This window comes from Tamandua tetradactyla, chromosome 16, assembly GCF_023851605.1.
Source record: "Tamandua tetradactyla isolate mTamTet1 chromosome 16, mTamTet1.pri, whole genome shotgun sequence".
Lineage (NCBI taxonomy): Eukaryota > Metazoa > Chordata > Mammalia > Pilosa > Myrmecophagidae > Tamandua > Tamandua tetradactyla.
Window position 1 is genome coordinate 74163240 of NC_135342.1, and position 72089 is coordinate 74235328.

The 72089-nt window shown below is 43.6% G+C and overlaps 2 long non-coding RNA genes across 3 annotated transcripts; one reads left to right on the forward strand and one right to left on the reverse strand.

Annotated features, from left to right (window-relative positions):
* Positions 1-3295: 3295 nt before the first annotated feature.
* LOC143659788 (uncharacterized) lies at positions 3296-5413 on the forward strand. The gene is made up of 3 exons (XR_013163741.1): positions 3296-3350; positions 3700-3782; positions 5009-5413. It is a non-coding gene; the product is annotated as an uncharacterized LOC143659788 (long non-coding RNA).
* Positions 5414-10860: 5447 nt separating this feature from the next.
* Positions 10861-26817, reverse strand: LOC143659787 (uncharacterized). 2 transcript variants are annotated; one of them, XR_013163740.1, is made up of 7 exons: positions 21386-26817; positions 20393-20482; positions 18831-18946; positions 18109-18383; positions 16991-17086; positions 15443-15572; positions 10861-12041 (listed from the first exon to the last, which is right to left on the reverse strand). It is a non-coding gene; the product is annotated as an uncharacterized LOC143659787 (long non-coding RNA). The 2 variants fall into 2 exon arrangements; XR_013163739.1 differs by lacking the exon at positions 10861-12041 and adding an exon at positions 12051-14826.
* Between the last annotated feature and the right edge of the window lie 45272 nt (positions 26818-72089).

Here is a 72089-nt window from a genome sequence, read left to right on the forward strand (position 1 = left end):
ACACCTTTGCAATAATATCTATCCTGTCATTTTTTTCAGGGCATATATTTTTTGGAATTGTGAGAAACGTGGCAGGCACTGCTAGTTGGTCATCAAATCTGTTGCCTCTTCTCGTGCAGAAGCCAGCCTAGGTTTATCAGCCACTTTTAGTGTTGGGCATGACCATGTGACTGAGTCCGGCCTAATGGAAATGGGCCGAGTTGAAGGTACTCCAATGCTGGTCCATAAAAACCTCCTTGCTAGTTCCCTTCCACTGAGCTGAAATGGAAATAACATCCTTTGGTGCACTTTGGTTCTCCTTGGTGAACTTCTGGATTAAGAAGGCAGGACCATAACGTAGAAGACTTCCAGTCCCCCTCCCCAACATTTTTAGGAGAACCAACAGAGAGAGCTGCCTGTTGTGTGAGCATGAAATAAATTTTGCATTAAGCCTTTGAAATGTGAGGGTTTATGTGTTACCTTTCCTAATGAGAGTTCACTGTTGACAGATGGCTTTGGAATGGAGACATGATAGAGGCAACCCTTCCTAGATAATGTCATTCAAAAACTTCCCTTTGAAATCAAAGTGCTAGAAACTTTTTTTCAGACACCTGACTGACTAGTACTTATTCAGTACAAATAAGTGGTAACTACAATTTCTATCCAAGCTTTTGCCTCCATTCTTGAACAATCACTGTTCCGTTTGTGACCATCCAAATCTCTCTCCTGCCAGCATCATATTCACCATGATTCCTGGGCAATCCTTTCTTTTTCTGCCATGTGGCATTAGGTTCCATGTAACTTAAGATGGCATCTGGTAACAATTTTTAAATTATCAACGAGGATACTTTCTCACCTACTGACTTCTATACATCTTGATAGAAGATAAAGGACCATTCTGCCATCAGCAAGGAAGCAATGTAGATAAATTCCATGCCATTTATAATTCATTCCACCTTCATTAAGTATTCATACACTACTTATTGGCACATCACCTAAGCATTCTATGTAATAAAAAACAGAATAGCTAGAAAAGAAACTGGGAGAGGCTGGTTTTATAAGGAGACTAAGGAAGAGGAAAATAATTGATTTGCTGTATCTCTTAACCCAACCCTCTGCTTGTAGGAAGTTTTATCATACTTTCTGGTCAGTTCTCCTATAAGTGAATTAGGTAGCTGTGTTAAGGGTGAATAGAGTAACACCTATAGGAAGGTCACTGTTAGTCTCATTCATTCATTCACACATTCATATATTTATTGAAGGACTGCTTTGTCAGGCCCTGAGAATAAAGCAGATATTTCGTTCCTAAAAGCTAGACTTCTTAAACACATATATACTGATTTAGAAACATTGAATAGGCTGGAAACATTAAACATGAATTATGATCACATATGTGTATTGAGATTGAACAATCTGCAAACTACTAGACCAGACAAATTTTCATAAGAACACTGAGATGTAGTTTCTATTATTTGTCCCCATTTTACAGATGAGGACATTGAGATTCTGAAGATTAAGTAGTTGCTCAAGGTAAAAGAGTTTTTGGCCACAGAGGGGATCATGCTCATGTATGTTTGGGTTAAGAGTCCATGTTCTTAAGTCCTCATCTTAAGGACTTGTTTCCTAAGGGACAACAACCTTAAGTGTTGTTGTCCCTTAGGAAAGGACCATGTCCCAACAATGGAACTACAGCGATGGTGGGTCATCAAGATGAAAGGATGGGCAAGAAGGAGGCCAGAGGGAGGGCACAGTAAAAGATGGCTACCAGACATTGACATATAGCTGGGCCTATTCATTGGTCTGCCAATTTTGGCCTTGATTAGTTGTCACAGAGGGGACCTCAACCTACACATTTGGTAACATGGAGAACATATGAAATTAGAAAAAGAAAAGGAAGAACCCCCAGTCCCTTCACTAAGCTTTCAATGATGTCAAAGAGTTATTCATTTATGTTCAGCTTATTATTCACTCATGTTTACAAATGAATCATTCAGAATCTCTCTCCTAATGGAAAATGCCATTGGATTCAAAAGTCTTAGGGATACATTTAGGATTGGGCAGGTCCTGATCCACTTGCTCTTTCCTTTCTGTGAGTTTGCTCTCTGCGCTTGTCAGTCCAACATGATGAGCCACCTTTAGGTAAATCCTGTCCGTGAAAGACAGCTCTGGACAAACGGTTCCACCTTCTGCCATGGCACCGACTTCGTAGAATTTCGACCGTTTTTTAAAATCAGTTTCCTATGTCTTGTATTTCAGTTTTTGCTTGCAAGCCAACTCACCAGTATTCCCTAGATGATCACACTTGTCAGAGCCACCAACCAAGTGGACCCACGGTGTGCTCCAAGCTACATTCAGAGTGTACATTAAGGACTCAAAGGGGCTTCTCTTTGGGATTGAAAAATGGGACTAACTTTAAAAAATCATGCTCTTTGCTTTATTAGGCTCTATAAACTATTAGGTGTTCCAGATAGAAAAATGAATTAAAACGTGGGTCCTGCCTAGGAGGGAACTATAACTCTAGTAGACTAGTAAACACATTCAGTAATTTCTACATTATTCTAGATTAGGAGATTGAAAAATGCACAAATGGAAGGGAAGAGACACCCACTGACAACTCTTACAATACTCCAGCCAACATACCTCAAGAAAACATCTTTCAAATTTACCAGAAAATACCCTTTTTACCCCATCTTAACAAGGCAGTTCTTGTTCTCAGCTGTCATATGCAAGATCTATCAGATAGATTTACATTAAAAACTGATTTCAAATCACATGGGTGAAGATGGCTTCTGTTAACTACATTAAATGCCGTATTTTTAGCATAAAACCAAAAATGTGGATACCCCTTTGGTGAAGGAACAAGTTCCACAGGGAAAACAGAGAGTTAAATTTCCTCCATGTCTCAACCATCTGCAATTTACTTACCTCTCACCACTACACAGCCTGCAGCTGTGTCCACCACACATCAAGGCTGTGTGCTAACATCCAGCCCTGGAAATAGACCTGTGTGGAAGACGTCACAGCAGGATTTATGGAGAACGATCTAATTATTCAACTCAGTTCCATTCACTCCCATTACAGCCCCTATTTAAAATCTCTATGGAAAAGGCCATTTATCTCCTGGGACAAATTGTCAGGACCCTTTTTTATTGATAGGAATACATCCTTTCTGTTTTGACAGCAACTCAGCCAGAGATAAACATGTCCACCTCTCAATGGGTCCAAGGAATTAGGGCCTCAGGGGTCTACACATTCTAGAGGAATGCCCTTACATTCAAGATTCCATTGGATTGATGGATAAACATTGGCTGTTCTAGAATTCTCCATTTTCAACTCTGCTCAGTGCATTGGAGGAGGTGATTAGCTTCTTAGTAAGTTGATTCAACTAGAGAAAGCTCTCTTTTACAACTTTAAACTAAGTAACAGATGACAGAAGTCACCTTTGCCAAGCAAGTGTCTTCTGCAACATGACCTTAAAATACCTACCCAGTTCTCTACACCCTGGAAGCCAGCTCCCCAGAAATAGTCCTTCTCACAAGGAAATCACTCAACTTGTAACCTCTCAAAGAGGTTGCCTATTCCTGGAGTCTCCTCTTCTTTCTGGGACATTTTGCTAAAAAACAAGCTGTGAATATATAATAACTCTATTGAAAAAAATACCAAAAGAATATTGGTCTTTTGCAGCATAGAAGAATAAATATCTTTTATTTCTTTCTACAGAACCTTGTTTGGGGAATGCATTTGGAGCCTTATGTTTCTGCTTTTGTGATTCTGTGAGGGCTCAGAGGAAATTTGGGTCAAAGGTAACCTAGCAGAGACTTTTCAATGACTGATAGGTGTAGCTGTGATTGCTGTTGGGGAGAAACCTGCTTTGAATCATGAATCCGCTCTGTTGATTAGGATGAGGTTGAAAGGGACCATTCTCTCACAGGAAAGATCTCTCCCTGAGATTATTTCCGAATTAGTTCTTCAGGAATTTTCTGTGCAACAGTTATCACCTGCAGTTTGTGCCACAGTTTGACATGGCTTCCCTCGAAGCTTCATGGGAAGTATAAAAGGAGAGCCAGTCACCTCTCTACAATTGAGTAGCACTTGGATTTTTTTTTTTTTTTTAGCACAATCCCATTCAGACAACTGATACTACATGGAATGAAACTACTACTAATAATACTAAAAAATGTCAAGTACAGTACTGAAAAACGTCAGTATTTTTTCATTCAACCATGTCAGCAGCAAATCCAATCTGAAATATGCTGACAATGGTGGAGCTATGAAAACCAATATACTTGATGAGCCAGCCATTCAATAAATTATATATGTGTACATAGACGTTTGTCTGTAGTTTCCCCAGAAGTAGGAGACGCCTGCAGGTGATGGGACCCCAAGATGGCACGGAATGTTATGGAATTGGTTAGTTTATACACAACATTCTATTCTGTCCCCCTCAATTGAGGGTCAAGCTTAATATAGAGTGATGAAGCAGGCACCCCAGAGTGATTAAGGCATCCCAAGGTTAGAGGTATCTTTTGTCAGTGCTTGAAATGCTACCACAATTGGAAATCAAGACTAGCATTATCCATATCTGGCTCCCTCTGTATGGAAAAGAAGTAGCTACACTCTGCTGTACCACAGAAAACATCAGATTTCATTATTCCAAATTGTTGAATGCAATGTATTTGTATAGTTTTAAGGAAACACACAATCCTTATTTTCACTCTGATTACTCGCTCATTAGAGAAAATTTTTTAAATTGGATGATCAAATTTTTGATCACCTTTTTGGATGATCAAATAGAATATATTAAAATTGATCATTATCTCACCATCTAGGGATGAAATATATAAAGTATGTGGGGGTGTGTGTGTGTATGAGTGTGTGAATGCATGCTTTTAGTGGGTGACTGCTCAGCTAAATAGCAGCATGAACGAGTTCACGACTCAAATCTCATTTCTCTCTCTAAAACTGCACAAGTAGCTGTAAGATTAGGCTGAACAGGACACATGAGCGCCTTCTCTCCTGTCTCTTCCAGTCCCGAGAATGCACATGTTATTCAAGAAGGAATGTGTCTCTCTGGGCATCTTTGGGAAGAACAAGTACAAGTGGATCTTTCTGTCACTCTCTATTACCAACAGATGACTGCTTCTCCAGCGACAGAAGCCACTTTGTACTCAGAGGCATTTGACTGAGTGTCTTTGTTTTACAAGGGAAGTATGCATTTATATGTTTTGGGTCATTTGATAATGTAGGAAAATACTGACAACTTATAACAAAGTGCAAAACAATTTCCCAAAACAATGCCAATTTGATTTTACTTCGTTAACTAAATATTAATCGAGCCCAGCTCAAGGATGGAAGAGTAGGATTCTATTCTGTGTGCATTTCTGTGTTTTCAAACTTTCAGCAATAAGCATGCATTTCCTCTCTAATAAAAAAGTGGTGGCAGTAATGATAAATACAAAATATAGAATTATTATGATATTTGTAGTGTGTTAGTAAAAAATACAATGAAAGATAGTGTGTGACCCTCTCTAAAGGTGGGAGGGGAGAGTTTAGCCTTCTCTTCTCTGGGTATGGTCTTGGAGAGGGCTCATTGCCTGGGGAGTTTTGCAGAGATGCTAAACAGGTGGCAGGAAAATGCAGGAAATGGTTTACTTCTTGGTTTCTAAGTCAACATAAATATATTCATTTTCTCTATTTTTTTCTTTCCCAGATTTATGGGGAAAGAAAATATTGTGGAGTACTATAAACAGCAGTTAACATTTATTGAGCCGACTGCTTTCTGTGCATAATCTTAATTCTCTTCACCAACCGGTAGGGTAGATACTATTCTTCTTTCAAATATTTAGGATAGGAGACTAAGATGGGCTGTTAGAGCCAGAGATCAATGTGGGTTTGTCTGACATGAAATTTCATCCTCTTAACCACGATGGCTCACGTCTATGAATAGAAGAAAACAAAAAAGCACAAGGCACTCTAATGCCGTTTTGGCATATGTACCCCCAGCCTTTCTTCCATGCATGTATTTCCTCATTCAACAAATATTTGTTAAGTACCTACTATCTGCCAGACATTGTTCTAGGAGCTGAGGATACAGCAATGCACAGAACATTTAAAAAAACCACTGGCTTAGGGGAGCTTACATTCTATGGGAGTGCTTTATTATACATCAAATTCTATTTCTGGGTTGTGTCTTCTGTTCAGTTGTCCAGTCCTTCTTTAGCTCCATATTGTTTACATACCTTAAGCTTCATCATATAATTTTCTCCTGATTTGAAATGCTGCCTTCATAATCTACTAACTACTCACATATAATGCACTTGATTCAGAAGTCTATACTCTATTCCATTATTCTCTTTATCCATTCCTAAAACATTATCACATTTCCATGGAATGTATTCTAATATCTGATAGAGCAGACCAGTAAAACCTTCCCTAACTCCATTTAAGTTTTTTGCTGTTGTTGTTGTTAAATTTATTGGCTTTTCTGTATATTTATTCCTTCAGATGAACTTTGCTTTCAACTTTTCAATTAAAAAAAACATTGAGGATTTTGACTGAAATTTCCCTGAATATACATTTTAATTTGGGGTGACGTTGATGTTTTTTGACTCCCCCAGTCGAGATCATTGAAATTTAAAACGTTTAAAATTACAGATTTTCTTGTATATTTCTTAACTTCATTCCAAGATATTTCAAAGTTTACATTTTTATCGTGAATAGCTCTTTACCCTCAAAATTGTTCCAACCCTTTATTGTTTATATTTAGATGATTGTTTTAAAAAATGTAAGAATATGTCCTCCCTTTTTCTTTCTTTCTCTACTCTTCAGCTTCCAAAATTTGCTGTAGTCTGCGTCTCCTGTCATGCCCATTCTCATTGCCCGTAGAGGCACGTAATGGAAACAGTGTGGAATTTGGTGCCCCAAGCGCTGTCCCTGACATATATTCTGGCCTTTTGTCTATAAAGTAAGGATAAAACCAATTAATTCAGTGACCCTAATAAAATTAGAGTTCATGGATATTTTATCTGTTTTAAATGTCATTTGTCATTCTTTAAAGGTAGATGGTTGTAAGACACATGATATAATACTCAAGTGATGCTCCCATAGTGGTGGTATATTTAGTTAGGGTTGATTGGTTGCTGTAACAAACAGCCCCAACATTTCAAAGATTTAACACAACAAAATTTTTCACGCTCATACAATAGTCCAGACTCTCTTGGGAAGCTCTCTGCAAGTGAAGACTCAGGGGCCTCCTTCCTTCCTTCCTCCCTGTGGTTCTACATTCCTCCAGGTCCTTGGAGTCATCTCAGGTCAGCCAGTAGACAGAAAAGAGAGATCACAGAGGAATGCATGGGAGATTCTCATGTATTTCAGGCCAGAAAGGTCTTTAATACTTCCTCCTGGTCATGTGGCACATCTAGCTGCAAGGGATGCAGAAAAATAAAGTCCAGTCCAGGAGGAAGAGGTCTAGGATTTGTTGAGCATATAGAAATCTCTGCCACAAGTACTATTGGGGAAAAGGAGAGAGGGCACTTATGTCCATGTGGTTAGTCTGAAAAAGTCCAGGAAAATGGAAACTTTAGGTAATAAAGTTTTGTCCCCCTTTGCCCAGCTCTCTACCTATGGTTGCTTTTTATCAAACCTAGCCCTAACATGCTTGAGTCATACCAGTTTATAAGAAGTCACCCATCACTGCTTACATCAGACCTCAGGCCTACCTAATCTGCAGGTGAAATGGAGGCCTGCTGCTTCCTATATACCAGATGGTACCTGGTCCTTTCCACTTTCCACTTCCTCCTCCACCAATCCAGCCCTATCAGCCCATTCTCTCCACATATATTCTGTGGCTCAGTTCGATTTTAGAAACATGGTAATGACAGTAATAGGAGTGGTGATAACGTTTATTGCCAGGCAATGTGAAAAAAATATTCTGCACATATTTCACTTCATCCCAACAATTCTATGAGGGAGGGATTTTTATTGCTTCCATCTTTTCAGGTGTGGAAACAGAGGTACAAACTAACAAGTTGAGTCATTAAGTCACAAGGTGGCCAGGTAGAAGATTTGAACACCAGCATTACCTGACTGCAGAGTCCACGATATTAACCGTGATATTAGGAGTCTAGAAATCCTCCTCATTGCTCTGAGTTCAAAGTCTGAACTCCTTGCCCCAGCTAACAATTTGCTCCCTCCCTATCTCGCCTCTGATTTCCTCTCCAGACCCAGCTCTTGTCAGGAATATGTGTACACTTACACACACGTGTAAAGCAGACTCCATTCACTCCAGCTCCACCAACATTTAATTTCTTCCATGCCCATACTCATTTGCCTTTGGACTTACATACAACAAATATTTATTGACCATCTACCAAATCCCAGGCACTGTTCTATGTGCTAGGGATATAAAAGTGAACAAGACAGACCAATAACTTGCCTCTAACTTGTTTGTATGCTTGTGGGGGGAAAGCAATAATAAATAAGTAAAATATAATCTACTTTGGGGTTATTGCTTAGCCTTACAAAGAAGCATAAACCAGTGTAAGGAATCAGAGTGGTGGAGGGTGGGGCTGTGTGAATGGAGGTGCTCAGAGAAGGGATACCTAGGGAATGAGTATTTCAGTTTATTTGGGCTTCCAGTGGGATAAGGACAGCAGCTCCATAAAGTTAGGAAAGAAAACCATCCCAGGAGGCAGAAAAATAGCAAATGCGAAGGCCTGGGTTGGGAAGGAACTTGACTAGTTTAAGGAACAGAAGGCAAGTTCACATAGCTAGAAAGCAAAGAGCAAGGCAGAAGCGGTAGAAGATGGGGTCTAAGAGAAAGCTGGAGGATGGATCTTGTAGGGCCAAGAGGCCATGGTGAGGTGATGGGCTTTAATCTACAGGCAGCAGGAAAGCACTGGAAGGTTTTAAGCTAGATAATAGGATCTGATTTACATTTTAATAAGATCACTCTTGCTGTTCTTGTTAACTGCCAGCTTATCTTGATGCCCTGAAAGGCTTCCTTCCAGTCCTGTTTTAAGACAGCAGGAGGAGATATCATTAACATCCGATGACAATTTGATTTGAAAACTCCACGTCTTATATGAATTAAGGCAAATCTGCATTGCCATTAATAGCGACTGTATCCAGCTACCACACCAAATATACTCACTGGGTCTCATGCATTATGGAAACTGGAATTTAGCATTTTGCAAGGTTCTGATTGGGACCAAGTTTGGCATCTGGTCTCCAGGTTGAGTCAAACTCTGTCTGGACTTTCTGCAAAATCAGAAAATGTGGCCTTCTCCAGGTTAAGTTAGACAAGTAAACATGTAAGTTTCCCAAAACCATTAAGCTTTTTTTTTTAATCTCTTAAAAACTTGTTTTTTTTCTTTAAACTGCATCAATACTTTATTTTTCTTGAGGTAGTAGAACCCCCTGTGGACTTTGAAATGTGGCAATGCTTCTAATTTAGTTGTTTTTGCAGGTGCATTGTTCTATTACGCACCATCCCACCCTAAAACAAATGCAAACTGACACTGCTTCTGTAGGAAGAGTGTTAGGAGACTAAACCCTAGAAAGAGCTGAGGCTTGCAGAAAATTGCTCAGGACGATGAAAAGAGCTATGTTTGGAGCAAGAAGGAAAAGGAAGGGATTGGGAGTAGATGATGCAACAAGAGGCCAGATGACAGCAAGAAAGCAGAAGTGCTCCACTGATATTTTGCTTCCACCTTCTCCACTGAGGAACAAGATCTTAAAGCTGGAAAGAATCAAACACACATTGTTAGAAATGAACAAGGCATTAATTATGGAATACAGGGTTATAGCATATGCCAGGGGCAGTGACACAGATGCCCTATAGGGGCCAGCAGGTAAACTGCAGGGGTGAAATGTGCATATATGTGGCTGATTGGGGCTTAGTAAGAGGACACAGGGAGTGGTGAGCTGGAGAGCACGGCTGCTGCTCCTTCCAGCCCATCGTGGACATGAAGTCATGAAGACTGGTACTGCCTGATCGTCACATTTTCCAAGACAAATCAGAATTCTGAATGATTCTATATATGAACTGCCTCCAAATTTAAATACAGAGAATTCAGAATTTATTAAAACACAGTGCAGACCTAAGCAAAACCTATCTGCAGAATATGGTCAGCCCAAGGCTGCCATTTTGGAAATGGTGCTCCAGATGAATTCAGCTCTGCAGGGCCTCATCAATAACATCCTTGAAGATTGCAAACAGCAGTAGGAAATGAGCTAGGAAGACATTCAAAGAGAAATGTCCCAGGGGTTCTAAAGGAGCCAAAGTAGATTCTCAAAAGTAGACTAGTCTCTGACCCTGATTTCTAGCAAATTCTAAGATGGGTTACTGCAGATGGTAAGTATGAGAAAGAAAGGAAAGAGACCTAGTTCCCACCACAACAAGTAAGATCAAGAAATAAGAGACCTTTTCTGTTTTAAAAGAATTAATAGATTGGGGTTCAAGGGAATTATGGACAAATAAATATCCTAGGAACTATTTGTTAAAACCTCAGCAAGGAGAAATGCAGCCCAATCTAGTACAATTTTAGGTGAATTGGCAGTGGATAATATTCAGTCCCCAAATATGCTGACTGTGGATCAATAGCAGTGGAGGAAGGTCCATAGAAGTCATTCTATAGGGTACTAACGTTTCATGTCTTTTCATTAACTATCTGGATGAAGATCCGGGGCAAAAGAGGACACAAAAACATTACTGAAAAAAATGCATTATTACTTTTTTTAAATCAGATCTGTGTTTAAGTTTCAGTTCCACCATTACTAGTGGTGGGGCCTTGGGCTGATTTTTTAATCTCTCCGGCCTTCAATTTCTTCTCCAATGAAGGGAGAGCTGAGATAGGTTCTATCTCCAGTAGATGTGGGGAGGATTAAATGGAGTGTTACAGGAAAAGGGCTTGGCATAATACCTCCCATGGGGAAAATACTCAATATATGTTGGTGACCCGAACAGTCATTATTGTCATTATGACCAATAGATATTGCAAATATTAATCTCTTTGCAGCCTCTTGGACTTGACAAACTTGTACCCCTCTGCTGTACCTCCTTTGTTAAATAAAGCAATGAATGAGTGAATGGATGAATGAATGAGTTAACCAAAATGAGTATCCAAGGCTGAGAAATACATATTCAACGTTTTGGAAGTTTTTTTGGCTCTCCAGGGAAATCCAGCCCTTCTCCTTCAGACTTCCACCATCTCTGGTGAGACACAGGATTATGATTGCTGGCATCAGTGGCTTGAGCATTCCTTTGGTCCCCACTTTCTTTGGACTCTCCATCTCCTGCCCCCTTTTAACCCAGGCACCTGAGGGATGGCCTGCAGGTCAGACGGTGGTATACACTGAAATTCCTGTAAGTGTAAAATGACCCATGGGTTTAAACTATGCCTGCTGATGTTGTTGAATGCAAAGCCATCTCACGCCTAGTGATTGATTTATTTCTTCAGGTTTCACCGTTTATGTCTGGTTTGAGGTCTGTTTTGAAAGAAATAATGAAAACTATTCAGGCATGTTGGGTAGGGGTCCTGGGAAAAAACAAAGAAACAAAATCCTGAATTAGATACAGCCTCCCCACCAAGCAGGACACCCTGGAGGGCAAAGTTGGATCTTTCTCAGGATGGAACCTCCAAATGCCCAATTCAGGTCATACAGCTGATCGTCAGTAACAGGTTTTCCAATATATGTGCTAATTTGTAATTGTTCTACAGATAAGTGATGTGTGTGTGATAATAGCAAAATTCTTAAGAGAAGACTGGGTGTGTTCTAGCTCTTCTGAGTCCCAGAAGATACCTGCTTTAGTTTTCAGCTACTAAAATAACTACCAATGGGTTGGCTTAAAAATAGGAATTTATTGTCTCATCATTTCAGAGGCTACAGAAGCTTGAAGGCTTGCTTCGTCCTGCAGGCTGTATCTTCTGGCTGGTTGGCAACCTTCTGGGTTCTTGGACTTTTCCATTACATGATGATGAACACAGCAGTGACTTCTCCTTTCTCTTCCAGGTTCCTTCCAGCTTCTTGCTGATCCCATGGCCTCTTCTGTTTCCAATTTGCTATAAGGACATCAGCCACATTGGATTAAAGCTCACCCCCCTTCAGTTTGGGCCCATCTTAACTAGTAACATCTTCAAAGGTCCAATTTGCAAATGGGTTCACAAGGAGTTGGAACCCAGATATGCCTTTTGGGGGTGGGGGAGTTTGGGGAGCATGATTCAAACCCCAACAATGCCTATTGTGGCACCTTTCACACCCTACTCTCATTATATAGGGACAGGGTGTCTGGAATCCCTCATCACTTACGGGTTCCTTCACCTCGGTCTTCTACTACCCAACTGATAGCTATAGTGGTCCAGGTGGACACAGACCCTGCGGCATCTGCCAGTTGGGGAGTCAGATTTCCAAAGGGAAGGGGAACCTCAGAACTGTAGGGCTGGCTAATCCACTGCATGCCGCAGGCACATCCATCTCTCCACCCTCCAACCCATTCCCCTAAATTGCTGCTGAAAAGATCTTTTCAAAATCTAACTACGTCTGTCACCTTCTGTGTTTATAGTGCTCCTGTGCTCCCTGTTGTGCTCAGGATACTGGCCAAACTGTTGCCACAGTCCACAAGGTACAGACTCCAGAAGGGTCTTTCCTTTGCTCCCTCCTGCCCCACCTTCCAGTTTTGACTTAATCTCATCAGGACATCTCCATCTGATTTCCCTGATCGGCCCAGGGCCCCTGGAATCATATCATCCCTACATTTATACCACCCAGCTGCCCTCTGCAGTGGAAGCTCCAGGCAGGCAGGGTGTATTTGTCTTGCTGTCCATTATAAAAATAGTTGGCAAGCATCAAGGGCTCACTGCAGACACCATGAGGGTATTTTATGGACTTCATTGAGCCTCACTTATTACTTGCAGTGATCCTATGCATTAACTCCATGATTATTCCCCTTTTATGGGTGCAGAAACTGAAGCAATGAGAAAGTAAGTTACTTGCCCAAAGTCTTACACTTTGTAAATAGAATACAAACACAGATGATTCCAGAATTCACACCCTTATTCTCTAAGCTGGCAGGTCTCAGAGCGGAAACCCCAAACAAGCAGGAGCCAGATCACTGGGGTTTATGAGAAATATCAATTCTCAGGCCACACCCCAGAAGCAGAGACTCGGGGGCAGGGTTCAGCAATCTGTGCTGTAACAAACCCTTCAGGAGATTCTGGTGCACACTCGGGTTTGTGAGCCACTCCTCTAAGTGGCTCACAAATAACATATTTCCATCTTGTTATACTGCCATATTGTAGGCACCTAATAAATGTTTAAATATGGGAGGGAAGGAAGAAGGGAGGGGAGGATAAAACAGAGGCAGGCAAACTTCCTCAGAAAGAATATTCTAAAGGAAATGGAGGGTGCCGGCGTGGATGGTGGGGGTGCCGTGGCTTGACCATATGTTAAATCTCCAAATTGCAAAAACATTAACATTATTGATTGATCAGACATCAATCCAACAGAAATTTAATTAAATTAGAATGTGTCACTGAGCAGCCCTGGCTGCATCACACATCAATCTCAGGTAATAAGTTGACAAAGTGACAGTGGTGTCGATGCCCAACCCGGGCTGAGTTTCTCCTCCATCGTGGTCTCTTGTGGGACTGCCCAGGACACTGTGCATACTCGTGGGGAGGACGGGTAAAGTGGGGTAAACTCGGGGTGTATGGTATCCGTGGAGTCCCCAGCAGCCGCAACTTCCAAGCACAGTCCTGGGCCAGCCAGCCAGCCAGCCCTGGAGGGATGCCCCTGCCTGGGGCCAGCCCTCGGCTAAAATGCTGACCCACGCTCAGGTCTCCTGGGTGAGAGGATTAACACTCGGGCTGTCCTCGCGGCAAATGTGTCCTCTGGAGGAAGCCGAGTCCTCGGAGGGCGGGAGCCCAGCACTTGTTTGCCTGGCCCGCCGCCCGCCGTCCGCCTTGAAGAGGTATTTTGGTGTCAGGGAACAACTGCACCTGCTGTCCCCGAAACTGGTCTGGAGCAGCCCCAGGGAGCAACCCCACAGGCTCCCGCCTCAAGGTAAGGGTATCCTTAATTTGCCCTGCCCCTCGCAGGGCACCCGGGGCAGGCAGAGCATGCTGGGAGGGTGCACACGGGGGTAGCGCGGCCCTCATGCCTTGGGAGATCTGAATTCTTTGAGGGCAAGGGAAGGGGGTGACTGAGGACAAGATAAACCAGGGGGCAGAGAAGAAACCAGAGAAGCAAGTTTGCTGGGCAGAGCCTTATAAATCACCAGGGCTATTCTTGTCCCCAGTCAGGAAGGCCACATGCAGGAGACCCTTGTAATGGCGCGCTCATACAGAACCCTCCGCTTGCTTGGATTGCTTCTGTGCATGGCCGGATCGCACTTCCTTTATATCAGCCGTCTTCCACGTGAACAGTGACTGCGGTAGGGACGTGCAGATGTCCTTATGGAGGGGCTGCCTCCCTCACCATGTGGCCTATGGGCCCAGGCCTTGCTCTAAAGCAGAGGCCGACAGACTACAGTTGCAGGGGCCCAATCTGACCCACTGCGTGTTTTTGCAATAAAGTTTTATTGGAACACAGCCATCTTGTTCTTTCACGTGTTGTCTATGTGTGCTTTTGTGCTACAAAAGCAAAGTTGAGGGGTTGCAACAGAGTCTTTCTAGACCACGAAGTTGAAAATTTTCATTATTTGTCCCTTTAGGGAAAAAGTTTGCCAAGAATTGGTGTGTGGACACGGACTTGGATACAGACATCTGGGCTTCGAGGCTGGTTCTCCACCTAGTAGCTGTGTGACTTTAGGCAAACAAAGTTATCTCTCTGGGTCTCAATTTTACTCCCCTGAAAATGGGAATAATGAAATTGTCTCAATCACTTCACAATAGGACGATGAAATAAGTTTCAGCATGAACAAATGGTTGCTGCAGAGCCCAGCAATTTGACAAACAGAGCCACATTTAATCCTACAATACCCCTACCCCCATGACAAGGATTCATCTTAATTCCCTTTTGCAGATATGGGTGATCTTAAATTTTAAAAAGTATATAACAATGATATGAATATACAATCTCAACCCTGCTCAGAAATGTGGAGTCTGCCTCCTTCCTCTTCCTCTCCCCCAGCTTCTCTGGTAACAGTAAATTTGTAAAGAAAGATGTTTCATCACATGAGCGAGCAACACTGGCATTTTCCAGGACGTGCTTACATGTGGAACGTGAAGGATGTCCCAATAGATCATGTGAGTGAGATAGGGACATTGGTTCTGAGGAAGTAGGAACTTCCTTGAAATGTCCCTTTCCTTTGTCCTCTGAACCCCAACACTTGTCCTGATTGGAGCCTTGCCAAGAGGGACACCCATCCGCCCGTCCCTGGCACAGCTGCTGGGAGGGTGTGGGGCATGCCATTGTGCTGGCCTCTAGGAAATCAGAGGGCCCAGTGGTGAGTAGGGAAGCTCACCTCTCAGGCACAGCTGTGAAGGCCTCTCAGTCCATTGGGGTTGGATGAAGAGTGAGGGAAGCAGAGAACTGCAGGGTGTGACACTGAACCCCTGGGACTTCTTTGTCTTCCGATGCAAATACAAACACCACTGTTGATAACAACATCCAACATTTATTGATTCACTATTGCCTGGTACTGTGTGAAGCATTTTTTTTTTTTTTATTCTCACAACAACTCAACAGGATAGGTATAATTAGTCCTCCCACTTTTTTTTTCAGCTAAGAAAATAGGCTTAAAGAGGTTAGATAATTTTCTTAATGTTTGGTAGGAAAGGGAGCCAGGATTCCAATGTCCAGTACAGTACTTGACCCACAAAAGGCACTTAATATGTATTTGTTGAACGAAAGTTTGGATAGGTGGATGGATGGATGGATGATGATCCAGGTTCTGTCTGACCTCAAACCCTATGCTCATTACTATTGTGCATCACTGTGTCTTATTCATCTTTCTATCCTGAGAACCCAACACAGTGAGTGGCACTCAAAGCATTTAGTGCTGGAAGAGGACAGTAGAATGGAATCACATAGACCAGGGTTTCTCCTTGCTCTGCCACCAGCTAGGAAGATATTTAATTTCCTGGACCTCCATTTCCTCATTTGTAATATACAGATAGTGATATCTACCTCATAGACTTGCCATGAGGAATAGATATGATGGATAGATATATAGAGAATGTTACTTAATGCCTGGAATATCATAGGGGTCAATTAATGGAAGCTACCACCGCTATTGTGTTCATTAATATCTATCACATCACCTTTTATTCCTGCACAAATAGCTAGATAAATGTCATTTTGCCAGTCCATGTTTTTAGGACTTTCCTACCTAATTTGCTCCCTGCTGACTGCTCTCATGCATGCTAATGGAGAAGAGGTGACAAGGACAGGAGGGTGACATAGAAAGACATCTTTCTGTGTTTTACAACAAAGATCCATTGCCCAACAAATTGCAAACCTCGCCCCCCCCCCCCCCCCATCTCACAGATCCTAAGATATCTGCATACATCACAGAGAATTTGGCAGAATCCATGACTCAGAATTCTCAGCATACCCTGGGCTAAGAGCAGACAGTTGAGAACACAGAGACCTAATAAACAAAGACTCTGTTGGATACTTGTACCAAGTTGTTGTGTTTAACCCTCACTCCAGCTTTCTGAGGCCAACAGGGTGTTTGTTGTTTCAGCCAATTTACAGACGTGGAAATACTGACGTTCAGAAATATCATGTCATTGGCCTAGGACAGCTGGTGAGTGGCCACATCAGGAGTGTAGATTACAGGGGCCCATGTTCTTCTTTATTGTTCTGTATTATCTTTTTTATTGTCTGCAATTTATGTTTATTATTAGGGGAAATTCTTTTAAATGGTGATCTGAGCAAAGTCATTAGACAGCTGAAGGAAATGCCCTTCTTAAGTTATGGACATGCTTTTCCTGCTCTTACACAAGATAAGGTGTTGCTTCCCAATTAGGACAGAACCCATAGCAAATTCCCCTTGTTTCTCCCTTACCTCAGTGGTCTTTGGCTTCAAGAGAAAGCTTGGCCTCTCTCTCTCCTTTTCCTCTCTCTCTTCCTTTTGCACAAGTATTATTTATAAGGAACTGACCTATGAAAGCATCTGGGTTAAGTCTTACAGAAATACCAGATGACTAAGACTTCAAGACTTCTAGCCAGCCCTTAAGCAGCTCAAAGGCTGACCATGGAAAGAAGAATAAATAAATACACCGTTAAAGTGACAAACTGCCAGAGATCCAGTAACTCTACTCCTGGGAATTTACCCAAGAGAAATGAATACATACATCCACACAAAAACATTTATGCCAATATTCACAGCATCATTATTCAAAATAGCTAAAAAACAAATGGGAACAACTCAAATGCCCATCAACTGATGGATGGATAATCAAAATGTTGCCTATCCAGTCTATATATACTATGGAGCACCATTCAGCCATAAAAAAGGAACAACATACTGATAAGTGCTATTGCTTAAGTCAACTCTGAGACATGTTTAGTGAAAGAAGCCACTCAAAAAGAACATATATAGTATGAATCCATTTATAGGAAAGGTCTAGTAAGACCACATACATAGGGACAGAAAGTAGATTAGTGGTTGCCTAGAGCTTGGGCTGCGGGAAAGTGGGAGTGATTACCAGTGGGGTTTGGTTTTCATTCTTGGGGTCAGGAAAATGTTATAAAGTTAGATTTGGGCTATGGTTACACAACTTTGTAAATATAAAGCCTGCTGAATTGTACATTATATGTTATGTGAAATATATCTCAATAAAGCTGTTTTAAAAAAACTGCCATGGAGAGGAAACAAGTGCTAAAGGAGCACAAGTAAGAAAGAAATTAACTCCAGTTGCAGAGAGCTTCAGCCCATCAGTCATTGAGCAGCTGTGCATGAGGACCAGGACTGTGTTGCTACCTAGCTGGCCATGTACAAAGCACAATTTCTCTCCTTACAGAACTTGTAGACTGGTGGGAAGGGACAAACAGTAAGCAAATAAACATGCATGTAGTGGGTGATCATATAGGTTATGAAGAAACAATGTGGTATAAGGAGATAAAGAGTTGGGGATGCTATTCTTGATAGAGTGTAAAAGAAGATTTTTCTGATTAAGTCACCTTTGAGCAGAGACCTCAACAGAGTGAGATAGGTAACATTCTGAGGAAGATGCATTCCAGGCAGCGGGAACAGAAAGTGCAAAGGCCCTGATTCTCAAACATGCCTTACTGAGGAGCAACTTTATGTTACAGAAGAGGTGACATTGGAGCTGGACCTTGAAGGGTGGATTGGAGTTCCCCCGGCTGAGAGATGAGATCTTCAGGCAGTTCCCAGACAACATGCATGCTGAAGCTAGGACCATCATCCAGCTTCTATTATCTTGCACAACAAGACCCTGTGAGCAAACAGTGGGTTCCCAATAAACACTAGAAGGGTAGGTAAATGGATGAATGAGGACCTAGTTTTATCAAGGCCTGGGAGGGGTACAAGGGGATTTTGCTGCTTCAGCACCAAACCTAGACCCTATTTTCTTGGGGCACAGCTCCTGCCCTACCTCACACCAGAGTTTGATGATAAAGTCTGCCATTGACTTCTGGACAAAGCTCAATGATTAAAATTCCAAATAGCTGTTCAAACATGTTCTCCTCTGGACCCTTTGTCTCAATAGGAATTCTTTTGTTTCTTTTCCTTTATTCAAATTCAAATTAGAACTCACATTCATTGATAAAGGCAGGTGCCCACACATTTACTTCCCTCTCCTTCATCCCTGAGCCCTCACTTAAAGAAGTCCACCCCAAGTCTGCCCCATGGTGGGAGGGATAAACCTGTGGATGCTCATTACCTTTCTGGAGCTCTCCTCCAGGACATGGAAGGAGCCCTCTCCCTCTTTTCTCTTGGCAAGCCCTGGATCTCTGCATGCCAATCACGATGAATGGATGAAGGAGGAGTTTCAGGATACTAAAGTCCAAGGGAGGTAAAAATGGACATGAAGCATGGCAATTATTTTTCCATGAATTGATTCTTCCTGACAGTCCAGGATAAGTGCGGGGGTAGGGGGTGGGGATGGAGAATGAGGAGGCCTCTGAAAAAAGGACGCAAGCACAGGGTCTTGGCACACTTGCACCTGTGGATGGCCGGTGGAGGTTGTGAAAACAAAAAAAAAAGCACTAGTAGCCTTTGCCAAATGCTGTCAGGCAAAATCACCGAGAGAGAGAAGCCCCTCCATCAGCCTCCTATGCCCTAGAAAATTGTCCCAATGGTTTTGGGGACATAGAAACCATCAGCCCCGCCTCTAAGCTCAGGCACCACAGAGCAGGCTTGCGGAAAGGGCATGGGGTGAGCGTGCCTTTATGACACTATTGATTCATTTTCCACCTGCAGTTAAAAACCATACCCAGACAGACAATAAAAATAAGTACTTAACAGTATCGCAAGCTCTGCTGACTAAAATGGATTTTACAATTAAAGATACAGCTGATCTGGGTGAGGATTTTAATGGCATTTGGGGGTTTAAAATTTTTTAAAAATCAAATCTTTGAAAAAATTAGATGAGAAATCACCAGTGTTGCTCTTTATGGGATGCTTCTCATAATGTCTACCAATCAAGGGATATGGGGGGGAGGGTGCAGTTTATAGAGGAGCTGGGTGGGAATGAATCAAGGCAGGTAGTTTATTTAGGAGAGATGAATATTCCCATGCCTGCAAGGAGAGGGAGAATAGGAGAAAAAAGAATAAGAGGGAGAAAGATGGACAGAGTATTTCCTTGAATGAGAGAGGAGAAGAGGAAATGAGGAAGAAATGGGAGAGGAAAGGAGAAGAATGAAAAGGGGTAGGGATGGGGCTAGAATTATTTGTAATTTTTAAGTTAGAGATCAGACGCTCAGAAGAAAACGGGCCCCTGGAAGCCTTAATGCATTTTGTTTTTACCTATTTGGGGGAAATTACCCTTGCTGGTTTATACTGTTGCTATTTATAAAAATGCCTATCTCTGTTGCTAAAGATAAAACTATGTCTGATTAATACATACTTTTCCAGCATTCATGTATATTCGGTGGTGAAAGAAGGTTGAGAAAGTGGCTGCCTGGACAAACAAATGAATGAATGGAAATGCCAAAAAGTAAAAGCCAAAGAGAACTAAAATGAATCAGGTGGCTTCTGCCATGCCCTGTTGTATTTGTCTTTGAGCCTCATAAAAGTTGTGCGAGGTTGAGCTGGCAGAGAGGAGAAAGGGGCTCTAAAGTTAAAATAAACTGGGCAAATCACAAAGTTGGAGTCTGTTTCTCTGAATCTACATCCCCTTTGTTCTTCAGATGCTGCACTGCCTCTTGTTGTTGTGTTGTGTTGTATTGTTGTTGTTGCTGGTGAGGGAAGAAAGCGCTGAGCATAGGCATCACCCAGACCCACCTTTTGTAGGCAAGAGGGGTCCACCCAGTTTCAGGAAAACAAAGGTAAGAGCCTTCTTAGTCCCAGCCTGAGACACGCACAGGGAGAGATCTAAAAGCAAAGGAGGGCTGACTTTAATCGTGCCCTCACGATGAGACCTGTGCAGACCAATCCAACAGGAATCACCCCCCTCCCATGCTTTCTAGACATTGCCGGCAGCAGGTCACGGCCACCTAACCCATGAATAAGGCATGCACACAAGCGGCGTCAAAACCCACCCTGGCCAAAGCGTTTCAGGAACTCTCCTCTCCCTGGCCATGGGCAGTTCCGCTCTGCCCTTCCCTTCACCTTCGTGGTATCCCATATAGACCTTGGACTTGAAGTTAGAAGAATTGGAAGGAAGCTAACATTGATCGATTGCCTGCATTCTGCCACATAGGAGACTAGGTACTTCTTAGGAATATTAGCCTTTCAAATTAAAAGAGATATACAGGTAGAGCTAACTAGGAAGGAACACAAGGGAACATGCTGGGGAGATGGAAACATTTGAAATTATTATTATAAAATTCAAAGCTATGAACCCATGTGTTAAAATTGTCCAGCTAAGATTTGTGCATTTCAGTAGATACTAATTTTACCTAAAAAAGTATAAAAAATGACAATGATCAAGTTAGAGTGGGGAATGAAACAAGAATGACAGACTGCTAATATTATCAAAGCTGAGTGGTGATTAAATGGGGGTTTATTATATTTTCCATAAGCCGATTTCTAAGATGATCCCCAGTGACCCTTCCCCTGAGTGTGGGTGGGACCTGTGAATATGATGGGATATAATTCCTGTGATTATGCTAAACCCCACTTTATGGAAAAAATGAGGGGATTCTGCAGATGTAATTAAAATCCCTAATCAGTTTGAGTGAGTGTATCAAAGGGTGGGCCTGACTTAATCAGGAGAGGACGCTGCCCTTCCCTGAGCCCAGAGCCTGGAAGCAGCAGGGATTCTCTCTTGCTCACCTTGGAGAAATAAGCTGCCATGAGTTCTGCATCTGTAAAGACATGAATTCTGCCAGCAACCCTGGGAATTTGGAAGGACCTTGAACCTTGGTTGTAGCCTTGTGGAAAATTGGGCAGAGGAATAGAAAAGCCATGCCCAGGCTCCTGCCCCATGGACACTATGACATCATAAACGAGTGCTGCTTTATGCTGCTAAGTTTGTGGTGATTCATTACACAGCAATAGACAGCTAATACAAGACTATTCTGCTTACTTCATATCTGTATGATACTTTCCATAATCAAAAGTTAAAACAAAACAATTCAATGAAGCACATGCAGGACAGTAAAGGACACCAGTTAAAACCATGGACATAGACCTAGTTTTGCTTCCCAACTTTTCTCCTTTCTTTCATCAGAGACTTGGGAAATCTACTTGTTCTCTCTTTGCCTGGGTTTCATCATCTTCAAATGGGAGGGACAAGAGGATTCGCTCCTGGGGTAGTTGTAAAGGAGAAACAGGAAGATCCGCATACCCAAAAGGCATACATGTCAGGAGAGAGGACAGGCCTCCTGCGGTGAGAAGGATGAGAAAATGACAGCCGAGTGGCAGATGCTCCTGTCACAGACTTCGATTTTCTGTGTAATGCAGGCCACAATGCCCATCACCTCTGTCCCGGGTGTCATCATCGCCAAATACAGTTTTTAAAGTGCCATTTCTATTGCCCATTCACGGTCCTGTGTGCAGGCCTGGAGAGGGCCACGCGGAAACCCACGGGATGGTCACCAACTAGCTGGAAGGGCTTTTCTGGGCTTCCCGACCCAAAAGGTCAAGGGCCATCACACCTCTCTGAGGTCATGACCCCCACCTCGAGCATTCCTGACAAGGCCAAGAGAAAGGGCCAGAACATTCCAGAACAAGACGGAAACAATAATATCAGCGACACTTGAAAGGACCCAGAGAGGGGACTGCTATAATTACTTTAATTTTATTTTGAGTTTGGCAGTGGCCAGAGCTGTCACCGACACACCTTTGTTTGGGGAAAAGGTGCCCCTTGGCCATTGTGATGACCACGAGGGCCTCTGGTGTATGTTGTATGTCAAAAGCCATGGACCCATGGGGCGTGGGCTATGATGAAAGCCTGTCCCTCCCTGTGGACATGATTTGCTGGACATAGGACGTGAAGCAAGTGGGACATAGGACGTGAAGCAAGTGTTCTGACACCGAGCAGACCGAGGCCCCTGATCAGGTATGCACAGCATGAAGGAGCTTTCATGGTTCTGGGCCTCTTGGGTAGCAATATCATTTGTCTCATATTCTCTTGTAAGAAAACCACCTCCCAAATCTTGCGTCCATACTAGGAGGGGAAACTAAAGGTTAATTGAGTTCCTACTGTGTGCCAAGAATGCTGACAGTTGTTATACACTTGGAACTTCAGTGTTCCTACAGCTGGGCCATCTATTTATTTGCTGTTTGTTGTGTGAGTTATTGCAAGCTCCCTGACATGCATTGTGGATGGAGTGGCTTATTAAAAAAATAAACAAATACTCAGTGATAGGTATTATTAAACTTCTTTTATAGATGAGAAGACCAAAGTTTAGAGGCCTCCTGGCTACTGAGCAGTGAAGTTCAAGTTTAAAACTTGGTCAAATTCCCAACCCTCTTCCCCATGGGGCCACACTACCAATCTATAATACCCACTAATAATCAGAGCTAGTGTCATGTGAGGACTTGTTATGGGCTTTTCACGTATTACCTTGAACTTTACAATGAGTCTATGAAGAAAGGCTTCCTATAGGGAAAATAGTTCCCCTATTTTATAACTGAGAGAATGGAAAGACCTAGGGAGGCTTAGGAACCTCCAAGTCCACATGGTCGTAAGTGGTGGAGTTAGAACTTGAGCCCAGGTCGTTTGTTCTCAAAGCCTATGTTCATACAAAGCTCCTGGGGTCATAGGACAAGAATGAAAAGTCCACCATCAGCCCCATGTCAAACTGTTGGGTGAGTTTTGGACATTGCAATGGTGTGGCCTTTGCCAGAGCCCACACAACTTCTTTGTTTACAGAACTTTCAGGTATACAATCCCAATGTACCACCTCAGTGTACCATCCCAGCAGGCCTGTGTACCATCGTGACATACCTGTGCACTATTCTAGTAAGCCAGCCCCACATACCATCCCTGGGTACTTGGGTACCACCCCAGTATACTTATGTACCATCCCCATGAACCATCACAAGGTACGTATACCCCATCCTAGTGTACCATCACAATGATTCATCATCCCTGTGCATCATCCCAGTGCACCTATGTACCATTCCTATGCACCATGTCAATGTCCCTCGGCACAATCCCAGTGCACTTTGCACCATCCCCATGCACCATATCAACATCCCTGTGTCCCATCTTAATGTACCTGTGTACCATCCCAAAGGATCTATCCACCATCCAGTAAACCCTCCACTTGTACCATCTCAGTGAACCTGCATACTATTTCAGTGTAATATCCCTGTGTTCCATTCCAAGGTACCTGTGTACCATCCCAAGATACAATTCCAGTGTAGGCTCCATAAATTAAGAACTGTGATTGTTTTGCAGTTTTACAGCAAACTTTTTTGCTGTAAAAGCTAGTGAATGGTTTATTTCAGTGCTTGCATGAGCATCAACTTTAAGACCTGCCTTGGCCCTCCAGTTCTCTTCTGTGATTTCATATTTGAATGGAATTGTCCATTGATGGAGGAGCCATCATTGCAGGCTTCAGTAGATGCACTTGTAAGAAATCAACTCCCTTCTAATAGCAAAGATTTCTCGGTCTCTCTTGATAGAGCTGAGCCAGCTTGTCTGAATCTGAGAGGTAAGCAAACTACCATACTGAGGATTTAAAAACTCATCCTACCCTGTACCAAAGGCAGGGTTTGGTGTTTCCTCTATAGGCAAGAAAGGAAGGAAAGAGACTACTGTGTACTAAGGTCTGTGCTGGTATTTTATATCAGTGATTCAATTCTGTCTTCTGTTGTATTGTTGATGAGGAAACTGATGGTCAGAGAAATTGCCACTTGGCCCAAATCACAGTGGTAATTGGTAATGGGGTTGGAATTTGATCCAGGTATTTCTGGCACAAAGGTCCACAACCGTGCATTGCATCACAGTTCTCAATGGTCAACTGATTAGGAGACTGGCTGTTGGTGAGAAAGTACTAACATCCCTACAGCTAGAGGACTTCATGGGAACCCAACCCAACTCTCCCTCTTAGGTCAAGATCAAGGGTATATGATTAATAGAATCTCTGGCCTGTTCCCAAATATCCTTTGACTGCACGCCTTGGTCTGTCTGAGACATCACCTCTCAGAATCTGTATTTCAGATATGGTAAACTTGTATCCACATGCAGGAGTTAGGATGTTGAAAACTCATGCCGCAGAGAAGGGACTGCTGAAATTCCCCAATTAGTAACACGTTGTCGGTTTCAATTCTTTTCCAGGTGAAATTGGGCAGGCAGAATTCTTAGTTGAAGTGAAAGACAATTTTTTTTCTCACTTTTACAAACTACATTTTTAATTGGTTTGGATTAAAAAAAAAAAAAAGCCAACTCCAAGCACAAACTGATATGACCCAGATTGGGACAAGCAGAGGAGGAAGGAGAAGGAAAGCGAAGAAGATTCTTCCTTTAGTGCATGGTCCAAAGTGCAGACATCATTATACAAGTGTCCAAAGGCATTTTGAGTTGGGCTTCTAAGTATCCAGGTGAAATACTCTATTTTTTACCTGGTGTCCAATATTCTGTTAGTGTCCACAACAGAATATCTACAGATTGTCAGTGGCTCAATCCTCGGACAGTCCAAGGATTGGGGTGGGAGGTGGAGTGGGTAGCTCTACTTGGGATAGAATCTCAGGAACCAGGGTCAGACCTATAACTGGACAGGGCTGGACTGGAAGCATAGGGTCAGGGCACCATGAATCAAAGTCAAGTTCTCAGCCAAGGGTGAACATGGAAGGCTGATATAGCAAATGCCTCTATGTGTCCACCAAGCTCTATTTCCTTTTTCTTCTAGAAAACAGCTAGATGATATGTTCTGGTTTGCTAAAGTTGCCGGAATGCAATATACCATTGCATTGAAATGGACTGGCTTTTACAGTAGGGATTTATTAACTTACAATTAACAGTTCTTAGGCCATGAAAATGTCCAAATTAAGGTATCAACAGGATGATACCTGCACTCTGAAGAAAGGCTGCTGGCACCTGGGACACCTCTGTCACATGGGAAGGCACATGGCCAGCATTTGCTGGTCCTTCGCTCCAGGGTTTCATTATTTTCAGTTCCTGGTTCCAACGACCCCCCTTAGCATATCTGGGGCTTTTTTCTCAAACTTCTTTGCGTGCTTTTCTCTTAGCTCCTCCAGGGCTTTTCTTTCTAAACTCTCTTGCCTTTTTCTATCCTTTATTATCTCATAAAGGACTACAGTAAAAGGATTAAGACCAACCTTGAATGGACTAGGGTGCATGTCAACCGAAATAACCTAATTAAAAATTCCCACCCACAATAGGTCTACATCCACAGGAATGGATTAAAAGAACATGGCTTTTTCTGGGTACATAACAGCGTCAAACTAGCTGCTACGTTTCCCGGTGTTCCCGACAATTACGAGAACGTTATGTAACTTGGTTCTAGCCACAAGAACGTGAGTGAAGTAAATGATGCCACTGCCAGGCTGGCCCATAGAACTTCCCACTTGATCCTTTCTCCTCTCTTCCTCTATTTTCTAGCTGAGAGAGGAGGATGGTGACCTAGAAAAATGGCAGAGTCACACTTTGGTGTCCCCGAGTCACCACTTGGAGATCTACCCAGCCAGAAATACCTTCATTGAATGATGTCTACATAAAATATATGTTTATTGCATTAATTTGGTTTTTGTTTGTTTATTTACAACTGTTAACCCTCCCTGAACAATACACAAGATCAGAAATGTTAAGTCCAAGGTAGCAAACTGACAGCAAGAACTGACCTGGGGAGATTTAGGGTCTTAACAAGGTAAGGCAACATACAGCAGTAAAGTTGTGGGAGCAAACTAGTAAGAGCCCCAATGGCAAACATTTATCAGGGTGTTGGGCATGACTAAGGGCAGGGGCAGATCTATAAGGATGCTAAACCAGTGCAGATGCACACTCTTATGAGCATAGCTGCTACCTCCTCCTCCTCTTCCTCTTCTTCCTCCCCCCACCCCATCATCATCAAGAACATCACTCCCAGGTCCTGAGCTCTTCCTCCATGCCAAGCCCAGTGCCATCTCACATTCATCACAACCACCCTTTGAAGGAGGTACTGCTACAAATCCATTTTACACATGAGAAAAGCTGGCTTTTGAGTATACAAGTCATTTGCCCAGAGTCACCAGGCCACTGACCCTGCCAGTCTCAATTGTGAGTCCGGCTTTTGACCACCATGAATGCTGCCCCATTTCAGTCCCTTTTACCTGCCCCTGCCCTGAAAATTCCATCTATGCATCCACTCATCCACTCATCATACTTTCATCCATCCATTCATCCATCATTATACCTTCATGCACCCATCATCCATCCATTCATCTATTCATAAATATATTCTGAGCACCTTCTGAATCCCAGGTTTTGTACTGGGCCCTGGCAGTAGGATGGTGAACTAGGCCACCCTGGTAGCATCCTGCTGGGTAGGAGCGGCAGACACAGGAAGATGCCATCTCAATAGCCACTGAGAGGGGCAACCATTGAAGCAGGGTGTGACCTGCTTGGACTTCAAGAAAATGATTCAGACGGGAGTCAGCCTGGAACTGAGGGGGGCTAAAGACAAAGTGGGAAAAGGAAATCAGAAACTTCTGGGTCATGGGACTGGGTCTGTGGAGGGCCACAGAAAGAAAAAGAGATGTGAAAAGTATTTGTAACTGCAAAGGGCTGGACAAATGGACGAGATTCCTACTAGAGGCTCAATCAACTTCAGTTCTGAAGAGCACCCATCTTGGCAGCTAACAAACCCTCTGCCCCCCAATAAGGGGAGAACACAGTCATATGACAGTTTCATTTCCCTCAAAACATTCTTGGCTCTTTCCTTCTTCTCTTTTTCCTCTTTATCTAGGGGTTTGTTTCCTTCTGTAGAGGAAGTGTGGCTTGCAAAGCTTTGGCTCCTCTCCAGAGTTTCAAGAGGTGCCTTGCCACTGCCTTCTGCCTTGAACCCTAAATCTCTGTGCAGATGGGGAGATTGGAAAATCAGTGCCCTGACCTTTTCCACAACCTGAGCTGACTGCTGGATGCCAAGTGATGCTATCAATTGATTAAAACACAGTCTGCCAGCTTCCTGCTTGATAAGAGGGAACACGAGCTGACCAGTCCATTATGGAGTTAGAAACCCATCAGCTCCATCAGCCCTGCTCCTCCCCATGCATCCTAACACTCTCTGTGCTCCTTTCCACATGGCAGGGAAGCATGTGCACACTCACAGTGTGACACCTTCCCAGTACACTGGACAGGTAGGGTGGCGGAAGAGGAGACTACCCGAAGGCTGCCAGGACCCACTGGGCATACCTGCCTCTCACTAAGGACTGAATGAGGGGCAGAAAGGGCTGTGTATCAGCTTCTCACGTGGGTGTCAGGCCAAGTGGGCCATGCCTTCCTTTTTCATTCGATCCACAGCTCACATCCTTGGAAGGCTTGGGATATGATGATGGGAGAAGGGAGGGCATAGAGAGGAGGGTGGGGAGGGAAAAGAAAATCCCCCTGCCCCTGCTTTCATGGGACATGTACATGGGTATGGGCAGCAGCATGACATGAACGTGATGTTGCATGAGGAAGAGGTGGCCAGAGTCAGGAGAGCAGGTGATGGTTTGGAGCCACCAGGCCTTGAGGCTCAGGGCAGGCTTCCTGAGGAAGAGACACCTGAGAGTACAAACAGGTGCTCTCCCTGTTCCAGCTGAGGTAGAAGCCAATGCAAGGAACCTGCTAGAAGGTAGAGGCTATGGGGTTCACTAAATTCAAAGAAGGTCATTGTGGTTGGGGTAGAGAGGGAAAGATTCCGGCATGATTTGATGTGAGATGAGTCAGCAGGTCTTGGAGATCTCAGGGAAGAATTGGGTCTCTATTCCATGTGCAATATTTTTGTTCTGTTTTGTTTCTTAATTTATTATTGTTGTTCTTGTTGTCAGATAAGCAAACAGATACGCTCATCTTCACTTTTTGTGACCTCTGGCTCTCGACTGGCTCGCGGGTGGCAAGGCAGGAAATGTGAATCGCCCCTCATGGAACAGTGGCTGCCTTGACAAATATCAGTGGCTCTTGGGATGGAAGTGGCGAGCTGGTGGGGGATGGCTGAGATGAGAAGGCTCAGGCCCAAAATAACACCCGGCAGGCGCCAGGCATTCCCCTTGGCAGTTTTCACTCACGACCTCATTTAATCGTCTGACAACCCATTTCTACGCTCAGAGAGATTTAAGGGACTCGCCCTCGGTCACTTAACAAGTGAGCAGCAGAGACAGGACAAGATCCCAGGTCCCCTGAGACCCAAGCAAATTCTGATCTCACTGGGCAACTGGTGAAGGAGGTGGGGTGGGGGAACTGCTTATAATTCCAGAGATCAGCCTCTGAATGTGTGACTCCATTAGCCACTTTCTCTTTTCCTCACGTGAGCTTTCACTAAGTCACTCAATGCCCCAGGCCCTGGTGGCTTGGAAGGAGGGGAGCCAGGCACCTGCCAAGGACCTCCGAGGTGACTCTGGCTCCTCTGGCCATGATAAGTACATCGGGTCCTTTACGGGTCAAGTCCTCCCCTTGGGTAGGCCAGAGTAGCTTTTTATAGCTCTTGGTCCCCACTGTTGTGGGAAATGTAGGAATGAGCCCTTAGATTATCAGTGGAGTGTGGGAGACATCTGCCCCTGGAAATGCCCCAGGGGCATATTCCAAGAAGCAGCCTGGGCCAGGAGTCCACCATGAATGCAGGGTCCTGACCTTGGTGCCCCGGCCATGGGCTCAGCTCTCCATGGAGGGGCTGGGCTAGGGGTCACCCACACGAGCCCCTTTGTGAAATCATTTGGAATTTGGAGTGAAGAAGCAGCTGGTTGCAGGGGAGAGGTGTGGGTGTATGTATGTACGTGCACATGGGCATGTGGCTCTGCGTGTGCATGTGCGCATGTGCATGTGGGTGTGTGCATGTGTGTGTGTCTGCATGTATGTATGTGCATTTGCGTGTCTGGGTGTCTGCACGCACAAATATATTTTTGTAAAAAGCTGCTCACCAGAGAAAGCGCTCATAGCTTTGACCTAGCAGAGGCAGCATGCGTGGTACAATTGCACAGGATTTAGAATCAGCCAGACCTGGATTTGAACCTTGGATCTGCCACGTATAAGCTCCATGACCCTCAGCAAGCAATTTCACTTCCCTGAGCCTCGATTTATTATCTATAAAAATGGAGCTAAGACTTCTTCACTTTATGAGGCTTTTATGAAAATTAAACCTAAGAACACATGAAAGAATTTAGCCTGAGACTTGGAGACACTCAATAAAAGCCAGTTTCCTCTAGGAACGAGGCCTGTGTTCAAATCCCACCCTTGCCATCGGCTATCTATGGAACATGGGGCAAGTCGTCTAAATCTCTGTGCCTCAGTTTCCTCATATTTCAACAAAGATAACAATAATTCCTACCTTATATGGTGGTGGGGAGTAAATGAGTCAATACATTCATAGTGCTGGGGACAGTGATTGGCAGGCAATAAGTCTCAACCTCAATTAAAACGTCCTCAGCTGAATGAAAGGAGGAATTTTCTCTGGTTGGGCGCAATTCTGAAATTATTTTTGATAGTAGAAACCCTTGTGGATACCTTCTCCATCAGCAGTCCATCTGTGTGTTATTGGTTTGTCACTACATATTTTTTTTTTACATAGATGTTCTGATTCTCCAACTCGAGCTTTATGAGGACCCGGACTGCAATTCATCTTTCTGAGAATTCCTCTTCAAACCCAGCACATTATAAAAGAGCTATAAATGTGTGCTGATTATATATGTTGAATGATTAATTTAGTTCATGATCACAGATACGCTGACAATCAGAGACAAAACTGTGTAAGAGCAGGGCTTTTTTTTTTAATCTCTCTTGAAATTGTTTGGATCTGGTAATTCAAAAGCACCATTAAACTTGCAATGTGTTTTCTTTGCACAGTTAGAGCTGTCAGTTTCCACCAGAACCTTCCCTCTCTGCAAAGGACTTAATACAACTAAAAACACAGAAATCCCCATGTCTGGCCAAATAAAATTAAGCTGAAAACGGTCTGTGGGTGACCAGTGGCTGGCAGAGAGGATCTGAACAAATTAGCAAATTATCAGAAATGATTTCTTCTGAAAAACTAATAAAATGTCTAACCAATAATGGGACAGATTCTTAACTGATGAAACACTATGGGATATTTGCAAATAGGAAATTGCGGCCACTGTGGATAATGGGGAGGAATTTTGGAGGCATTTATTGATCAAGCCAACATACATTGGTAAGGAAAGAAAAGGTCAAAAGAGATAATAAACTCTGATTATACAGTATCACAGATGACTCTCTGATAACTACCACTTTCCTGCTCACCCATGACCTTCCTCTGCCAGATCTGGGGCCTCTGGTTCCATTTTGGGCTCATCTCTCTTGATTTTAGAATTAGAGGCAGGTGGGCAGTTACAGGAAAGAAAAGTGTTTCTGGTTCCCTGGTAACTCAAAATAATTAGCTGCAGAATAAGAAAAATGAAGTTTCCATGAAATAAACCTTTTTAAAATGGATTTTTCCACCCATATTTTGAAAAAGGTATGAATTTGAACTTATATTAGCTTTGATAACTTAAATGGTTTTTTAAAAACAGGATAATCTGAGAAGATACACATGGGTGGCTTGTGTTTATTGCAGTTACAAGGTAAGCATGACAAATTTTCACCCAAAGGCCGATTTTCCGTTTGCTGGCTTCTGATATCTCGGTTATAGGAAACGTGAGCACTGTGAGATAGAAGAAGATTCTCCAGGATAAGAGCATTCTGTGGATGAAGACGTTTGGTTAATACTGGATCAACCAAGTTAAATAGCTATTTTTGCAGTGGGACTTATCAGTGCTTTTAATGAACTAATTGCTAATGAGTGTTATAAATTTCTATGATAAAGATAGGGCACAAGGAGCTTCTAAAGTTCATTTGACTACCAGTGATCCTCTACCACATCGTTGAGAAAGATTGTTAACTTTCCTAAGATAAAAAATCTTATTGCTACTCAAAATGGGTGGACTAGAGAAGCTTTATTACAAATCAGTGCTTGTAACTACCCCAGGGTCTTCAGACTAACTCTGAGGGGTCCCTTAGACTCCCACGGGATCTGAGTAGATTAGGTAGCATATTTTAAGCAGTCTATCCCAAATATACTACCCAGATTTAGTGCAGATTAATCCAGCATTTTCCATTTGGTGAGGAAAAAAAAGGCTAAAAGCACTTTTCTGTTTTGCAGAGAACATCTTTTATAATATCTCCAAAACATTGTTTCATAAGCTCACAATAAGACCTTTAAAACATGGACCATTTGGTTATAGAATCTCCAGCTTTCGATAGAAGGACATGTCTGTAATGATGAGCTAGCTTAAAAGACATGTTCCGTGTGATTCTGTTTATAAGACATTCAGAAGTAAGCACAACAAATCTACGGTGATAGAAGTTGGGCAAACGTCACTCCGGGTGGCACTTGTTGAGAGGGAAGGGGCAGAGGGTGCCCTCTGTGGTAACGGGAAGGTCCTGTGTTTGGATCTGGGTGGTGGATTCATGGGTGGGTGTAAAACTCCATTGAACTTTTATGCACTCAATTATTGTACGATCAGTTAAGCAGCACTTGACTGAATAAAATGATGCATTTTCTCTGTTTGGGGGCAACTCTAAAATTATTTTTGAAAGAAGAAGGAATCCTTTTCTATCTATTTGCATCTACTGTAAAGATATGAATAATTCTCAGTGCATCCTTTGGGGGAAAGTCCTATTTTATTCCTAAAGATTAACAAAAGGTTAATGTGAAGGGAAGGCAGAGAAAAATATGGTTCACTGTCTACTCAGACTCGATAATATTTAGATTCAGAAGACTTCATCCTTGGAGAAGACTCTGGGAGGCTTCAGGGCACCTCTAGGTCATTTGGAATCTCGATGGCCCTCAGGCCCCTCCTGCTTTGTTCCTGATGGTAAATAACTCTGCTCTCATCTTTGAATATGGATGACACTTTCCAGCTGGCATGTTAAATGAGAATCTTTCAGTGCATGGGGATAGAGTCTCAGACTGAGAAGATACAAGAAAATTAGACATCCTGTTAATCCATTTATCCAGAAGGATGTGGTTACAAACCAGTGGGTGAAGCACGTGCATTAGGAGTTGAGCAGTCAAAGTCTTAGGACTTAAGGGTCTGTCCCCAGAGGCCTGGGGTGGCATGTTGGTATGCCTGGCCCTGCCACCCTTAGATTCTTCATCCTGCCCATTCCAGAGAGAGAGCTGGGCTCCATCTCTAGCTCTGCCGCCAACCCTTTGTGGAACCTCGGGTTAGTTCCCCCGGCCCTTCTGAACCTGCTTCTTCTTCAAGTCCTGCTGTGAGGACCTAGGGAGACCAGCATCCAGGAAAATACCTCACTTTGGTTGCCAAGATATACTAGGCCCCCTCTCCACAGGGTGTAGAGGGAGGGCAGGCTCTGGGAGTGGAGCTTGGCTCTGCCACTTAGAAGCTGGGAGACCCTCAAGTTACTGAGCCCTCAGAGTCCTCCTCTTTAAATGGGAGCTATGGTGGTCACTGTACTTGCTCACAGGGTTATTCTAAGGGTTACATTAGCAATGCTGTGGACAGGTTCGACATGGTGTGTGGGACATAGATTGTGTTCCTCAACACTATGGCCCTCTATTAGTGTTTTATTATTAATATCATCGCAACTTTTAAATAGAGACCAAATGAACCAATCGACCTCAGGTTAGGGAGCCTTCAAGGGGAAAACCCATCTTGACCTTTTGTTAGTTACCATGTCCTATGCTTTCAGTCTGGCTGCAGCACCATTAAACTTTTGCACTGCTCCCAGCTGCCTCCCACCCCCACCTTTCATTCATTAGCCTTTCCTAAAGCTCCTGGTATAGTGACCTTGGTAAAGCTAAAGCAGAATCGCCTCTCCTTCCTGTTGTTCCTCCCCTGTTGGGCAGAAAACAATGTGCCAGGAAGCTAAAGGGAGCAATGAGCCACTTGAAACTGTACAGATTCATTCCAAAGATTCTAGAAACCAGAATAATACCTGTAGAATTCAGAATCTCCCACTCATCCTTCCATCTGCCCATCCATCCATCATCCATTCATCATCTAACCTACCTTCCTTCCTTCCTTCCTTCCCTATCCTTCCACCCATCCATCCTTCCATCTATCCATCCATCCCTCATTCATTCACCCAATGTGCACTGAATATCCATTATGTATGTGATAAGAGATAAGACTTGATTTTTGTCTTTGGAGAATTCACAGCTCAACACAGGAAAGAGTCCACATTGACGACTATGCTATACAAGTTAAGGTCAACAAAAGAGGGAAGTGCTGAGAATGGAACAGAAGTACCTAACCTAGACCAGGTGATCAAAGGAGACTCCTTAGAGCAGACAACATCTCCTCAGATTTAAAGAGGAGAGGAGGACTATCCAGGCAAAATAGCCAGCAGGGCCAGAGAGATGGCAGGGAGTAGTCAGATGTTAGACTCTTGCTAAGCAGAAGATGGGGGAAGAAAATAAGGCAGTGTCAGTGCATGGAAGGCTGCCTGCCCTGGCAAAGCACCCTAAGCATTCCTCTGTAGGAGGTGGAGAAACAGGTGGACGGGTCTGGGTGAGATGTGGTCAGATGTGTTTTTTCTGAGGTGGCTCTTGCAGGTTGGAGAGATGAGAGTGAAGGCAGATTCTGGTCCATGCCCTTGCAGGTGGCAGGAATTAGAGCAGTGATGACAAGCTTGCAGGGTGAGGCAGGCATCCCAGAAATGTTTGGGAGGTAGGGCATGAGGTAGATGGAAAAAGAGCCAACAAGGATGAATGCCAGCTTCTCATGAGAGGAGCAGCTAGGCAGAATTCCACCCCTGGCAGGCTGGAGGAGGAAGAGGAGGAGGCTAGAAGGAAAGACGGTGAGTTGACTTTGAACATGGTGAGCCCAAGGTGCTCACCTGTGCATGGCAAGGGTGCAGGTGCCAAGGAGGTGATTCTATTTCAAATCCCAAACAGATAGAAAAGTAAAGGAAGAAGATGAGGTGACGCAGAAGGAAAAGATAAAGGGCCAAGGATGAAATGCTAATGTCTACCAGGCAGTGATTCTGCAGGTTATCTACCTGAAATACAGCATGTCTTTAAAATAGCTTGGACACAGACACAGCTGGAAATCTGTCTTAGTCTTAATTGAATAGCCAGCCATTTGAAAGAAGCAGAAATAAACACACCACCCCAGAGACCAGGATCCATCAAAACTTTCTGTACCCAAGGAAACCCAAGACCTGTGTGGGCTAGGCAGGCATCCCGCAGAGACACTGTGGAGGGAATTCCTCTGCCTGAAAGCAATAGCTGAGCTCTGAGAGTCTCTGATTTTAATTGGATAAATAAATTATGATATACTCATTCAATGCAATTCGCTGCTGCCATTAAAAAGAATGAGGCAGATCTATATGTACTGACATGAAAAGATATCTCAGATATATGGTTAAGTGAATATATAAACACACACATCTACACTTATATAAATAAATTACAAGGTAAGAATTTGAAGAATATATACCCAACTGTAAGGAGGCTGGGAAGATCTCAAGGTGCTTTCAGTTTTTAGTTTACATGCACTCCAAAAAGGAGACAGATATTTGTTTTGTGACAAGAACAAAATATTCCATGCGGGAGAGCCAGGTTCAATTCCCAGACCACCCACCCAAAAGAAAGAAAAGAATAAAATAGTGATCATGAAGACGTGAAAGTGACATGATTTTGCTATTTCCAACCGCCCAGGCCCCCCATCCCGGGCTGTCATGGCCCCAGCAGTGGCAGGTACTCTGCGCAGAGGTGGGGGACAGAGACCCGGCAGGCCTGGTGGCTCACAGAGGATGCTCGATGGTCTCATCGTCAGATGAAGAGTCCGGAACTGCACAGGGCAAGTTGGAGAGATCATGTAAAGACTCAGAGAAATGGTGATGAGAAGCTGTACATGTGAACATATAACATGGCATCCAAAAGCAGAGGGGGCAGGAGCAGACAGTGGAGGAGAGACAGTGTGGGTGAGTGGGTAGAGTTAAGGCCAGGCTACCCCTGAGCTCACCAGCCAGATTCACATGGGGTTGGCTGTGAACTTCCAGAGTGTGGGCCCCTCAGCTGAAAACTGCCACAAGGGTCTGCCTCAAAGGTGGAGTCAGGAGCACCAAGGAGCCAGACCCCCAATTTAGAGCAAATAGTTAGGGGGAGTGGAGTGATTGGGATGTGGTTGCCTTGTGAAATTGAGCAGAACATATATATAAACCTCTTATCAGTCAAACCAACAAGCCAGCAAGAGACTTTCTCTGTGTGGTCTGGTTGCATCGTTAGCACAAATCGTTTTCCTTTGGGAGACACAGAAGACAGATCAAGAACCAGCTTTATGGTTCTAGAGCCTCATTTAGTTCTGAGTTGTCATAGCACAGCTCCATTTCCTCCTAGTGAAATCAATCACCATTATCCCATAGAGAAGCCTCAGCTTCCAACCCCAGCTCTCCCCTGGCTCCCAGCAGTAAATGCCCCTGGATTCACATGTGCTGCTGCTATGCCCAGAACACACGAAGACTAGCAAGTAACAAAATAAAAAGTGCTCTGCTCCCAATGTGTAAATAAGGCCGACTGGTGAATAATTTTTCTGAAGAGGATTTGCTCAGCCAAACCCAATAATCCAAGCTCTGAAAAGCCTCATCCTATCATGCCTGTAGCTGCTCATGTAAACCTTGGGATAGAGCTGGCCGAAGAGATAGGAAAGAGGCAACTGGCAGTAGTGGAGGGAAGGGGAAATTCAGTGACGGCATTTGGACCAAATCTGGCTGTGAGTATAGTCCTTTTGCACAGCCAGACCTTTGCAAACAGCCCACCCTCCCTGCTCCTCTTTTTTCACATAGGCTACTTCTGAGAATGCTGGTCTGGGAGGGGAGCCTGGTCACACCAACCCTAGTGTTAATTAATTAATTAAAAATCCAACTTGGAATGTTTTCCCTCAGGCCAGCAAATCTCAGATCACATTGCAAAGTTCTGTCTGAATTTAAAAAAAAGTACTTGAAAATAAGACAAAATGCCCCCGTGAGATAATGCAGGTATAAGTATGAGCTTTGCAGACCTAAATCTTTAATGGTTCACTCAAGCTTGTAAACGCCCCCACCTCCCACAACTCCATAACAGCCCCTTTGCAACTTGACATGGAGAATGCAGACCAGAGACATTTATGATGTTTCTTGGACCTGTTCAAGTATTGGACTAGGGTGAGGTGAGTGAGGCATTCACGCTGGATGCAAAATTTATAGAGGCAGCAAAATTCAAAATTATAATTGTTCTAGTTTACAAGCTGCCAGAATGCAATTTACCAGAAATAGAACAGCTTTTAATAAGAGGAATCTAATAAGTTGCAAATTTACAGTTCTAAGGCTGTGAAAATGTCCAAATTAAATCAAGGCTATAGAAATGTCCAATCTAAGGCGTCCAGGGAAGGATACCTTGGTTGAAGAAGGCTGATGACGTTCAGGGTTTATCTCTCAACTGGAAGGGCACATGGCAAACATGGTGACATCTCCTGGCTTTCTTTCCAGGCTTCTTGTTTCATGAAACTTCCCTGGGAACTGATTCCTTTTTCATCTCCAAAGGTCTCTGTCTGTGTGGGCTCTAAAACTTTTTCCAAAATGGTTCCCTCTTAAAGGGCTCCAGTAAGTGACCCTACCTTGAATGGGTGGAGACACATTTCCATGGAATCCATCTAATCAAAAGTTACCACCCACAATTGGTGGGTCATATCTCCATTGGAATAATCAAAAGTCTCCCACCCAGCAAATACTGAATGGGATTAAAAGACAAGGCTTTTCTGGGGTCCTCAACAGATTCAAACCAACACAATAATGATTCCCAAAATTGAAATTGATGCAAAGCAATACATGAGAACAAAAGATAAAAATTCTCCATAAAGATGGGCTCTGACCTTCCACTGGCATGACTCACTTTGCTCAGCCCTGGACCTGATATATCTAGCAGAACAATAGAAGGTGTTCTTGACCTGGGAATCCTCTCCTCCACCCGTGGCCCAGGCATACACCCAACCAAAAAGTGGGATATAATGTGCTCATCAAGAGACAAGGTACAGGGATATTCCTATCTGTGCCATTCACAATGGCCTCAAAACAGAAGCAACCAAAAAGTCTACCAATAGTCAAATGGTTAAGTCAATTGTATATTCATATGATTACCATTAAGGAAAAAGCACAAAACAATTATTGCTACACTGACATGCAATGAATCTCACAAACTTACTGATGAATGAAGGCAGCCAGACACAAGAGTACATTCTGTGTGATTCTCTCTATAAAATACAATAATTGGCAAAGCTAATCCTTGGTGTTGGAAGTCAGAATAAAGCTGACACTTGAGGGGAGATGGAATGGCTGCGATGGGGCACTGGGTTGTGGGCAGCTGGTTTTGACCCCACTCTAGGAGCTGGCTGCATGGGTGTGTTCACTCTGTGATCATCCACTGATGTGTACTCTTTCCTGCATGTCAGATGCACTTCAATAAGAAGTTTGCATGAAGCAATTTAAACAAGGAGGAGCTAATGACCCCCAACACCTCTTGCATAACATGCATTTCTCATGGCAGTCTTCTCTTCATGTTGATCTGGAATAGAGTATCATTCTTCCAGAAACAAGTTCCAAGGAAAGATCTTTTCTTCCCACAGTTTTATCAGGAGCAAAGATCCAATCCTGAGTCCCTAATACTCCATGGATGGGTCTTAATAAATATGCCATGACTTCTTCTCACGTCCATAACCACTGAAAATTAGGCTCTTTCAAAAGGCTGAAGATGTATGATCTTTGGGTCATTTCAGTGATGATAGCAAGGGTTACAACTCTCCACTATTTCCTTCTCTCATGCTTAGCCAAACCAGGAATCTAGAGCTGTTGAATCCTGCTGTCTTAATTTCCTAGTGCTCCTTTAACTCATGACCACAAACTTAGAGGCCTAAAGCCAGACAAATTTATTATCTTAAAATTCTGGAACTTTAAAGTCCAGTGTGGGTCTCAAGGATCTATAACCAAGGTGCGAGTGGGTTGCGCGCCCTCTGTGGGTCTTAGGGGAGACTCTGTTTCCTTGTTTATTCAGGTGTTGGCAGAAGCCAGTTCCATGAGGTTGAAGGACTAAAGCCCCTGCTCTCTTACTGGTTGTTAGCTGGGGACTGTTCTCATTTCTGCAGCTGGGGGCCTCTCTGCAGTCCTTGCACAGGGTCCCCAATAGCCCAGAACCAGCAATGGGGACTCCTTCTGACACTTCCATCTCTTGGACTTTCTTCTGCCATCATGTCTCTCTCTGACCACACCCGGAAAGGGTTCTCTGCTTTAGAGACTCACAATTAGATGGGACCCACAAATAATCCAGACTAATCTCCCATCTCAGAATCCTTAACTTAATCACATCTGCAAAATCCCTTTTGTGATACAAATTAACGTCTTTATAGTTTCTGGGGATTAAGGTATAGGCAGCTTTGGAGCCACCATTCTACCCACTGCTAAAACACCATTCTCCTAGATAAACCTATCTGGAAAAATGTATGTAAAACTACATCAGCCTTTGGCCACTCAGACTCCTCCAGGTTCTTTTACACTCAAGAAAGAAAAGAACTAAGACACACATGGGATTTCTCTGGGAAATAGAAGTGCTCTCTATGTTTGTGCATTCTTTCAACAAATATTAGAGGCTTTGTCCTGGGCACCATGGATAAAGAGAAACAAACCAGCTGACATCTTTGCCCATATTGAGGGATGTGATAATATGCCACAAAGTTATTAAAATCTGTGGTGTGGTAGGCAGCATCTAAAATGGCTCCCAATAATCCCTGCTGGATCTTTCCCAAATAGAGCCCAGAGATGGTCTCATCCCTGGTCGACACCTTAATTGCAGCCTTATGAGGTCTTGAGTGAAAGGGTCCAAATTAATTGCATTTGAAATCCTAACAATTATGACATAGTCAATGTCATTGTTTTAAATCACTAAGCACTGGGGACACTTGTTACATAGCAATAGCTAACTAATACATGCAGCATGACAGATGGTAATAAGTCAGTAGGAAAAAAAGTAGAACAAGGAACTGAAGCAGTGTTGGACTACTTTTTGGAAAATGGTGGTCTGAGAAAATTCCATATGATAGCATAACACACAGGAGACTCAAGAAAGTCTTCCAGGAAGCTATGATTTCTGGACAGGGTGGGGTTGTCTGGCACTCACTAGCGCAATCAGCAGGCTTAGAACTGTTATTTACTGTGAGTTTCAAAGACGCAACCTGAATTCTTTTACTATACCTTACTACCTTCCTGCATGACACTCTCTGGGTTCTGTTATCACAGCTGCTACTAGAAAGTCCCTGAATTTTATTAACAGAGCAGTTTCTTGCTGTGGTATTATATAACTTACCTTATACATCTACCTTCATCTATATAGATAGCGAATTCCATACGGATTTATTTTTCAAAGGAGGAAATTAATGGAGAGATGTCTTCTCTTCAAAATGCAGATGATAGGGTTTAGAGAAGGCTAAATGCAAGCATATTTAATAACATGATAGGGCTATGAAAATAAACATACCCGTAGAAAGAGAAGCAGCTCTTGGCCACGACATTCAGTGTTGTTTTAGTATTCAGGTCTCCCACACATACAAATTCCAGAATCTCGTAGTCCATTGCTGGTAAATCCTTCCAATCGTGTTTTTGTTTTGTTTTGTTTTGTTTGCCTGTTACAACTTAAGGTTCTACACAGTAGCAGTGGGCCTGAGAATATTGGTAAATGTAATTCTTGGTCTTGGTTGAGGCAGAAACTTAAGTGAGTGTAACGATTTATATGACCAAATACAAGCTTCTGAATAATAATAATAATAAAAACATCTTTCTGCCATTTCCCAACTTTCTTAAGTCATTTAGTGCCTCTGCCAAAATGTTATGCCAGTGCCTATATTGAAAGGGCCTAAATGGCAGCATGTAAATTCTCTCTCTCTCTCTCCTTTAGAAAGGAAGTTTCAGAAACAGGCAAAGGATTAATTGACCTCTCTCCATGCCTCAGAGTCCCCATATTTAAGACAAATTCTAATCAAGATAAAGGCTTATTATAAGACTGTTTCACTGCTGTATGTACTGACCTCTCATTAGAAGACAACCTCTCTGAAATGTGTCTCTTGGTTTAGCCACAGATGGGTCAGATGCTGCCCTATGTGCTGCTTAGTCTCCTGTGTCTCCACTGTCCCTGTTAACTCTTCGTGCCTCCCAGGAGACCTACAAGGCCGCCATGTACAGTTGTGCTGGTTGCACACTGTATAAGGGCTAAAATTCAGCTCTTCATAGATTTACAAAGCCATGCGCTCTGCCCAGAAGAAGGGGTACCCTTATCAAATTTGCCAACGAGGCCCCACGTCATACAGCAGTCATGACACTAGGAGTTTGCTGAGGTCCAGACCAACAGGTCTGTCCTGTTCACTGTTTAGACCCCAGTGCCTGACACAATCCGTGGCATATAATAAGTTCTCTATAAATACATGCACATAAATTATGGAATGGATTAATTAATTAATTGGAAGAGATAATGAAGCAGAAAAGAGGAAGCTTCTGAATTTTTCATGGTAAATCAGAGAAAGCTCAGACTGCAGTGAAGATGTCATCTTCAAATTGTGCTCTTTGATCCTCTATTTACTTTTGTTTCCTCTTTACTTGTTTATTTATCTAGGGGTGGGGGAACCACCTTGAGAGTAATGGATGCACACGGATGACAAAAATGATGTGAAGGGGTATAAACAAAGTATGAATTTCCCACCTCCTGTTGTCCCTGCTCCTAGATGAACTCAACATCCCTGCTGATCCCTGGTGTTTTCAGCAGAAATCAGAAATCAGACTTGGGAGGCACTGCTGACCTCTTGGCTCCAGTACTTGGGCAAGTGTACTTGTGCTCATTTGCTAAATGAGGCTATAGGGTGTAAGAACTTAGATCAAGGGTTGGCAAACTTTATCTGTAATAGGCCAGATAATAAATATTTTAGGCTTAGCAGGCCATATGTGATCTCTGTCGCAACTACTTGACTCTGCCATTGTAGCATATAAGCAGTCATAGACGACATGTCAATGAATGGGTATCGCTGTGTTCCAGTTAAACTACTTATGGACACTTGAATTTGAATTATATATCATTTTTGTGTGTCGTGAAATACTATCCTTTAAAATTTATTTTTAGTAATTTAAATATGCAAGTCATCCTGAGTTCATGGGCCATACAAAAGTAGGTTATAGGCCAAATAAAAACAAGCTGCAAGCTGGATTTGACCCTTGGGCTTTACTTTGCTGACCCCTGGCTTAGATAGTGCTGACAAGGTGACAGCCACTATTTCAAGTGCTTTATTTGTTTACAACTACTCACCAGCCCTAAGAGAGGGAGGCTATTAGTATTTTCATTTTGCATGTGGGGTACTGAAACAGAGAGGTTAAGAAACTAGGCCACGCTCACACACCAAGTAAGAGAGAGCTGAGCTTCTGGCTCCAGAGCCTTTGAGTATGACCACTGTGTTACCCTGGCCCACTGTAAAAGTGTTTTCTTCTCTTACTACTCTTAAAAGTTGTGGATGCTCTATTCATTTGCTCATTTATTCTTTTATGCATTCATTCATGGAAGCTTTTCCCAGGCATGGGATACACAAAAACACATTAGCATTGTACCTGACTCTGAGGATAGTCTATGGGCAAGACAGATGCATGGAAGCAAGGCATGGGGACATACTTCTAAGACCTTCTATCTGGATTTTTCCAGTCTTTTTAGAGGAGGAAGAGTAGGAAGCACTCCCCAAATAGATAAGATGTCAGGGATATTTCAGGAGGATCATCATACTTAAAGTTTTATGGAAGCTACATGCATCCAATTTGCAATCTCCATTGTATTACACAGCTTTTGCTGCAGTAACAAACAGCTCCAAATATGTGGGCTTCATAACAACAAGTATTTATTACAAGTGCCCTAGTATGTGAGTTGGTTGCAACAGCTCTGCTCCAAGTTGTAGGTCAGATCACGTCTAATCCTTTTCAATCTCATTCGGGCCCCAGACTGAAGGAACAGCCAGTACCTGGAATGTACTTGTCACATGGCAGAGTAGCAGGTATGCAAGAGGAGTGAGCAGAAACACATGATGCCTCTTAAAGACTGTCCCACCTACTGAAGTGAGGGGCACTGGAAAGCCACCTGGCATGAGCTGACTTGTGGCCCCCAAGAAGATAAGTTCATGTCCTAATCCTGAAAGCTGTGAATAGTACCTTATTTGGCCAAAGAGTGCATATGACCTTGTATGGCAACGGAAGTGATTTGAGAAGAGGAGCTTATCCTGGATTATCCAGTATTGACCTAAATGCCATCATGTGTCTTCATAACAGAGAGTCAGAGGAAGATATAGTCACAAGCCAAGGAATACAGGCAGCCACCAGAAGCTAGAAGAGGAAAGCTTTCTGAAGGAGCATGGCCTTGTTGACACCTTGATTTTGGACTTCTGGCCTCCAGAACTGTGAGAGAATAAATTTCTGTTGTTTATGCCACCAACTTTGTGGTAATTTGTTATAGCAACCACAGGAAATTAATATACTCAACCCTACCAGAGAGAAGGAGGGATCAGAGAGCTGTGAACAAATAACCCAGCTGCCACAACCATTAACAGTTCATGAAACCGTGTCATCTCCTACCTGGTATATGTCCTTTGAAACTAGACCAACCTCTGTCTGTATAATAGATTTCCAGGTTATGGTAACTGTCTTCATTTCCCAGGGCTGTGATAACAAATTACTACATATTGGGTGGCTTAAAAAACAGAAATTTATTCTCTCATGGTTCTGGAGGACAGAGTTCAAAATCCAGGTGTTGGCTGGGCTGGTTCCTTCTGGAGGTTCTGAGCAGAAATCACCCTGTGCCTCGCTCTTACCTTCTGGTGGTTCCTATAATCTTTGGCATTCTTTGGTTTGTAAATGCATCACTCCATTCTCTGCCTCCATCTTCGTATGGACTTCTTCTCTGTATGTCTGTGTGCCCTCTCCTCTTCTTATAAGTCTTTGGATTTAAGGTTCACTCTAAATCCAAGATGACTTCCTCTCAAGACCATTAACTAATTACATCTGCAAAGATCCTATTTCCAAATAAGGTCATATTCTGAGGTTCTGGGTAGACATGAACTATGGGGGCACACTAGTGCCCTCAAAACCACAGTCTCCTCATACCATGGTGGAGATTATGAATCTGATGGTCCTTAAGAGGCTGGGGGGTTTGAGGAAGAAAAGGGACCCTAAGCACTTTTCATTCAGCTTCTCCCAGTGCTCAGAGCAGGATCTCAGGGAAGAGATTGGGGCATGTCCGGATCACTGTGATTTCTCACTAAAGGTGGCACGAGCACCAGCAGGGCAGCATATGAGTCTCCTGCTGAAAGCTTTAGGTTCTCACACACTGGAGGGGTGGATTAGCTATAACTTTTTAGGGAGCATCTGGGAGGACATCAACTGCTGACTCAAATGACTAAGAATCCATTTATTTTGTTAGCAAAATTTCATCTCCTATGAGCCTTGGTATTTCTACATCATGATAATGGACTAGTTCTGCTTTTATTGAGCAGAAAGTGTCCTTACACAATACTAGAAACAGGTCTTCTCTGCCTTTCCACCACCAGTGAACCTAGTAGAAGACTTTCAATCGCTTCAAAATGCACAAGGCCAGGTTACATTGAAAGTCAAACTTAAATGTTGCTGATCGGCAAATTCTCACTACATAAACCTTACAGACACGCCCCAACCCCCTAACTTCAGTGTTGATGCTAGAATTATGCTGAATGTCAAAATTACATCAAACAACTCCACTTATTTCCATCAGAAAAAGTTTATTATTTCACTTTGATTTACACGGCATTCCCCTCCCTCGCCTATAAATGCTGACTTTGAAATCCCCTTTGGCACTGGACAATGAGAAGCAGACTATTTTTGATGAAAAAGAAAGCTTTCTTCATATTTGATACTGTCTTTTTTTCTCCTTTGATTTGAATGTTATAATTGGATTGGCAAGATATTTATTAGGAGCTCTGTGGTTTTTCCTTTCTCTTTTTCCCCAACTGCTCGAAGGGCATCTCTTAATTTGCTTCTCTCTTTGGACTTAAGAGAAGTGGCTGTGAGGTATTATTCCCAACAAAACTCATTTCTTTCAAACATTTGTTTAAAGGACTCATTTTCTTAATAATTCAGAATACATTTCATAACACTGCAATTTTTAACTTCAATGAGATGTATGTCACCTACTCTCACAAGCTCACTTTCCTCCCAAGAGCATCTTGGATATAATTACCAGAACTGTTTCAGCAGTAAGCATGGTAAAGAGAACACTGGTCCAGCAGCCTATGAGAAGATTGCTAGCTTAAGTTTCCCCATCACTTGAACCTGGGGCTTAGACTTCATGCATAGTCTCAAAACTTTTAAACCTTCTGTTCCATTCAAATAGTAACTTCAAGAAGCATACGAAAAACATATTAAAGACCATTGGTTCTATCAGTGGCTGCCTGAGAAAAAGGGTGGGAAATTCATTGCAAAGGGACCCAAGGACATCTCTAGGGTGATGGAAATGTTCTGTAACTTTTTTAGGGTGGTGGTTACATGGGTAAATTCACTCATGAGAACTCAGCAAATTACACGCTTACACTGTGTACATTGTAATAAATATGCAATTATACCTCAATAATGCTGATTACGCGGGTACAAGGGTAGTTCAGTGGTAGAATTCTCACCTGCAATGCGGGAGACCTGGGTTTGATTCCTGGCCCATGTACTTCCACAAACAAACAAACAAACAAAAACAAAGAAATTCAACAAAAACAAAGAAATTTAACAAAAGGTACTGTAATAATGGGATACTCACATGGAAAAAGAATGAAGTGTGACCCCTGCCATGCAGCATACAAAAAAAAGCTGTCTATTTTTACCAACGGTAAAATATATAAAAACCAATAAACTACCAACTGCTCTCTAGTTCTAGCATTTGAGGGATGAGTACATTTGATTGAAGATATTAAATGATAGAGAGGGGAGGTTTGGCTTAATGATGACATATTATTTTTGAATATGTCTAAGTTGAATGAAGAATTACCAATATTTTATTAAATTCACCCTCTGTTTCTGTTTGGTCAACAGCACAGTTTTAATATTTTATTCATTCACTCACCACATATTTATTGAGGGTGTACCATCACCAGAGACTATGCTAAGAAGGTAAAATTCCTTAAATCCCCTGATACATTGGCACAACCACAAAGCTACTGGAATTTAGATGAATTACACATTTTATTGAGAAGAGTCTGCATTTTCCAAGCGCTTTCCTAAAATTTGATAACAAAAAATGTTTACTGCAAAATTAAAGTAAATTGAATTCTCAAAGGTTGAGAACCCAGTGATTGTAATCCTATGCTTTAAATCCCTTATCTTTCCTTTGAAACACATCTCCATATTGGAAGGCACTTAATGGTGACACTGCCTTCTTTTAGTTACTCTTTGAGTATCATTGTGACTATTCTCTTAACTCCGCCAGCAGAGTGTGAACTTCTCTTCATCCTTGCCCCCAGGAAACTGGTTCGTTTTCTCTTATTGTACAAGGAAAATTACATGACTTACTCTGCTTTTCTTTACACTCTGGCCACCAGGAAGTTCAGAGCCAAATGTGTGGCCCAATCAGAGCAACTGGATAGAAATGTTTGAAATGCACCTCTGCCCTTTGTTTACTGCCTGGTCTTGCCTCCTTTGATAATGTGCTATTTTCATTGTTCTCATGTTTTTAGTTTTTAGGTTATCCTCATCATTATTTTGTTTATATGTTCCATAAACCACTTAGAGAATTAGGCCAAAGATACTAATAAGTAAATGAAATCATTTAATCTATTATTGGTATGTATAACATTTTACCTGGCACATAACATGGACTGTAGTGAATGTCTCCCAAAATTTCTTCAGTTCTCACTGCTTTCATAAAGGTTTGAGCCCTTCTACCTATGTCTTTTTGAATATTAGCTATCAGTAGGTATTCACTGAAATTAACTGTCCAGATGTAACTTTTTACTTTCTTTTTGGGCCGTCCACACTTGATTATTTTCTTATAATCCAAAATTAACAAATCTAAGCCAAGACGTTTGAAATCCTTTTCAGAAAAGGGCAGAGTAAAACTAATATACCTGTGATAAGGCTTAAACATTTAAACCCGACAGCTGACAGCACATGCCCCCCACCCCTGGATAAGCATGGTATCACAGGAGGAGCTCAGACTTTGGAGTTAGCCAGTGAGGGACTGAACCCATCCATCAAAGCTGAATGGTTTGAGCCTTTGCTTTTTCACTTTGGAGAAAATAACAAGTGCCTCATCTTATGGAGTTGCTGTGAGGATTCAGTGGGAATTGCATGTATCACACAGCAGAATGTCAGGCACAGAGCAATTACTTGATGATTCTTAGTTGAGTAGATGAATGGAGCAATGGAAGGAAGGAAGGAAGGAAAGAAGGAAGGGTGGAAGAAAGAAAGGGTAGATGGAAGGAAGGAACAGTGAATGGAAGGAAGGAAGGAAAGAAGGGTGGATGGAAGGAAGGAACAGTGAATGGAAGGAAGGAAGGAAAGAAGGGTGGATGGAAGGAAGGGTGGATGGAAGGGTGGAAGGAAGGAAGGAAGGAAGGAAGGAAGGAAGGAAGGAAGGAAGGAAGGAAGGAAGGAAGGGTGGAAGGAAGGAAGGAAGGGTGGAAGGAAGGAAGGAAGGAAGGATAAAAGGAGCCTGAGACTATGACCTTAGATGGGGACAATGGTGCATATTAGGAGGCAGGGCCTTTTCTCTATTTTCTTGCTAGGGTTTGGAGGGAACGTCACTTCCACTGTAAGTCCCCTTCCCCTGACTGTGTGTGTGTGTGCTGTGTGTGTGAGCTCTGATTGTGTGTGTGTGCACATGTTTGCACATACATCCCTACACACACATGGCATGTCCAGGTAGAGTGTGACTGCTCTGGGTTGCTGGGTACCCTCCGGGTAAGGCCATTGCACGCATACCCAGCATTTGCACACCCAGAAAGAGAGAGCTCAGGGTTCACTGAGGATGGCTCAGCTAAAATGTAAGCTCTTTCTATTAACTCATTTTTAAACTAAAAATTACAAGTAGGAAGAAAACAGGGGAAAGACCTCAAGGATTACCTAGATTTCTGTCTTAATGGCATTTTTCTTTTCTGAATAAGAAAAAAACCACAATTCAATATACCTGGAAATTCAGATCATGGATTTTCTTTTTCTGCCTCCATAGAATGAGGCAACAGTGAAGTGGTGAGGCCTTTCTACTGGGCCAGTGACAATTTAAGGGGGTTTTCTGTATTTTGTGGGCTGGTTTGGCCTGGGAGCTCAGTCATGGGAGAGGGGGAGAAGTTTGTTGAAGGAGGAAGATGAACATTTAAAAAAATGCCACAGAGAAAGGGACCCCTTGCTCCTAAAGGAAGACTGTTCTGACCACCAGTTTGTCTGGAAGCTATTGCTTCCTGTACAAAACCATGGTGTTGGGACAAACAGCCACTCTCGAGATGCTGCGCTCCTCCAGGAAGAAGCAGCCTGAAGGGACGCCCGCTGTGGGGAGCCAGCGCAGGTCGGGGGGCCTGGACAGCTACCAAGGCCTGGCGAACCTGCAACAATGAGCTACAGCAAAACTGTGTTTGCGAGTAAAGAAGCGAAGGATATTCACACAGCAGCGGACCCAGGCAGCAACTGGGACATAGCGGACAAACTGCACACCCAGCACAAAGGACAATCAATAGGAGGAAAAGGAGGAGGAGAGCAGGAGAAAGAAGAGAAGGGGAAAGAAGAAAAACAGTTGTAAAAGGAGGATGGGGGCAAGGAGGAAAAGGCCGAGAGGAGAAGGGAGGTAGAAAGAGCCACCATTTCTTCTTAGGCTGCAGAAAAAGACCTATTTCTTACTTAGCAGTATAATCCAGTCTCTCAAAGTGAAAAATGCAAATACAAGAGAGTTTGGAACTGGTTGGAGAACAGTCAAAAGAAGTAAGAGTTCTTGAATCTTTACTATGTAACCAGGCACTGCCCTAACTTGACACGTCCTTTCCAGGCCTTCCCTTGGAAACCGATTCCTCCTTTGGCCCCACCTTCATGGGGAGGAAGCAGAGATTCAGAGAAGTCAAATCTCAAGGTTCCTTTGCCTACTGGTTTTTCATTTCCTGGGGAAAAGGCACTGGATTCAAACTGGGAGCTGGCGAGCCTCAGAGCCTGCACACAACCTATACTGCAGGGCGCTCGGCAAGAAAAGCAGCAGTTTGAAAACCCAAGTCCAGCATTCCCAAATCTTCTGCCCGGGACACTGGGGTTAGGTCACAGCAGAGGGGACACAGGGAAGCTGCAAAGCCAGCAGGGAACTGCAGAGGCAAACAGGAGGGTGAACTAAGGATGGACAGAATGGAATTTCTCAGAGGAGGGGAAGGGCAGCCTGAAGCCTGGAAGGAGAGGAGAGAGAATTAGGCACAAGCCTTTGGCCATCGTGCTGGATATATTCTGCTGCCCGCCCACCCCCCACCCCCGCCCAGATCCACTGTCCTTCCTTGACCCCCTGCTCTCCGCCTGGGATTTGGCCAATGGGGAGCCCTGGCAGGAGGCAGCAGAGGGGAGCCGTCACCTCTTTGCTGTGGGCAGCCTCCTTCATGTCTCGATCCCTCTGGGTGCTGCCTCTGCACCCCACTTGCCCCTTCCAGCCTTGGGTGGAAGAGCTCCCTGCAAGTTACTGCCTGCCTGTAAGTCCCTCTCCTGCCCATAGCTCTTTAGGTCATCCCCTTTCAGTGCACCCTTTCCAGCCAGGGCACTGCAGATACAATCCCTCCACTTATGTGTCAAATACATATTTCAAATAAACTTCACGTAAGGTAAAGTAAAATCTTGAACAAAAAACTAAAATGTGGATTGTTCTAGTTTGCTAGTTGCCAGTATGTAATATACCAGAAACTGAAAGCTTTTCAAAGGGGGAGTTTACTAAATTGCTAGTGTACAGTTTTAAGGCCGAAAAAATGTCCCAATTAAAACAAGTCTATAGAAATGTCCAATCTAAGGCATCCAGGGAAAGATACCTTGGTTCAAGAAGGCCGATAAAGTTCAGGGTTTCTCTCTCCAGTGAGAAGGTACATGGTGAACACAGTCAGGGCTTCTCTCTCGGCTGGAGGGCACATGGCGAATGTGGAGTCATCTGCTAGCTTTCTCTCCTGGCTTCAGGTTTCATGAAGCTCCCCGGGAGGTGTGTTCCTTCTTTATTTCCAAAGGTTGCTGGCTGGTGGACTCTCTGCTTCTCTGTATCTCTTCCTTGCTCCAAAATGTTTCCTCTTTTATAGGATTCCAGTAAAGTAATCAAGACCCACCTGGAATGGGTAAAGCCACATCTCCACCTAATCCAATTTAATAACCACTCTTGATTGAGTCACATCTACAGGGAGATGATCTAATTACAGTTTCAAACATACAGTACTAAATGGGGATTAGGAGAAATAGCTACCTTTACAAAATGGGATTAGGATTAAACATGGCTTTTCTAGGGTACATCCATCCTTTCAAACCGGCACATGGATGAACTCAGAAAGCATTAAGCGAAGTGAAAAAAACCAGACACTAGCGGCCACAAATCCATTTATAGGAAACTTCCAGAATAGGTACACCTATAGAAACAGAAAACAGATCAGAGGTTGCCAGGAGCTGAGGGAGGGGGGCTGACTGCTCCATAGGCCAGGTACCTCCATTGGAGGTGAGGAAACTGTGGGAGCATGACCCTGTGACTGTACTAAATGCCACTGAAATGTACACTGCAAATGGTTGATTTCATGTTATGCGAACTTCACCGCAATTAAGAAACCAAACCAAACTAAACTAAACTAAACTAAAACTGGCACCATCCGTAGCCACAACCTTAGCATTCATATTTGCATCACGGTTTGTTCCATCTGGGGAATTTTAATGGGGACACACACTTGGGTTGCCTCTTTGCAGTCAGTTGACTTTTTGTCGCTGCCCCAGGGAAACTATCTCTGAGTGAGGGAGTCGCGGTAGCAGTGAGAGTAAATCACCGAGCTTCTAAGCAGAAGCCGAACGAAAATAGGCCAACTTTCTGCAAAGGGGAAGCAGAGGGACGGCTGGGCAGGGTGGAGCATGAGGGAGGACATCCGTGGAGCTTTCGGTGTCTCCCTCCCTGTTGCCAGCTTTGCCAGGAAAGCCGAATGTTTACACAGCATGGCTGGTGGCCATGCTGGTGGTGCAGGCCTTTGCTGGGCGAAGCAGGTAGCTCTTCAGTGCCCTGACACCCACACCACGAGCCTGTCTCCCACCTTCCCACCCATTTCCCTTCCTGGTGGAACTCTGCCAGGCCTGGGCCAGCACCGGGCAGGAAAGACCTGGGGTCTTGGCCACAGCCTCCCAGGCCCTGGCAGGAGCATCCTCATTCATTCCCAGAAGGGCCCTAAGCCCTGGCCGATTGGTTTCTCCCAAGACGCATCTCTCTTCCACAGAAAACCAAACCTGTTTTGTTCTTAGGTTCACATGAGTCCCTTGTGTTCAAGGTCTCCTGTGTCTGCTGCTGTGAAGCTACTTGGCCGGGTGAGACCTTGGCCTTCACAGAGGGACTTGGTGGAAGGGGGATATCAGATGAGTCGGACAAGAGTCAGAGCAGGGGCTGCTGAAGGCTCGTGGAGGTGCACTGTGCTGGGAGCCGGGACCAGGGACCCTGCCCTCACGTTGCTCTGGATATAACAAAGCGGCTCACGAATGGAGGTCTCCAGAATCAGACCGGGCTCAGCGCTTGGCCAGCTGGGAGATTTCAGGAAAGCTTTGGAGCTTTTCTGTGCCTCAGTTTCTTCATCTGTAAAGTGGGGATAACAACTGTGTTTATCTCCCTTGTTGGCTATGAGAGCTAATATACGCGAAACACTTGGAGACCATGGAGAACATAGCAAAGAACTCTGTAAATAATAATTTATCATTCCTAGAAAAAAGTCTTTCCCTCCTCTTGGACTTCAGTGTCCAATGTTATAAAATGGGACTGTTTGGAGAGCTGATTTCCAAGGCCTCTACCAAGTGTGGCCTTGCATAATTCTGGGACTATAAAAACGTGTTGCTGTTGGCCCCTGGAGGTGGGGCGCCCCCCAGCAGGGTGGACCGTACCAGGCACCCCTTAGGACAGCCTTCTGTTGCCACCTGGGATTCTTCGGGCCAGATTATGGCCTCGCTTTGATCATGCGACTAATTGGGTTCCAGAATGGAGGGTTCTTTCACCTTCTCACTCACCTTCAGGGAAGCTGCTGATCGACGGGATGATGTGAAGTCAGGTAGGGCTCCATCTATGTGCACATCCACAGACGTGCCACCTGAAGGGCTGCAGCAGGGGCCAACATCGTGGTTCAGCAGGGCCCCGCATCATGGCCTGTGCGTGGGGCCTCAGGCTCAGCAGGGCCCTGCATCGGTTTCATCCTCTACTGCTCCATCTTGAAAATCATCATCTTTTTTGAGTAAGGAGCCCGGCATTTTTATTTTGCTCTGGGCCCTGCAAGTTGTGCAGCCTGTCGGTCCCATGTGCAGGCACGGTCCCCAGGGGCACCACTGACCATGCTGCCCAGAGTATGAGTGAGTGTGAATGTGGGGTTGGGGCACAGAGGAATTCTTTTGAATTTTAAGTCATCACCTACAAAAAGATGCCTCTATTTGCACCTGCTGCAGAAAGGAGACACAGCTAATTGTGAGAAGGCTCCAAATCAGGGCCAGCCCCACCAAGCAGAGAAAACCAAGCCCACAACATGGTCAGCTGTGAGCCCAGAAAGCAGCAAACGAGCTGACGCAGGAAAATCCCCGAGTACACAGCACAGTGTGGTGATTTTTCTCTGCCTTATGCCTGTGTCTGTTGGAGATGATGTATGAATTGCCTTATTTACCTTTTTCCTTCACACCATCTCCTTTATTATTTTTATTAATGTCATGCCAACCCTAAAAAGGTGTTTCCTTAGCAAAAAAAAAAAAAAAAAAGCGGGTGAAATACCCCCCAAAACCTCATTCTTATATCAGAGGGAACATATTTTTCAAAATAGTAGAATTTGTGAATGTAAGTGAAAAAGAGAGAGCGAGCAAGAGAGAAGGAGAGAATGAAGAAGGGAAGAGGTTGTGGAGAGAGGTTTAAACTGAGCTAGTTACATGAGTTCAAAATTTGAATATAAATAGTAATTAAATTCAGGTCTTTGTTTCAGAAAGGGCCAGGGAAGTTTTGCCATCATTTTTGATAATGGAAACATTGCTACAGGTAATGCATTTTAATCTAAGAAATAAGGGGAGACACCAAATGCATTTAGAGCCAGCAAAGTTGTGGGGCTCACACCAGCTCAGTCCTGTCTCTTGCACCACACAACATGTGTGTAAACACCTGCCAGTTTTTCAGTTCTGAGCATTTGGCATTTGGTGGACCATTGAGTCTGCAAGGTTCCCTGTGAGATAGGTATGTTCCAGTTTACAGAGAAGAAAACAGAGGCTTACAGATGTTCAATCAACTTGCCCAAGTTTATGCGGCTCATGCCAGAGCCAGGATTCAAACCCAGATTCACCTAGTCTCAAAGCTCACATACATAAGTTCTAAATATCCCTCTCAGTTTGTCTCTATAACCAGGAACCACCATGACTAGCTATGGCAAAATAACAACTATGGGCCTGACGCTTGACAAGACTCAACATCCAAGAGAGAAAGAGATTGAGAATGATCTTTCTAACCTGTCACCCAACAGACACATTTACTCCACCATATCCCCTATTGTAGATTCTTTATGATTATTCCCATGATACAGAACTCACTACTTCTCAAGAAAGCTGCTGCCATAATCACACAGCTGTTGAATGATGTCTGCCTTTACCTTGAAAGGCACATCTTTTATCTTCCACCCTTGGATCCGAACTAGAGGCAAAAAGAATCAGCAAGACCCTTTGTCCCCGGGACAGGTCCCCACATCTCCAGGAAATATCCCTGTCTCAAGGTGAACCATCTGTCATTCCTCAACCATTTCTTCTTTAAGCCAGTTTCCAGGATGTTTTAAACCTGCCCAGGGTTCAGATCTTAGGACTGAATGAAATGAAACCTCCCAGCTCTTCATGGAAGGGGAGTGATTTAAAAAGCTCTTGAGGTGGAAGACAGAATGAACTTTGGAATCTGGAGCCATTACAAGGAGAGCATGAGGGCTCCACCTGTATTTCCAGCTCACCCTTCAAGCCAACTCTCTCCTGAGAAGTCTCTTTCTACTTGGAGGTGGGATCCCGGGAAGGTGAGGTGTGCTGTTTATGAATACAGCTGTTAACAGCTCCAAGATCATCCTTATTTGAATCTGAGGAAAAGAATGCCCAAACATAATAAAGAAACACATATGCCTGAAGCAAGTTTGGTGGTGGGAACAATGGGGGTTGGCAAGTATTGATTTCATTCTTCCAGCGGGTAAGGATGGATGGTGTGTGTTCCTGGGGTGGGTCTCCCTATGCGGTATAAAGATGCAGTGCTGTGGGCTGCGGGTCCTAAGGAGAGAGAGCCTGCATGTGGCTCTGTCCTTATGCACACGAGTTTCCAAGCTGCTGCTAATGTCCCCAAGCTATGCGACCACAGGGCCATGTCAGCCCAGAGAGAGAGCAGCCCACCTTTTCCTAGTGTGCCAAAAGGCGCCTGGAGGAACCAGCAGCAGTGGTTCACACCTGTGCACATATGTTTGTGCAAGCTCGCCCTTTCAGACCAGCCTGCCAGAGGAACAGTGGACAAGGGCCCTGAAGCTTTGGCCATAGCTGCTTGCTCTGGGTATCCACACCTGGACACTGACTTTTCATCCCAGCCACAGGTTAGAGGTACTGCAAGGAGAAGGTGGAACACGGGTTCTAGAGCCATAGAGACACAATTTTGAATCCTGGCTCAGCAACTAGCAATGTGGCCAAGGGAGTGTCACAAAACCTTGCTGAGCGTCAACTTCCCCAAGTGGAGCATGAGAATAATTCAGAGCCACCTTGAGGGTTTGAGATAATATACATACATGCTCCCAACACTGTCCCTGGAATGTAGTAGAAACTCAGTTAACGTGAGCTTTTGGGAAGTTACTTTGCAGTTAAGGGCAAATACACAGGAGTATCAGAGTGATTAGAAGCAATGTCTCTGAAGTTGGATGGCTTAGAATATAATTCCCACTCTATCTTTGACCTGGTAGTGGGATCCTGGTCAAGTGAAACTAACTGTGCCTCAGTTTCCTCATCTGGTTAAGGGGGACAATAATATCAACCCACCATTATTGCTGTGGGATTAAATGAAATAAAGTATGGGAGGTGTTCCGTTTATAACCTGGCACAGAGGACACACTCAATAAATGCTAACTAATAAGATTGCTTTCCCCAGCCAAGCACAGGCTCTCACCTCCGTGGGGCAGGCTGTGTCTCCTGCAAGGTCTCCTGCATGCTACAACTCCAATCCTTCTAGGTACTATATATCTCCCAGGCAAGTAGAAGCACAACCATAAATCCTCATCAAATGAAAGAATGGAATCAATAAAAAGACACCTTCCCTCCGCCCTTCACCACAAAAGTGGAACATTTGATATTTGTTCTCAACGTCTATTTTAACCTTCCTTCCCCTACATTTTAGTAAATTTAATTTCTGAAATGTTTAACAGTTGTTTCCAGATAAATCACAGTTGAGCTTTCTGGCCCAATTCGCAAGACTTTTCATTGCTCTGGGAAATAAGCTCTTCCGGCTTGTTGGAGAAGAGCGAATGTGTCCTCATTGTCTATTCCTAGTGGTGTTGCTGGGAAGGGACCTTGAACACACAACTTGTCAGACTTCCCATTACCTATCATTCAAATGTGTGGCTGAATTCTTTTAGAAATGGATTGCTATTCAGCTTGTTTTTGGAGGGGGTGGGTGGGTAGTGCAGGTATGGTTTCATGAATAATAGCTTTGTAAAAATGAACTTGCCTAAAAATATGAAAGTATTCTCAGCATGGGAGCAAACATAATATATACACATGATTTCAAAGAAGGGTGTCCTGAATTCCTTGTCGGTTTTGCTATGGAGAACTGAAGACCATATCAGCTTACTACTCACAGCTTTGGTCTCCCTAAACTTTTCCTTGCATGATACCAGAACCCTCAATTTCTTTCAGACACAAGTGGCAGGAAAAATATGGGTTTAAAACTGAGATTTATCACAATTCTGGATATTCTTGGTCTACCCTGTGGAACCAGTCTCCATCCTTTTTTACCCAGTTCTGGGCCCTAGAAATCTGTTGTGTGTGGACTGCATCAGCCAGGGATTCCCTTGTTTTCTGGTTGCTGGTTGGATTTGTCCAATGGAGGCCACTGGTGGAGGAGAGCATGTTTGGACACTTATCCTCTCCATGGTGGCAGTAGCTCTTTCCCTTTGTGCAATACCTCTTCTTCTGCTAGGACTCTGACTTCTGACATCCATTCCCTTCTCTTGGCCCATGTGACCCAGAGCTTTGTGGATGGTCCCTTCATTAACTCACCTCCATTTTTCTGCTCAGGACTGCAAGAAAAATATCTCCTTACTGGCTGTAACATTGCATCATGACTTCATCTCTCTAAGCCTCAGCCCCAAACTTTGTAAATGGGGATGTAAAGAGCACCTACCTCACTGAGTCATGAGGATCAAATGAGATGACACAGGTGGAGTTATAGCCTGGCACAACTAAGGCTTAATAAATGCAGCTGTTATTTGCCACCATCATCATCATTATCATCCTCTGGGATGTCCAGACCGCTGGCCCTTTTTTTTTTTAACATGGGCAGGCACCAGGAATCGAACCCGGGTCCTCTAGCATGGCAGGCAAGCATTCTTGCCTGCTGAGCCACCGTGGCCCACCCTCCTGATCCTTTGTGATAATTGCCTGTGGTAGTGATTTGTGCTCTTCTCATCCCAGACAGTGGTAGGATGCATTTCCTGCCCTCTCTGCCCTTGGGTTTGGTCACATGACCTGCTTTGGCCGATGAGAGGCTAGTGGAAGCCACATATACCATTTCTAGTAGGAAGCGTTAAGCCCAGTGTGTGATTCAAGCCGAACTACTTCCCCCTGCTTCAGTGCTCACGGGAACACAGGTAGAGTTGGAGCTTCCATCCACGCGAGCCCCTGAATGACAGCAATAAGAAGACTCCCCTTGCAAACACACACTGGACACGCCACTTGAACAAAAGATAAGACATTTTGCTGTCTCTCAGCTATGGTGAGTGAGGAACAGAGAGGTGAAGGTCCTTTGGAGGAGACACAGCTGGATGGTAGTACAAGTGGCCCTGAAACCCAGCTCCTAAGGGCTTGTCCCTGACTTCTACTTCTACTGGGCTCTAGAAGTTGGGAGGGAGAGCAGTTGGGGTGTCAAGTGGAGGCTGGTAGAAGAAAGATCATTGGACAGGGAACCGTGCTCATCAGAGGAAGGAGAGTCTGCAAACATGGAGCTGTTTTCTGGGCAAATGCGGGAAAGATCTTTAGAATTTAGACTGAATGGTTAAATTTCCTTAAGACTGCAATTTCAAAATGTGTCCTGAGAGTTGTCACCCTAGCTGTACTAGGGACACTTAGATGGAGGATCAACTCTTATGTAGTTTCTGAGTTCCCATGGCAACAGGGGAAAGTGTTAGGGACTATGAAAAGTTTATATTTACAAAACTATTTTGTTTGAAATTTATCCACAACAAGGCAAGGTAGACATTGTGATCCCTGTCTACAGTTAATGTAGCTGAGGTCCAGAGACTGAACAGATTCCTGAAGTTCAAGAAGTAGTAATAGACATGGGGATATTTACTATAATAATAATTTTTAGCTGGCATTTATCAGACCTTACTCTGTATCAAGCACTGCTGAGTGCTTCCTACGGATTAGCTCATCTATGATGCAATTTGATTATGACCATTTTAAAGATGAGAAAACTGGTTCAAGCTGTGGGCTCATTTTCTAAGGCTCAATCAGGCCTTCTTCACTATACATTGTTTCTTAAATGCTCCATGAAGCTCTAGAGCTTCCATGGAATCTACTCAGGAGTAAGGGAATAGAGTTCAAACATCTCATGGCTAAGTTCTTGCCACTGTCTTAAACCAAAGTAGCCAAGGTCTCATCTGTTTTATTCATTCTTTTCTTTTTTTCCCACAAGAGTTTTTTTAAACAAACACTTCCATGCTATAAAAAGTTTGACAACCTCTGAGCTAGAGCATCTTCTACAATGAATCTAAGATTCAGTGAATAGAATCCCAGTTTTCATTCTCTAGTGCCATGAAACACTGCTGTTTTTTCCTTGAATGTTCATTTCAGCCATCTGGCATCAGGCAGTACCAGCAAGGTAGCTATCTATTGCAGACTCTACCGTACTAAAGACTTTACAACTACTAAGGTCTGAGTTCTGACCTTGGCTCATTGGCTTTGAGCCTATCTGAACCCGATTTCATCTGAAAGATGAAAATCACAAAGGTCAACCCACCCCACCAGGCTTTGGTCTAGAGTAACCAAATAGTTACTGGAAAATATCTGGAGACAAAGGGTTGCCTGACAGTAAAATAGCCATTCTTGAGGGTGGCTTGTTCCACCTTTGCTGCTGTGTAGTGGTTGTTTCACGTAAGTATGCACTTTCATAACATGGGCTGCTTACCTGGAGGTCCCTGGCAGCAGGTGCACTTTAAATAATTTAGACAAAGTTCAAATAAATGACCATGTTAGCTTTCCAAGTCCAATCCATCCCCAAGATCTCTTTTCTACTGTGGGATTTTGGGTGATATGATTATTTACTACTGGGGTCCTAAAGATGTACCCCCAGTAGATAATGGGTCAGATCTTTTTGCCAAGACCTAGAATTCAGCTTCTACCAACTGGGAACTCAAAAGCAACCATTGCTTTCCTCCAAGCAGCAGAAGCCATGATCTTGTTTTCCCCTCCATGTGCTACCAGTGAATCATGTAAATGCAGATGGATTAAGCACTTACTCATTGTTATGTATCCTATAGGCATTCTTTTATTACATTTTCTCAATAGCATTAAAAGACAACTTACAATGTCTCCCATTTTATGGACGGGGAAACAGAGGCTGGGGATAAATCATTCATCCAATATCCCATTCTAGGAAGTGGAGAGCAGAGATATCACCCTTGGCATCTGACTCTCAGTTTGTGCTGGTGACCTCTGTGAGACACTGCCAAGGACAGATGGACCACTTCCTGGCAAGCCTACAGAGGAGTGAGTGGTCCGGGGAGTGAGGGCAAATCATGTATGACATCATGGCAGATCCTGAAAGCCACAGGTGGATCTTCTTCATCAATAGAGCACATTGGGTAGGAACATGGATGTTGCCACCAGCTGGTCTATAGTTAACCCTGTCACCACCTCTTATCAGTTTCTTCATCTATGAAACAGGATATCGTGAAATTATTGCGATGATCAAATAATGCACATAAAGCACTGAGAAGGGTGCCTGGCACATAGTTGGTGCTTTATAAGGCCTATTTGCTATTATCAGCTCTATTATAAACATGGGAACTTTAAGATCCTAGAGATAGAAGACCCTTGGATCACGCATCTGGGTACCCCCAGTGCTGCTTACCACAGTAACGGTCTAGTGATATGAATTTATGACTGTTCGTTCGTACTACTGCTACTATAAATTATGCCTTGCAGTTACACTCTACTTTCCAAAGTTCTGCATTCCTATTATCTTGGTTGATCTTCATAACATCCTTGTGACAGGGCCTTTTGTGAGCATCCCCTTTATACACATGAGGTCAGAGAAGTTCAATGACTTGTCCAAGACAACATAACCCAGACCGGAGCCACCTAGCACTCATGAGACCCAGGAGCAACAACATGATCTCCTGATGGATATCTGAAGACAGAGGAACCCCAGGAGATTAGATGTGGAATAGCCTAGGCTTGGCAGGCTACTATAACTCACAGAGGCCAGGTCAGCACACTGCTCATGATAGAGAGCACCTAGAGTCTGCAACCCGCAGTGTCTCAACAGCATGTTATGGAGAGTCTGAACCTTCAGAGCAAGTTTCCAAGGACAGTTGTTCCCAAGAGCCTTCAGCTCCCACCTTCAAGCCCACATGTGCCAGCTGCTTGCCTGGGTATCCCTGGAGTGCCATCATCTCTACAGCCACAGGCTTTTACATTCAAATTGAGTGACCCCATTGTCTCTCTCTCTCCCTCCCTATCAGCTGCAATTCAAAACACTGTTCCTTATCACTTGTCATCACCAACCATTCCCTGGCCCTTGGGTACCAGGAGGAACTGTAACCCAGGCAGCCTGGCAGGAGTCCAAGCCAGGCAACGCCGCTCTCTTGGAACCAAATTTCCTGCCTGTGGTTTGCACTGCTGTAATCGTGCCGCTTTGCACTTCCTGTCCAAACCCATGGGCTGGTGTGATGCTGTATTCCTCCAGAATTCCCTGGGTTCAAAGCACGGGTGGCCAGCCAGGTTCCAGTGACCCGATACCAGCTGGGAAGAGAAACTAGAGCCCCAGACTACTATCGTCATTCACCCATCTTGACTCGACCCTCTTGGCCTGGCCTTCTGTCTTCCATCCATGAGGCTTTCCTCTTCCCCTTGTGTTAACTTCTCCTGGTGGAAGTGTTCCCTGGTTATGCAGGTGGGGCTGGGCGGGAGGGGATGCTGGAGGCCGGTGGGGAGATGAAACTACTTTGACCCAATGTCTTGGGCATGTGCGTTACTTTGAGCCAAAGTAATATCACAAAGAGCCAGGCCCCTCTCTGGGCACTGGGCCTGTACCAGTGAACCCGTCTGCAACTGCCTGCTGACTACTTGCCAGATTCTCCTCTTATCAACCAAATTTTTACCTTCCAATTTTGTCTTTTCTTAGCAGTTGGAATGATCTTAAAATATAATTTGGATCAAGTCACCCCCCTGAGTCAAGCCCTTCAGTGGTTTTCAATCCTTCCAAGAAGGGAAATTGGCCCCCTTCTTCCTCCCTGTGCTCACTGCCTACCTGGATTGTCAAAGGATTGACGGTGGGTCCCGCTGCAGCTATGTGGAGGTCTGTCCCACCTCCAGGAGCTGACCCAGGGACCACAAGAATAAAGAACTCTGAAGGTCCCTGACCTCATCTCCACATGCCCAAGACTCATTCTGTCTCAGCCTCTAGCTCAAAGGTTTCTGAAATCTGGATAACTCCATGGAAATGGCTTCCCTTATTTACTATCTTGTTGGTGGCCAATTTGAAATAGAGACACCATTCTTGGCCCTGATGGGTGTAGAAAAGAGCATTGGCTCTGGAACCAAGCAAAATTGGCTTAAATCCCAATCCCATTGCATGTGTGACCTTGGCCCATGTGCATCTATTTGTTTGAACCCCTTTCCACTTCTGTGAAAGCAAGAGCATGTTACCTAAGGACCATGACTCTTATGAAGTTGTTATTGCTACTAATTAACAGAACTTGGTATTTGAAGAGTATTAATCATGTGCCAGGGTCCCCAAGAAGCACTTTGCCTGCTTGTCTTATTTAATCCTTACAAATCCCCGGGGAAGTGGGTGCTATCATCATTGCCATATTTCAGGTGAAGAAACTGAGGCTCACAGAGCTTAAGAAACTCATGCAAAATCATTTCATTAGTAAGTCTGGCTCCAGAGGATTTTCCCCTAACCCCTCCATTATACTTTCCTCTAGGATTTCAGAAAATACTGAATTAAGAGCAAGAGCACATAGAAGATGCTTAAACACTGCTAAGGGGGACAAGAAGCACAGATTGTCAAAGTGAGCCCCATGTGCTCAAGTGGCCGGGAGTTCTAAACCTGAGCTGCACAGCAGGCACCTTCTCTATTTACTTTTAGTGAATAAAATCATAGCATATAATTGGATCTTAATGGGATCCCAAGGGGGTTAATTACATGGTGGGGAACTGTCCATGAGCTCAACCACTGTTGGTTTAATAGATGTACCTTCGGAAAAAAAGAAATATAGTGCATTGATCTCTAAAAAGGAAAAGTAAAGATTTCCCAAATGCAGATGAGGAAAGGAAAAAGTCCTTGCTCAGCACTTAGACCCACCATCAATCCTCGGAACACATTTCCCACAAGATCCTGGGTTCTTCCTGTTGTGGACTCTGGAATTCTCGGGCTCAAGATTTCCAGCCAGAGCTATTTCCCAACCCCTCCCTTCTTAGTCTAAGTCTCCTGAGGAAGCAGTCTTCCCACTCTCTGCAAACCCTCATCATCAAAGACCCAATCCATGCATGAGTCAGCCAGTGTCCTCCAGTACAAGAACTTGTTTCTGCCTCTGAGACTCAGTTTCCTCATCTTTCAGATGGGGCAAATGACATGGATTTCAGGAGGACAGTTAATTGTAAACATCAACTGAATGGACTTTAACAAGAGCCAATAGTTTCCAAGTGTTTTCTATGTGCAAACACCATGTTAGGCACTTAAATAAATATATCAATATATAATAATGCTATATGGTAGGTATTTCCTAGAACAATGCTGGGCTCTGAAGACATAAAGATGAATAAGATGTGGTCATTGTCTCCAATGAGCTCAGCCATGAACCAGGGAGAGAGCAATGGTGAATGATACAAGAAAATTGAGTCAGTGCGAAGAGAGGCGTGTTAGCTTGGGTGTGTTAAGAAGTACATAAGGTGCAGAAAGGACAGTTGTGTGACCTAGGGAGGGGCCCAGAGACAGTGTCCAAGTGGAGGGAGCCTAGGGGACTCAGAGAGTCGAGCCTTGCTCTGGAACACATAGCTACTTAGAGCTCAATCAAGAAGAAGGTAGATTCAACCTCACAATCATGGATCCTCTAGTGCTCCAGGGCCATTTGATCTCAGCTTCTCTGGGATAGAAGCCACATTTCTCTCTTTGTGTGACTCTCCCTATGTATGCAAGACAATGCCTGGGAGACTCTTCTACACAGAAGGGGTATAAGCCCACAAATAGCAGCCCATTTGCCCCACAGAGCTGTTAAAGGAGTTGCAATTGTGGCACCCTCTTCCTCTGTAGGTCCAAGAGGAAAGCACAGCCACAAGACACAACAGGACCAGCCAGCAGGCATGGAGTGAGTATCTGTGCATCTGGCACAGGGTGGGGGAATCGACGAGCAGCCAGACCTCCCCATCCTTAATGCCAGAAATATAGGCATATGTGTACTTCTTGTACCCGATGGTGGTGCAGAATGAATGCTGTGAGCAAGGACCTAGAAACGGCTCTGAGAGGGTGGAGAAATCCATGATTAAATCAAAGAGGTTTCTTGGGTTGGGATGATGGCTTGCTGGGGCTTTGAGCAAAGTCATTTAATATCACCAAAAGTTGTAAGGCTAAACTTGATTAAGACTTGAAATGTTTGGTGCTCCTTAGAGAAAGTTGCTGCATAAATTCCATGCAGTTCAAGAACTTGGAAGAGTGGCATATCCCTGGGAACATCATATTTAGACTTCCAAATTTCAAAGAGGAGACAAGATGTCTTCCACCTCAAATTCTTCAATTAGAAGGACATGATGATAGAAAATGAATTTCATGGGTTTTCTGAATAATGGCATTGTAGTAATAATAAAATCCTACCACCAAGAGACTTTTCCCTGGCATCTAATTTTATTCTTTTCTTTTGTTCAATATTTTTATCATGATATTAAAGCACAGGGCTTTCTATGTGATGAAACAAAGTAGGATCTACTTTACTCAACTAACTATTCAACTTCCAGCCACGGGTGCTCTAACAGGATTCTCCACCATAACTAAGTGGGGAAACCACTCTGTGACAGCTTTGCTCTCCTAGGATCAAGAAGGGGAATTTATTTTTTTCATTGAGGGGTGGGGAGATACAGAGGACTTTTTTCTGGGCACTCAACCAAACTCCAGTACAGGAAATGAAGTTACGTTGAATCTCTTAAAGTCTTAAAAGAACTTTCACATATATTGCTTATTTCTATTCCCACAATGATCTTTAAGCATTCATTCATTCACTCATTCATTTATTCTACAAACATTTACTACTGAACTCCCACCATGGTTGGCACTTTGCTGAGTGATATAATCGGGCTGGTGAACAGGAGATATGGCTGACACCAGAGCTAGGTGAAGATGACAAAAGAGTGACCAAAGAATTATTAGGTAAGTTAAGCAAATACTTGAGATGGTGGTGACAAGGTATGAGGTGAACCCATTTTACAGAAGGGTAAACTAAGGCAAAGAGAGGTTAAATAATTCATCCAATGTCACACATTGTTCAAGTCATAAGTCCTTGAGCAATGCACACTGTCTTCCAGCGTGACCTATGAATTATCTCCGTCCACAAAACTGAGTTTATTAGGCCAAGGAATTAGCTATGAAATGGCCCCAAACAATCCAGTATAAATCAATATAAACTCCTATCCCAGATATATCTGGATTTTCCCAGATACTCAAGCCTCCTCAAGGCCCTGGGGATTTGGGGAACATTTGAAGGAACTCTCTGGCATCCAACTGTGCCCATTAGCCTTGACAGTTGCTTTTCCTCCTTGACAAGCCCTCTGATCCCTGATCCAATCCATTTCAGTGGGCGAGCAGGAAGCCTGGAAAGAGATCTGAACACCTTAACCCTTCCACAGGGGGAGTTAATTTGCTTCTGCCTTAGCTGAAGGCCATGCAATACCTTGTTTCTTGGATTTCCTGCTCTCCTCTGACCTATCTTTCATAAGGATTACGCCTATTCTGGGACTGGACTTTGAGGCCAGTTTTTCAGATGGGGATTTATTTGAGATGGGCGAATGAAATGTATCCAGCCATTAGCCTGTTGTAATAATTTCCTGTCTGGTCAGCCAAACGAGGACTCTGCCCATGATTCCCAAGGCTAAAGCTGGCTATCCAACATTCATCTATGAGTGTGGAACTTCTAGGAAAGGTAATAGAGGAGAAGCATTTTACTCTTCACCTGTTCCCCTATAAATACACTCAGTTACATCACAATTTCCAGTTTGTGATTTTTGAGTGATTTCCTCAACAGCTAAATATCCAGAGATACTTCTTTGGAAAAACACACTATTTTCTATTGACCAAATATAGAAACCATTCTGTTATCATCCAGCAAGAGATATGTCATTACTTTCCTTCCCTGAAATTCTTTATCCCATTGGATATGGGAATTAGATAAGATTAAGTTCTTAGGCAACAACAACTTATGGGGTGGACAGATTCCATGCTGTTTGACTGTGTCAGGACATTATTTCTATCTGCTTAGATAGAAGACAATATGGTCAACACACACACACAGAGATAGCTGAGTGAGGTTTGCTTTAAGTAGAGCAGCTTTAGGTTACTTTAAGGTGACAATTCCTAAATGAGAGCAAAACTGTGTAATAAGATTTAAAAAATTGGACCCATTCTTAGTTCACCAGCTCCCCAGCCAGTGACAAAATATGCCATTAGTGGCCACAGCGTGATTCTGAAAATATACCCTCCTTACGATTTAACGCTTTTTTTTCCCTGTGAGCTAAAAATTACAAAGCCCCGGATTTCATCGCTCTTGCAATCTATTCTTTTCCCCTGACTTCCTGTTTTCATGAAATTTTAATCAGGCACTTAAAATAAATAGCTATGCAGAGCTTCTCTGCCTCCCCCAATGCCTGGGATGGATGTTTTGGGTAAAGTGATAGTCCAGAGACCTTGAGAGCAGTGAATCCCATTCTGACTTGGCAAGACAACAGAAATTAAAACACTGCTCTGCCCACGGCCACTCACTCAGAGGGAACAGAGTGGTCTTGAAGAATCAAACAAAGACATAGTTTTGGTTTCTTCTTTTTCTTCTTTTTCTCCCAAATATTGACAACAATGGGGATGATTTAGAAAGGCAAGCAGGATAAAGCACAACTATATTGTTCTAGGATAGAGAAAAATGTGAATAAACTACAGCCAACTTCCCAAATCCCCTGAAAATTGAAAAATTATTCATTTAATTTAGGTTGCTACTTTTCACTGCTAATGGTTTTTAATGATATACATTTGAAGCCCCTTCATTTAAACAAAAACGACAATTGGTTTGTTAAAACCTCCTAAGATTTCATTCCTATTTTTTTCATTGTAATGATTATATCGATAAAGTTTAATAATTATAAGGTTTAATGACTCCATCTATAAGGTTTCCAACAGAAATGTTTACTATTTGTTACCAAATCATTATATTCAGGAGTGGATAACTTTTCAAAGCAATAACTTCCGGCTTCATGGAGAGTGCTAGGAACCAAAAATGAGATAAGGAATACCAAAGAAATATTTGGCTACTAACATTCCAGGCCTTACCAGCATGGAAAGAAGATTCTTGGGGACCCTTGAGGAATTCAGCTGCCTCACTCTAAAATGGCAAACTTCTGTATGACAATAGGTTAACGGCAAGAAAGACTCTTAATTCATTAAGAATAATGAAACGAAATGATGTTACAGTTAACACCATTCAAGCCCCATGAACAATCACCTTTTTCTTCTCTTTTGTCTCAAACATGAAAAGTTTCATACTAATGGCAGGTTCTATGACACCAGGAGATGAGTCCTGTAGGCTAGTGGTATGCTGGTAAATGTTTAGACATAACTCTCCAGAGGCGACAAAGATAAAAGAGCATATATATTAAATAAAATAAAAGCCCTGATTTGTAGCATTTGCCCATTCCCATGTCATAAATACTCCTACCAGAGCCAGTTTCAAGCCACCAATGTGAGATCACTGAATGTGGAGTTGCGAAGAGTTCTGTAATTACACCCCATTATATAATACAAGAGATGAGAATGATATCCAGAACACAGATAACAGAATAATGGAGTAAAATAATTAGGAAGTGAGGAGTTTTGCATACTTACTACCTTTTTAAAATATAATTAATTTGATTGTAAATTTATATGATTTAATTTTCAATAATGGCTGTGTGCACCCAGTGACTCACAATATTTCTGAAAATTTAACAGTGAGGTTTTCCGAGTCAGTACAAACCAGCTCCAGCACACCACTGCTGTAGGGGAACCTGCTTTAAAGTTTTATTCAGGTGGAATTGTCTGTGTGTCACTTGTCGGTTTAGAAAATTTGCTAATTTCCAGGTATAGACCAAATTTTTGGACTGCTCTAAAAACTATTCAGTTTGGTTTTGATCCCCCAAAGCTGCCCCCCCCAATTACAATTGACCACAAAGTAACAAAGCTGCCTGGGTTTCTTTGATATGGGGTTTTATCTCCTTCACTGTCTCCCAATACTGCTCTAAACTGGCCTTCTTACCTTGTGTAAGTGGAATCCAAATAACCTGAAGAAGAGAGGACCCCACTTCCCAAAGAAAAAAGTTCTTTAGCTTCATGGCAGGTTAGGTCTGAAGAGCTTGAAAACATTTCCCTTCCTACAGGCCCAGACATGAAGTTCTGCTGGAAGAAAGAAAGGCGACTCATGTCCACCAAAATCCTTATGTAACACCAACACTTGGTGAGCCCATGGCCTGGAAGGTCTGGAGTGCTTCCTAGAGATGTGGACCCCACTTTGCACCTCACAGTCATCAAGACAACTTCTCAGGGTGGTTTGTAGAGTGAGGTATCTCCAAGAACTCCTGTGGCAGTTTGAAGAATTTATTATCAGGGGAGCTAGAGGGACCTCCTGAGAAAGGTCTTTTAGGAAGAGGGCACAGGCAACATGTTGGTTCAAGACCAAACAGTGAAGAAGGTGGCAGTTCAAACAGTGAATTTGAGGACTCAGTTTAAGTTGCCAGGGTTCTCATATTCCAAGAGTATTTCTCTGCGTCTCTTTAGTTTCTTGGGTAAGCTCAAATCCAAGGTGCCAGTGGCTCTTTGCCCCTTTTCATGGTAGCTCCCAGTAGCATCAGTATGATTTTCTGGAATCCTTTTCATGGAGAAGAAAGCCAAGCTCATGCAGTTGGATGCACTGAGCTTCTGTAAACCACACACACTATCAACAGATACTGTAAACCACACACACTATCAACAGATACTGTCCCAGTGGCTGAGAAATCATCCCGCTCTTGGCAAAGACCGATTGGGTAGGAACTGAGCAAAATCATCCAAGCCAAGCAAAACTGAGCAAAGCAGCGCTCTCTCTGTGCTGAAATCCAGATTCAGCATGAAGGATCTTGGCAGAACTATAGCTAGGCTCTGCCCTGGTTAATGTCACAACCATCTCTCAAATAACCCATTCTCTTAATAAAACACAGTTTGACTTAAGGCTTTGAGATATCAATTTGAAGGGGTGGGGAACATGGCAAGAAGGAACCTGATAGAGAGCTTCCTACTATGTTAGTGCTATTATTGAATGCAGATACTCATATGCATTTCAGACAGAACAATCCAAAACTCAGAAAATGAAATTGGCCATCTTCAGCTTTTCCATTTACAATCGTGACCTACTCAGGGGTTCTCAGAAAGGCAGATATTTCTCAGAGCTGGTTGCTGCAATAATGTGCCTTTCCTTCGGTCCTATTTGGATGGTTGGTGACCGGGTACCGGATTTCCCTGCATTTGCATATTCATAGGGTCTCCTCCAGCTCCCGTGAACAGAGCTGGGTGCCAGCAAAAGCAAAAAGCTGTCAGGAGTTTCTATTTCTGCTCCCACCTATAGTCTTAGGGAGTCAATCCAAGTGCTTCCCCCAACTGAGAATAAAACCACCCTAGGACTCAACTGCTGTATCGAGGTACCCTGAGGCAGTTTGAGAAGTGGGATATTACTGGCTGGAGGTCCTAGTCCAGGGTGAGAGATTCCAAACTCCACTGGGCTCTCTTTAATCAGTTATACCTTCCCTGGGGCCAAAGAAGAGAGGAGGTTTTACTTTGAATTCAGATGATTCCGCCTCCACCTCTTGGCCATGCTGAATCTTAGTTTCCTGTGTGTTTAATAAAAACAAAGCAAACAAAACACCAAAGTTGTTCTTGGGTGAAGCTGGGTGAAGGGTACTCAGGAAAAGATTACCCACGTGATGATGGAGTCAGAGATAGGAGAGATGCCCTAAAGCTGAGAACATCCAGGAAATGGCCAGCCAGCACCAGAAGCTGGAAGAGGCTGAGAAGGACCCCCCCGCCCCCGAGACTGCAGAGGGAGCAGGGCAACGCTGACAGCTTGATATCAGACTTATAGGCCCGGAACTGAGAGACTAGCCCTTGCTTCTGTTTTAAGCCACCTGGTTTGTGGAACTTGGTGGAAGCAACCTTAAAATAAATAGATGCCTCCCCTCTAAAATGGGTCTGGGGGGTCTCTTCTCAAGCTGTGGAATCACCAGTTTCTCTTAAGGATCAGAAAATAAGGAGCAGTGGGGTTTAGGAGGTGTGATGTTCTATTTTCTAAGTTCTGTGTACCCCGAAAAAGGGCTTAAATGGGCTGGGGACTCTGCGGACACCCCCTAGCCAGATAAAATACAGGACATCCGGGACGAAAACATTTTTAGCATAAGTATGTGCCATTAAGGAACAGTTCAGACATATATACTAGACAATGATTTGTTGTTTTTCTGAAATTCAGATTTGACGGATTGTCCTGAATCTTCATTTGTTAGCCTACCCCAGTAGCACTGATAGGGGCGGCTGGTCTCTGGTCTCCTTCTGCAGCACTGAATTTTCTGATGACTCTGATGGGGTATGGGGTGAGAAAGGCCCCCCACTGAAGTTGGCGAGAAGCCAGGGAGGAAGGGTCATGGAAAGTGGTAAGGCCAACTCCAATGTTCCGCATCTCCACGGCATTCCTCCAAGCCTCCATAAGACAAGTCTTCTACGAAACAAGAGAGTTGATCCTAGAGCAGCAGCTTGCTTCAGAGTTCCACTAAATAAAGGACAGAAAGGCCAAACAAATGTGCAGAGGGTGAGACACACATGCCCACCAGGTGTGGTGTCCTTCAACTTGAATCCCTAAGTCAGAGAGAAGGTCAACTGCTCAGCTGCCAAATCAAGCGTATGCTACTCTGGAGAGCAGCTGCAAATGGTCAGACGAGTTAACTAGAAGGAAGGAGCTGAAATAAAGTATCCTAATCAGACCACTTCGGAGAAATGAGGTCTCTTCATTCTGCACTACCAGACTTTTAATAAAATTGTAACTATGGGAAATTTGGGGACATCCTTTCATTTCCCAAAACAGGCCTCTGCTGGATGCGATAATAGAGAATATGCACATGAAGTGCTTGTGGGCGTTCATGTGTGTGGCACCCAGGCCTAGAAGATGGACAAAACTGTCACAAATGAAACACTCATTGCTTCCAATGTCTTCCAAGAAGCACATGGGTTGTGTCTCACTATCCTCAATTGGTCACCACGTCCATATGGCCAGTACCAGTTCTGCACAGTCCCAATAAAGAAAGCAAATATCCAGTATCAGTCCGGGGATCTGACCAATGCTGAACTGCTTCACACAAACTCCTGGCCCCTAAAAATAGGTCTTCTGTGGTCCCTATAATTTTTATAAAATCACTAAAAATATGAATGCCCTTTGGGATTGTCTTCCTGTCTTCATTTCTCTCTTTCCTTTCTCTCTATCTATCCCTTCATAGGCCTCTTTGTATAAACCTCAGACGATAGCTATGGACCAAGAACATGAGCCAAGAAATTATTTATCTCTTCCTCAAAGTGCTGCACTTTTTATCAACAGAGAAGCTTATCTTTTTCAAAAGGGCAGGCACTGCTCTCAGACCTGCTTTTGGTTTCTCTGCTTTTAAACATCACTTTTGCACACCAAAGAACAATCAAAAGTGGTTTCCAGCTGCCTGTCTGCGTCTCGATTTCATATGCAACCGAGTCCGAATCAGGAAGAAAATATTCCACACTAAAAAATTCCTCACGGTTAAACCTGCTGCTTTAAATCCAAAAGTAAAAGCTGTATGGTCCTTCAGCTCCACCAGAACCTGATTCTGAATTTTCACTCATCCTCTCTGTATTGAGAGCTAAAGGCAGGGAAAGGAGGATGGAAAGAAAAATGGGAAAAGCGTTTGGCATCTGTTCCAATCCCCTTCGTGGCTGATCCTGCACATAACCCGATCTTCTGCCCAGAGGTGAAGATTCCAGAAAGGGAATGAGACGGTCTGCTGGGGGGGAGGTAAGAGCACTCCACTCCTCACTTCCCGTCACCTCTATTTCATCTCTGTGTGCAGCTCCAGTGACCTCCACGTGACCTCCCCGGTGATTAACTCCGCTCATGAGGACTTGGAGAAATGAATTTTCTCATCCAGCAGTGTCCTCCCCTCGGAAATAGCATGCTCCCTCCTCCCTCGCCATCAAAACATTAACTGCTTAAACTCAGTGCGCTAAATGAGGCCATGCCAAGATTCCCTTCTGCCCTGGCAGGATGAGAGTGTGTGAGGATGGGAAAGAGGATGGGGAGACACGAGAGGGCAGGGGTAGGGCGTGGGAAAGCTGTGCCCACTGCTCTGCACACTTACCTGGAGCCTCACTGTCACCCTACCTAAAAGCTGTCCTTATGAGATTGCAGTGCCCTAAGGAAAGAGACCAGAATCAACTCAGATGGGCGACTAGTCAAAAGCGGGCTATTCTAAGCACAGCTTGGGGAGAGCCAATGGATGTCTTCCTCACCTATGAAGTCCAGTGTGAGTTTGTTTTACTCCTTCCTCTGGAAGCAGAATTCAACTGTAATTTTTTTTCTTTTAGTTAAAAAAAAAAGCCAGGTGTCTGTACACTTCTCAGTCTCCTGCTTTCTGGGTCTCCCTTTATTCTGCCACATCGTCTTGTGGTTTTGCTCTTGAGAACAAAGGAGGCTTGCTACTGGGCACCCAGGCAATAAGATCTGCCACCATAAAATGTCAAAGCAGCAAAATTCAAGGGAGACAGCTAGTGTCTTCCCTACCCCACAGATGAGGCCAGGGATGGAATGTCGAAACTGGGGATCTCAGCAGGCAGTGGCCACTGGCAGCACCCCTTGTACTTTTCAGACCTTGAGCTCCCTGCGTGATGTAGTTCCCATGGTATCCCCGGGACCTGGGCATCTTTTACCCCATTTCACAGGTACAGAAGCTGAATCTCAGGGAGATAAAGTAGCTTTTTCTCAGGCAGTTCATCAAAAAGTCAGAACTTGAGTCCTTATCTGGCTACAAAGTCTGAATTCTATTCTATATACCACCTGAGACAAAAATAATTAGAAGGCATTACTTTTCCTTTTTAATTTCAAAGACGATTTTGAAAGTAAGAAAGATAATCACCCTACCAGATATTAAAATTATCACAAAGCTATTATAAAATAGTTTGGTCCTATTATAAAAATCCACAAATAGATCAATGGAGTGAAAACAGTCTTCAAACAAATATCTCTGCAAGTGTGTGTGGATGTTTGCATGTTTAAAGTTAAAATACAATAAAAGATGAGTCAAAGCCAACGGAGACAGGAAGACTTTTTGGACAGATGCTGTTAGAAAATCAGCTACATATGTTAAAAAAAAAAGACAACAACAACCAAGCAAGCATCTCATGTCAAA